We start from the raw sequence: 72,089 nt of genomic DNA, 5'->3' as shown, positions 1-72,089 counted from the left end.
ACAAAGCTTCAAATGCGAACACAACTGCAAACAATTGCAGGAAATTAACAGAAGCCAATATTGCTTTGTTCTTTCAGATGTCCTTTCTCTTCTGTTCGTTCCCTTTGCATATGTGCAGAGATGGACAAAATTCATGGGGTTACCGGTGGTCACAGAAATCCAGGAAATGGAATTAGCAAGAGGTCAGAGCACTGTTTCCTTTCTACAGGTTTTTTTTTTGTGCTCATTACCTGCTGTTGCAATGCAGGGACAGAAGGAACTAAAGTCAAAACTAAGCATTAAGGTTGCATTTTCAGAGGAAAGGCTAACAAGTAAGACAACTACACAGTCAACAATGAGCAGTGGTACGATAATAAAACATAATAATAATTTTGGGATTGCATTCCAGCCTTGGTGGAGCAGTGGGCTAATGGCTTCTTAAGTAACACCAGCTGCCTGCAATTAGTGCAGGTTCGCATCCCACCAGGCTCAAGGTTGACTCAGCCTTCCATCCTTCCGAGGTAGGTAAAATGAGGACCCAGATTGTTGGGGGCAATAAGCTGACTTTGTAATAATGCCGCTTGGGGGTGTGTGAAAGCCCTAATAAGCAGGCATATACATAGAATGAAGGCTACTGCTAAGCTTGTAAGCCGCCCTGAGTCTTTGGAGAAGGGCGGGATATAAATGGAATTAAAATAAATAAAAAAAATAAAAATAAATATCCCCAAAGTATCCGCTTTTAGGGGGAACTAGGGAATTTCTTGTTTCTTAATTTATAAAGCTGGGCTAATTCTGAGTTATAATAACCCATGGGTTTTCATTTTATTTGTTTGCAAGTGAGTGTTTTTCAGTGCTAAAATTCTTTATCCTTACCAGTAAAACTTTAGTGAGCCATTCAAAGTATTGACATACTACAACTGAATGTTCCAATCAATCTTTTCCTTATTTTTTTCAGGCACAAATCTACAGCGCAGATAACTCCAGTTTATACGAACTGACTCCAAATAGTTCTGGACATTTTAAATATCTAACGCTTTGTCCTGCTCTAGAATATTTGTAAGACTGTGACTGCAACCACTGATTCATAATGTGCTCTTTTCCATAGGTGGTATGCCCCATGGTGCTATATTCATGCTGTTAGGATTTGAGAGCACATACACTTTTTTGTCTGTGATTTGCAAGACTACCTTATTATCCACACAACTCAAGACAGCATACAAAGACAATTTTAAAAACCCCACATCATCTTAATAAGCTTAAAAAAACAATAACCTTATATTTGGCCTGGCAGGAAATATAGAACCATCATGATTAAGAGTTAGTTGATGTTTTAGACCTATTATAGGCTTCTGCTGCCTGAAATGAAGAAAACAACCATTATGTCTTCTCATGAGTGATCTTTGCACATCAGTCTGTATTATGATTCCATTTTAATCACTTATTTGTTATGATTGCACAACACCTCAGTGGCTATGTCATCTGGGAAAAAGATGTGGCTAATTTAAAGAGCTATAGACAGGTCCCCACATGCTATAAAGCACTCTTTGAACTGAATCTACTCTATTAAATGCTATTTTTAAGAATATGCATTCTTTCACAGAAGATTAAACTTTAAAAAGAGCACAACAGATTTTTCCCCCAAAAATAGATTGTAGTAAAATGTATACTTGGCAAATAAGGTCAATTCCAAAAGTGCTTTCAGAGTAACAATATGTATTCAATAAAGAGGTTTGATATGCTAGGGAAATCAGTACCCACGCAGTCCTCCTATTAGTTACCAATTTACCTTCCTAAGAAGGTACCGGTAAATGCAGAACGCAAGTCTTCAAAACAGATATTTTGGCTAGGTTCATCTGGCTGCAAACAGTGACTTGAAAAATCTTCTTACCTAAACTGCCATATAACCCTAGAAAAACTTTATCTCAAGAACATTCCCTTCCAAGTAATATATGTCAAGAATGTTATTCCATCACACTTAAATCTGACCCTCCATCCCCCAGTTTTGCGTTAGCTTTTTTATAGTCACAAAGATTATGCTTAACTGAAAAACAACATATAATACAGAAGGAAAAGAACCCTTAACCTGTTGCTATAGCAGCAAAGCAAACAGAAATTTACGACAGAGTCTATTGTTTGCTCTATGAGCCAATCAATTTGAAATCTCTGTCCAACACAAGGTGTCGCTTAATGAAGCACAATTGTGTGTGGTTACTCCTTTCACAAAAGGCTATGTTTAATTATTTCCTACTGTGAGTACTTCACAGTTTATTAGATTCAAATCCAGAAATGTACTCAATTTACATATTGTTCTGGAACTCCCTTAGTGTCAATGTATAATATGAGAAATAAATTTGTTTCATTGTTAACAACAAAGTACAGAGGATCATTCTTGTAGCAGAATATCCCCTTCCTACGTGTAGATCTCAACAGCTGCAGCTGAAAAAGGACAAGAGGTTACCATGGGGTAGCTATGTACTTCGTGTTGTTTTTCTTTTCTGCAAGACTGCCTTGTTACATGCAAAAATCTTTATACTTACAAATGAGGTCAATTTCAATCACATATAATATTGGCTAAAATCACATTAATATTAGCTAAAAACAAAAAATACTCCTTAATAGTAGACTTCATTTGTTTAAATCATCTGGAAAATAATAAAAAAACCAAATGTCATACAATGGCCCAGTAGCAAGTAACTGAGATTCTGTTGTATACTAAATGGAATGTGTATTACAACTTTTGATTTCAATAAGCTATCATAGACCATCATAATCCATATAAGCATAATCCATATGAGACCTGTAATATTTCCTATGATTCCAGAGTTATTTTTGCTTCATAAGAGATGATTTGAGAATAGTTAATAGATTGATGTTTATTTTTTGAATAACTCTTGCTTCTGTTTGTAATTTCAAAATTTTCAGATAGGAAGGATAAAATGGATTGTTTTTGCATATCTATGTAGGTATCCCATGAAGAGGAGCAAGGTAGTGCAAGTGCCAAAACATATTTTGCAATATTGTGGTACAATATTTGTGTGAGATGTTTTGATACAAGTATGAAAGGGTGGCACTTGCATCATTGATGTTGCAATGCATTTTTGCATCATCACAATTAGGCATGGATGGCTATATATGCTTAGATAGGCAGACAGTTAAATAAGTCTCAGTCTAAGGTTGACTCAGCCTTCCATCCTTCTGAGGTCGGTAAAATGAGAATCCAGATTGTTGGGGACAATAGGCTGACTCTGTAAACTGCTTAGAGAGGGCTGTAAAGCACTGTGAAGCGGTATATAACACTAAGTGCTATTCCTATTGCTAATGTGGAAGCACAGGAAGTAGACACACCTTTGATTCCAAATGTGACAATGGAAAGAGAATAGATAATGGGTTGATCCAACAACTGAATAAGGAGAAATTCTGAAGTTAATAAGGAAATGCCAAGCTTCAATCCCTGAACACATTTCTTCTTCTTCTTAGGCAGCACTATAAAAACACAGTCTTGTATTCTTATGGTTCTTCTCCTGATATTCAATGATTTGTAGCTTTTAATATTAGATATCGAAGGAATTTTTGCCAAGGACAATGCCATTATCACCATTGTTAATATAAAGCCATAGTGAAGAAACGATCGTGACTGATGATGTAGTCTGAATTAAAAAATGAGTTGCAGAGAACAATTTATGAATTATACACATTTTTTATTAAAATGTTGGCAACAGTGACTGGAAATTCCAAACAAAAAAGATAATAGTAGTATCTAACTGAGGGTAATAAACAAAAAAGATATAGTAGTATCTAACTGATAAAAGCTGGCTCACATTTTTCCTGTTCTTCTTAAAAGACAGAAATAAAAATACTATTTCCTTTGTGCCCAAATTTCAGAACTAAACTGGATTCCAAACAAGCTTTTCACTATCTGAGTTCTTTACAACAGAGATGGATTTATTTATTTTGCCCTATAAAAGTCATTTTTACAAAAGCAAATAAAGTAGAATATAATTTGCTATTTCTAAGTGCCATTACTACTACCAATTGCACAACAATTGTTTCTACAGATAAAATAAATTATTTATTTTTATTTTATAGATAAAAGAATAATTTTAAATATTTGTTTGTTTGTTTATAAATGTATTTGCCACTCATACATTTAATAAATAAATGTAACTAAAGGACACTGGGTAGCTTACAGCATAAAACATTAAAATCACAATATATAAATATATATTCTACTCAATTGTTTTTCAGTTTGCTAAGTGCAAATTCCAAAATTCTGGAATGCCTGGGCTAGTCTTTTTCCCATGCTTCAAGTCAGAGCAGAAAGTCTTATAGATCAGCATTCCTGAGAATATTTTATTCCTTGTGTCTGGCCAGGACTTGACCCTGTAGGCTCTAAAATGATTGCAAAATGAATAAATCCTTTCCTCTTTTGCAATGTACCTGGAATCAAGTATCACATTTTATCAAGGACAAGTATTTTATTTTGCAGAGGCACCCACGTATGAATAACAAGAACAACAAATTGGATCATTATTAGGAGAAAGGAAAGATATTTTTCATTGTCAACAAATAGCTAATGCAGGGCCAGTCTGCCCTACAGAGCTTTCAGTTATCTTTCCAGCAGAAAACAAGAAAAGAACAAGACAAACATTGTATAAATAACAATGTTGGTAGATGAATTATTGTCAAATTATTATTGGTTTCCATAACTAAAACGCATACTTTGCATTTCATGCAACTATCCATTATAATCCATAATGTGGATTTTCTCAGCAAGGGGACCTTTAAACATTTCCATGGAAGTATGGTAGTTGTTTTCCTGCAAGCTATTTTCACTGGACTAGAGCAACATGTAAATGATCTGACTGCCTGGTAGGGTGCCAGTTCTGTGGCTGGATCGTGCTCAAGCAGCTCATATGACTGGGTTTACCAAAACAGAGTAACTCTGAAACCTAAAAGCCATAGTTAGAGTTAGTTTTTTTTTTAACATGATGATAAGCTTATGAAGTCAACATAAATTCACTTTTTGGAAGGATTTTCCAGTATTTCTTTTATTCACACATACTTACATAATTACAGTTAAAAAGATAAAATTGATGCAAAGAAAACAAAAAGAAAAAAGAGAAAAAGTTCAGACAAGAATAGAAAAGAAACAAGAGATAAGAAAAGAGAAATAAAATAAATATACTGTATAAAGAAAGAGCTTTCCTCTTTATCACAAGTATAAACAATTTTAATAAGTTATCACCTTTTTAAAAAATACAATAAATGATCTCTTCTCATATCTCATCTCTTAGCTATAAATAAAACTCTAAAAGCTCATTGTTCAGTCCTGATCAGCAAAATTCCACTTGGGGTTACACCAGAGACAACACCACATCTAATTTAACTGTGATCAAATAAAATAATTTATATTCCTTCCAATTTTAACTATCTCGATCTTTAATTCCTTTCAATAATATCCTAGAATTTGATTTCATTTTTTTCCTTTGTCTCATCTCACAAAATATTTCAAAACTTTAACAAGCCTCTTTCATAAATCCAATATGGAAAAGTTATTTGGGTCACTTTTTTAGTTTGTTACTTTTTATAGAACTTTTAATTACTAAGACATCAACTGGTTTAGTTTGTATATCCCATGTAGCTTCTTTTTCCTTATCATTCTTGTGACCTGATTTTTAAATCAGTATCAGTCTTGTCCGGTAAAACATGTTCTTTTTCTTCTATATCTTCTTTTAAATACAGCCTGTCTATAATGGCAGACACTTAAAATAAAATTCTAGGCCCATTGTTCACACCTGGAATACTGCATCCAGTTTTGGTCACCACAATGTAAAAAAGATGTTGAGACTCTAGAAAGAGTACAGAGAAGAGCAACAAAGATGATTAGAGGTCTGGAGACTAAAACATATAAGGAACGGCTGCTGGAATTGGATATGTGTAGTTTAATGAAGAGAAGGGTGAGGGTTGACATGATAGCAGTGTTCCAATATCTCAGGGGTTGCCACAAAGAAGAGGGAGTCAAGCTATTCTCCAAAGCACCTGAAGGCAGAACAAGAAGCAATGGATGGAAACTAATCAAGAAGAGAAGCAACCTGGAACTAAGGAGAAACTTCCTGACAGTTAGAACAATTAATCAGTGGAACAACCTGCCTCCAGAAGTGGTGAATGCTCCAACACTGGAAGTTTTTAAGAAGAGACTGGCCAGCCATTTGTCTGACATGGTATAGGGCTTCCTGCCTGAGCAGGGGGTTTATTTATTATTTATTTATTTATTTAATTTGTATACTGCCCTTCTCCCGAAGGACTCAGGGCGGTGAACAGGGCAATACATAATAAAAACAAGATACAAAAATTAAAAAGTAATTAAACAGCAATGCCCGTAATAACTTAGTACAGATTAAAAGTTAAGACCAATTTATAAAACCCAACCCCATCCCATCAGGCCAGGCCAGCTTGTTCAAAAAGGTAGGTTTTAAGATCACGCCGGAAGGAGCGGAGATCAGGCGCCATCCGGAGCTCGACCGGAAGGTGGTTCCATAAATCCGGCGCGCCCACAGAGAACGCCCTCCCCCTGGGGGCCACCAGTCGGCATTCTTTGACCGGTGGCACCCTGAGGAGGCCCTCTCTGTGGGAGCGTACTGGGCGGAGGGAAGTTGACGCCGGCCACAGGTGCTCCCCAAGGTATTCCGGACCCATGCCATGTAGGGCTTTGTAGGTCATTACTAACACCTTGAACCTCACCCAGAAGACAACTGGAAGCCAATGCAGCTCGCGGAGCAGAGGTGTGACATGGGAGTGTCGGGAAACTCCCAACACAACTCTCGCGGCTGCGTTCTGTACCAGTTGGAGCCTCCGAGTGGTCTTCAAGGGTAGCCCCATGTAGAGAGCGTTGCAGTAGTCCAGACGAGAGGTCACGAGCGCATGAGTGACCGTACGTAAGGCATCCCGGTCTAGATAGGGCCGCAACTGGCGCACCAGGCGGACCTGGGCGAAGGCCCCGCTAGTCAAAGCTACTATATGGTCTTCTAGGGAAAGCTGTGAATCTAGGAGGACTCCCAAGTTGTGAGCCCTATCTACAGGGGGTAATAACTCATCCCCCATAGACTAGATGGACTAGTCTATCTCCTAGGTCCCTTCCAACTTATAATTATTATATTGTCCAATAACGAAAGTATGTTGTTCCAATCTTTATTAGTAAGTGAAATTTAAGTATTCTCCTCATTTAATTATAATCTTTACCTCTTTCTGTTTCTCTCTAGTGTCCAACAATCAAAGTCGCATCCTATTTTTTCCAAGAATTCAAAACAACAAGCATTCTCCCATGGAAAAGATTCTAATAATTAATTTCATAATCTTATTTCAAATCCTAGTCCATTTACAACTTTCCAAAACCAGTGTCCTAATCATCTTTTTGCTCTTTATTTTTTAAAAAATGAAAGTCCTTAAGCTTGTATGTAAAACTTCTTTCATTAAGCATTGAGGAAACTCATTTAGTATTATAAAACTTGTCATTTTGAAGGTTCTTAATGGCTTCTCTTTATCTGTAAATTAATTATATCACAATGTGATTGCAAAAGCCTCAGTTCCTGCAGTCTACTCCTGAGGAGCAGCTGTCCAAAGTGCAAGTGGAATGACCTCACAATCATTTTTCCAGAGGGACTGCACCAGCCAGATTTCACCTTCTGGCCATTAGTTTCTGCCACAGTACCATCTTCGCTCCTTTGGGGAGGTTTAGTTCACCATGAATACTCAAGGGAAGTCAGGATTTTCCAGTATTTCTTTATGTATATGGTTATAATTAATTTCTATTTTGCTCAAGCCATATTTTGACGTTCTCAAGGTGCAATTTCAATTTCAGTGTATCAATGGAAACTACATCGTACCACAGTTGTGTTAATTAATCTTTTTATTGTTGATAAAAAGACATATTGTTCAATAAATATACATGCATATATTAAATAATAAATATACATACATTTACCGATACTTTTAAAATATTCTCTATAAGAGTTGAGCTAATCTAATTATCCACAATTAATACACCTAAGTAATTTTACATCTATTCACACACACACACACACACACACACACACACACAGAGGCTCTTATGTTTTCTCTATTAAACAAATCAGAACACCAAAACTGTATGAGATGTATGAGTAATTCATCTACATCAGAGGATGAGAAATAAGAATTCAAACTTACAAATCCACAGGCATTTATCTTAAAAAAACCACAAGAACACAAATTCAAAGCTCACCTCAGACTTTTCATGATAATGATAATAGCAAAGGAACAGGTAAGAGATGTGCACCGTTTCCAAGTCAGAGATGAAATGTCCACAGATTTGTTGGTGGCCCAAACACTCATAGCTACTTGATTTTGGTAGGATTGAGTTAGAGGTGGTTCCATCCAAACCTACACTTACACAGTATCCAGGCATTGGGACACAACCTTAACAGTGTCATCTGATATAATTAGGAATAAAAAAAGGTAAAGGTAAAGGTTCCCCTGCACATGCGTGCTAGTCGTTTCCGACTCTAGGGGCCGGTGCTCATCTCCATTTCAAAGCCAAAGAGCCAGCGCTTGTCTGAGGACGTCTCCGTGGTCATGTGGCCGGCATGACTAAATGCCAAAGGCGTCTAATAATTAGGAATACCAAGGTATAATTGGAAATGATCAATGTATTAATGATACCGAATCCCTACTGGTAGATGATCTTGCCCAGAGGTTTTGTTTAGGTGTTGAAAGTGAGGAGACACATAGCAGATCCTGAAGCATCCCTCAAAGAAGGGACCTAGGGAGTCATCCCCCCCCCTCAACCAATATTGTAGAATAGATCATCTATAAAAACAAGTAGCAAGGTTTCAGTACTACGTAAAGGTAAAGGTAAAGGTTCCCCCGCACATGCGTGCTAGTCGTTTCCGACTCTAGGGGCCGGTGCTCATCTCCGTTTCAAAGCCGAAGAGCCAGCGCTTGTCCGAGGACGTCTCCGTGGTCATGTGGCCGGCATGACTGGACGCCAAAGGCGCACGGAATGCTGTTACCTTCCCACCGTAGTGGTCCCTATTTTTCTACTTGCATTTTTACATGCTTTCGAACTGCTAGGTTGGCAGAAGCTGGGACGAGCAGCAGGCGCTCACTCTGCTACGCGGCACTCAGGATTCGACCCGCCAAACTGCTGACCTTCTGATCGACAAGCTCAGCGTCTTAATCCACTGAGCCACCGCATCCCTTCAGTACTACGTACATAGTACTAAATCTTGGTCTGACACCATTTCCTTCAGAATTCTTTTTCATTAACTGCTTTGAGAGCTCAGTGATATATTATATATTAGATAATGATATATTAGATAAATAGCAACATGCTATTGCTCCATGAACTTCTTTATAAATAAGGTACACGTAGGTATGAAGATCTATGCTGACCACAGGCATATACATTTGCCAGTTTGAGAGAAAGCAGTCTTTCTTGAATTAGGGTTTAATACATCAAAAGTGAATTGCACGAATATATCCCTCAAGAGTTAATTTTATATGTTTCAATACCCAAACTTGTAAGGGAAGCATTACTTACTATAATGTTACTGAAGCCCACACTGATAGCTGGATAGCTGAACTAAACTTTAATTAGTGCTACCTGACACATACCTCTAAATTCTCTAAAAATGGGGAAAATTCAATAATACATAAAGTACTGACTCTCCTCTCCCGTTCTCTTTTCTCCTCTACCTTTATTTTCTCCAAAACTCCCCAAAGAAAATTTGAGGGAATTTGGGGAAAAGAATTATTCTTCCAATGGTGGGAATTAACATGCCCCATAATCTGGAACAAGGGTTAAAATGACCCATAATCTGGAACAAGGGTTAACATGACCCATAATCTGGAACAAGAAGAACTGGTTTTCTCTTCTGTGTGACAACTCCGCAATATTTGAAGAATGCTATCATAACCCCAGTGATCTTTTTCAGTATCAGACAGGAAAAGGTCTTTCAGTCTCTTTTCATAATATCTAAAAGGGCCTGACCATCTGATGCCTGCCTGTATCTTTACCTATTTCTCAGAATCATTCTTATTGTGTGATTCCCAGGACACAGTAGCTGAGGTCAAATATGATCAAAGCTGAATAAGGTTGAATAATTTCTTCCCTTGATTTAGAAATGATACTTTCCTTGGCAACAGCTGAAAATTGCATTTGGAATTTTTGCAACTTGATCACATTGCTGCTTTTATTGAGACCAACAATTACAAATTTAATGTTTTTCCCCCCAGAAGTATACAGTAAAGTTAGCTATCTCCCATCCTTTAGATTTATACACACACACAAACAACACACACACACACACACACACACACACATATTTATATAGGGACGCGGTGGCTCAGTGGGTTAGGATGCTGAGCTTGTCGATCAGAAGGTCGGCAGTTTAGCAGGTCGAATCCCGAGTGCCGCGTAACAGAGTGAGCGCCTGTTACTCGTCCCAGCTTCTGCCAACCTAGCAGTTCGAAAGCACGTAAAAATGCAAGTAGAAAAATAGGGACCACTACGGTGGGAAGGTAACAGCGTTCTGTGCACCTTTGGCGTCTAGTCACGCCGGCTACATGACCACGGAGATGTCCTTGGACAAACGCTGGCTCTTCGGCTTTGAAACGGATATGAGCACTGTTCCCTAGAGTCGGAAACGACTAGCACGCATGTGCGGGGGAACTTTTACCTTTAACTTTTACACACACACACACACACACACACACACACACACACATATACATATATATTCATTCTCTTTCTTAATCAAAGAACTGTAAAATTCCATTCTGTTGCTTGCACTCCTAGATAAAGCTTATTTATTATATATTCATTTTATTCAATTTGTATACCACTCCAAACCCAGTGATTCTCAGTGGTTCACCAAAAACATAAAAGTAAGATAGCAATTAAAGAAGAAGAAAAGATGATCAAACCAGGAAGCAACAGACACACAACCATTCTTCATCCCATCCTGCCCAAAGGTATAAATGAAACAACCTCCGGGTGTTACTTCTCCTACTGAGTTTTATTTCATTTCATAAACATTACCTCCATCTCTTCATTCATGTTATTAACAAAAATGCTAAACAGCAAAGGATTCATGATTGATCCTTGCAGCATCCTTTCAATAATAAGCAGGCATATACATAAGAATGAAGGCTATTGCTAAGCACATTGATTTGTGCTTAGATTGTAAGCCGCCCTGAGTCTTCGGAGAAGGGCGGGATATAAATGGGATTAAAAAAAAAATTCCTCCCCCCCCAAATAGATGAAGAACCATTGAGGGGCCACTCTAAATACCATTTTTAAGAAAGGTTTATGTGTAGTTATTACAATTTCATCTAGCCTACACTTAACTGACATGCTTATTAGGAAGGTATTATATCAAATGATTTGTTAAAGCCAATATAATAATATCTAGAATATTTCCATAATCTATTAAGAAGGTTATCTGAACAAAGCAAAATATAGTTCATGAATGAAATCAAATATACGTGTCCTAAGATAATGTTGCAGGATCCAATCTGGGTCAGTGACCAACCCATACTGGATCCTGCAAAATGTAATTTGTCAAACTTTTGGCCTGTGATTTCTAGTGGGAATAATTGCAGTGTATTTTGCAGTGTATTTTGACAATAAATCTCTTCATGAAATCCTCTTGCATATTTCTAGTTATGGCCTATAGATTGATGAATTTTCCTATACATTATTTTTGAAAACACTCCACTCATCTTGCCCTTCAGTTCTTCAGGATTTGACAAGGATAATATATAAGGGTGCAATTAATCTGATCTGACATTTAAATTCATTTAAACTGAAGAAATATTCCCCAGCCATATTTCTATCAGTTTGAAGCTTCAACCCTGCCCTTTTTCTGGCTCTTCACTTTCCTGGTTTATATATTTTTGTTGTTGGATAAGACTAAGAAAATATGAGCTGTTTGTGTTTTTCATTGTAATATATTATTTATCTATTTTCATTAAACAGCTGTTATATTTCCCTTTTTATTTTCTTTTTATTTTGAACACTTCTACAAAACACTTTTTGTTCCTCTTAGCATCCTGGATTAACCTTGGCTAATTTAACCACTTTTGCTTTCCTGGCATCAGTTCTACAATTCTGGCCTATCATTTCTTAAAGGAGAAAAAAATTGGGGAAAAAAACAGAGACAAAAAAATAAAGTCACAAGCAATTATTATATATTTTAAGTTATACAGTCCAGTCAACATTTAATAAATTTTAACTAAAGGAACCTATTTTCCTATCTATACCACTCACAATTTTTCAACAAACTGTGACTAATTGGACTTATCCATTTCTCATATACAGAACTGAAAACTTTTGGTTTTTCACCAATGATTTACTCTGCAATAGCCTTTTTACATTATTTCTCTATTTTTAAAAGTAATGTTTTCATGATATGTTTAATTTCACAGAGTAAGTACAATTCACTCACAAACACTAGCACTCCATGCATTTTGGCTGAACACTGTTGTTGTGGTTTCCAGATCACTGTCCCAGTGAGAAAAGAGGCTGGCTTCTAATTCTGATAGTACAGTGAGTTTTAAATGTACTCTGAATGTGTGGGGGGAAAGGATGAGTACAAATACATTGCAGTGATCCAGAACATCAAAAAAAAGGAAACACAACCTCTTTCAACAAAATGGATACTCATACAACTTTATCAAAAAATGCCTGACCACTCACTTCATTACATCACAACACTACCATACATCACAAACATCTCAAAAACAAGTAACAGACTATTACAACCAGACAGCATTGCCGTACCACACAAAGCCCTCCTAAACATTTTAAGTAAACCAAATGACCTAGTAGTCCAAGAAGAAACAGGAGCCATCTACAATATACTGTGTAAGGATTGCCACTACCGTATGTAGGCAGACAGGCAGAAGACTAACAGTGTATCTATGAACACCAAGCAGATACATTGGCAGAATCAACTATTGTTTCAACTGGAAAGTATTGTATCTAAATCCAAAACACTAGGAAACTCCTGGAAGCTTGGCATTCAGCCACCAATAGACACATAAGAGATAAACCAATTTTACATACCATTCAAGAGAGACATACAAGCTAAGAAAGAATAAAAAAACAGAACATATCCTCTCCCGCAGCTATCACCAAGTTAAATTGAGATTAACACCAAGCAAACAATCAAGCAGAAAACAATATCCTAATCAAGGAGAAAACTACATTTTTTGCCAAAACTGCAGACTACTGTATACAAATAGGAAGCAAACCACTCACTTGCACTGATGATGTTATCTAGTTGGGTAAGAGACCGCCAAATACTCTATTAAATAGAATAGACCATTTCACACAGAATATGGTTGGAGGACCGAACTGTTGAAAATTCAGTTCTAGTTCCAGAAGCATTGGTTCTCTGGGCTTCTAATTGACCACTAGGTGCAAAAGACTAGTAAGAAGTCTTTGTTTTTGCTCTGATTTCTTTCGTTCTTCTCCCTTTTCCCCAACAAGAAGAAACAATGCTCAAAAGTACATGCTTTCTATCATACATGTAACTTCTATGATGTACATTATTTGTTGTTTGGGGTCTTAAGCATCTGACTTTAGATGCTTTTAATAAACTTGGTTCTACTTGCACATGTAACCCATTGCTTTACAACACCTCACCCTTCCTCAAGCCTGCTGACATCAGTGAGATAGGTCCAGTACTCTCCTCTTTCTCCATGTAATGATATCAGGCAACATCTAAAGAGAGAAGCTATTCAGAATACTCAGAACACTTTGAAATGGTGGCTTCCCATTTCATCCATCCTTCACCTTAGATAAGGGCAGTGCTTTTTTTGTAAAAGAAAAAGGTGCCGGAACTCACACATGTCATACAACCCACCTTGCCTACCCTACAAGGTTCCATCCAAAAAAGGTGCCGGAACTCCGTTCTGAGTGTTCTATGACACACCCACAAAAAACGCCCTGGATGAGGGTATGTAGTTCACTGGAAATTCAATGTATTCAATAAGATTATGAAGCTGTCCCAAGCTTTATAATTAGGTTAGAGAAAACTGGTAGGCAAACACTGTCCTGCAAGTGGGAAGTTCTCCTTCCTGTTTCAAGTACCAGAAACTTATGAGGACAATTTATAATTGTCATAATAACTAAAAGAAGAGAGGGGGAACATATGAAGTGTGGAACTTCAATCCTTTATGTCCATTCTACTGATAAGATTATACAAGAGATAGAATAGAAGCAAGACACTTCCACTGCATATCCATAGACATAAATTATGGAAATATCTGTCCATTTTATCTCCAGAAATTTTTTTCTTAATATCTCTTAATGTTTATTCTTAATGTCTCTTAATGCTCTTAAGCTTGCATTGTAAACATACATTTATACAAGAAAACAGTGCAAAACAAAAGAAGAAAAAGATGGCAGAGACAGCAAACCCAGATGAGAACAAAGAAAAAGAAGAAAAGGAGATTTCAGTTATGCTCACCAACAACCCTTACTTGAATCTTGGGTGTGTATGTGTAGAACTGCATGCAGACTGGGGAATTCTGGAGGATGAAATCCACACACCTTAAAGCTTCCAAGACTGAGATACTGTGCTAGATGGTATCTTCTCTGTGTACATACTCAGAGCTCTTTCCCATCACTTGAGCCCTAATCCAGAAGTCTTTCATGTGTGAAGCTTGTACCCGATTTCTGCTTTCCCTAAGGTTCATTAAACCTACTCCCGATGGCTCTTTCTACAGTAATGTGCTTGTGGCTACCACACATACAGCTGAGAGAAAAAATTACTCCCATCATCACTGCTTTTCCTCCGATATCCCTCCACGTCAATATGTGATAAGACCAAATGCAAATAGATGGTGCTTGATATACAGTATATCATTTCTGGGTTTGGGGAGTGGGGTTAAAATAAAGCTTATAGAACTGCAAGTTTTCCACAAATGCATTCACCATGTAAAAGCAGACTTCTAGTCCAAAAGACAGAGAAGGAACTTCCCAGAAGAAGTATGTTATAAAGACCACTAATTGTAGCATTAACTTTTTTATGTCCAACTTCAGTAGACACATTCTGTACTAGCCCAATACTTTTACGTGTCTTTAAGTGGCCACAGAGTTCTCTTGTGCAATAAACTGTGACCTATTCAAAAGGCAACTGAAATAAGCCTCAAGATTCCTTGGGTGCGGTGGTTATTGGATAGAGACCAATTATTAAACACTATTTGGCACTTGTCCAGCCAAAGAGAAAAGAAAAGAAATAAATGCAATTTTACCTAGAATATCATACAATTATATCAAAATTATTCACTCAGCAACTTATAAAATTAAAGTCTTGGCTTTAAGGTAAGAGCAGGAAAAATTTATTTTTTTCAAATATTACTAAAACCAAGATTTGTTTTCCTCAATGCCATATCAATCAATTAGTTGAATGTAAGCCTGCATTTTTTAGACTATAGAACTGATTATTTTTCAGATAACCCCCTTTTCTCTGACAGATTATTAGATTTAATATTACCATAATAGGTATGTATTTTAGTGCAGGTCATTCATATGTCTTGTTATCTTTATCCCAGCAGCACCTTTTAGTGTTGAATGTCTAATTTGCAAAAAAGTGGAACAGAAGGTGGAATGAAACTCTTTTTTTAAAAAAAGGTGGTAATAATCAGTGGAGGATTTTACAAAAGCATGTTTAATTCATGAAAATGCAATTCACTGTAATTTTCTTATAAATTGGTAAAACAAACCAAAATACTGTAAAGAAATACACCTGTCACTATTTTTAGATGCTGACATGCTTTATGGAGCATTTTGTTGTTTATTTTAAGAAAACCGTAACAAACAGAAACCCTGGCATATCTCCAAGAAGCTTATCCGTTTTCGCCATTCAGCAAGTTGCTAAAAGCATAAGCATTTCTTCTTAAAATAAGGAGTGAACTCTTCCCTGCTGAACCCATTCTGTGTGCAGCTAGGTGTATGAGCCGACTTTTACAAAAGTTAGGACCAAAAGAAGCAGGTTTGCCAAAGTGTAGATGCAAGCAGAGGGCAGCCAGTCTCATCCCTCTAGGCTCAAATCACCAGTTCAAGCACATGCTCCTTACGCCACCTTAGTGCTCTCAGGTTACACATGCAGTTAAACCTTCAGCACCAGAGTTTCAAAGATATCACAAGCTCAATCTCCACCACCCCCCACTTGCCCCATCCAACATTTGCTTCTGTTTTTGCCTTACTACCCATTTAGAACTTGCTAGCCTCCTTCCCAAAGCTAAAATGAAAGAAATACCTTGTGGCACTCAGGAGAAGGTGCTGTGTGTTTGCTAGTTGAGTAAGCGCATATTTGAATGCCTGCCGGGCCAAGGCTTCCCTTTGCATCACTGGGACTGTGGGAGTGGTGTGGGGCGGTATGCATTATGCATGCTTGAGCAGGAGCTGTGGCTGTTTGCTTGCCTCAGTCAGCCCAGCTCATTTGGTGTGGGCAGGGCATAAGTGGGAAGGGTGGGGGGAAGCAGGGAGAGAACTTAGCAGGTTACTTGCAAATCAAACAAGGCACACCCAGGGAGGAAGGAAAAGAGAGAGAGACTCAAAAGAAAAGAGGCAGTTTAATACCTTCAAATACTTGGAACTGGCTAATGATTTCTGTGGTGGGGGAGGAAAGGAAGTCATACCTGAAGGGGGAGGCACAAAGGACAGGGCCATCAACGCATCATTTGTTTTTTTAATAATTGCTTGCGGGCAACAAAGCTCAGTGTTTAAAGACACAGTTACCCTATTGTGAAATATATCTGAACTATAGATAGAGATCATCCCATTTCTGGGATGAACAATCTTGCTTGGTTTTTTTTTTTTTAATGAAGAACTAATTCAGATTTTTTTTAAAACAAAAAACAAAACCTAAAGTCTTAAATAGCCAGTTTTATTTATCTTCATTATTATTAAACCCAAGCATGTTTTGGATGACACAAACTGGTGATAAATCCTCTTTTGACAATCTGACAATTTTATATTCCATGAGTGACTAGGTCAATAGTGGCTGATATTTCAACTACAAAATATTTTCCTCTAAAAGCATGCTGATAAACTACTAATTAGCTGGAGGAATACCTTAAAGCGACTTAATTTACAATAATACCACCAGTGTCAATCATCTCTGCTCAAAAGTCAACTTACATTAAAATTGGGACTAAAGATACAATCTGTGGGACTGAAAAAAAGCCTTCTTATACAAGGCACTGGCTAATGCTCTGAAAGTTGACTTTTCAGGTTTAAACTTTTGCTGAAGAGGGATGAACTTGTAATGTAGTCTTCCCTCATCTGATGACGTCCAGATGTATTGGGGAAACTTCCATTATTCCTAGCATGAGAAAAATAGGAATAGAAATCCAACAAATCCAAAATACTCCAGGTTATTTGTAATTGTTGACCCAGAAATGGAAGTTCTTATTGCTCCTTGGAATCTCCTGAAGAGGTCATGATAACTCATGAAGGACAATATTGTGGGCCTGCAAAATCTTGTTCTTTTCCATTTCCTTTTCCTCAGTAAAGGCACACAGTATATACATAACAGAACACATTGAAACTTCAAAGTACTGTATTGGATGATACCATACAGTAGACCAACAGTCATAATGGTTTATGTCATTGTATCAGATGGTCGGCAGTTTGGCGGGTCGAATCCCAAGTGCCGCGTAACAGAGTGAGCGCCTGTTACTCGTCCCAGCTTCTGCCAACCTAGCAGTTCGAAAGCACGTAAAAATGCAAGTAGAGAAATAGGGACCACTACGGTGGGAAGGTAACAGCGTTCTGTGCGCCTTTGGCGTCTAGTCATGCCGGCCACATGACCACGGAGACGTCCTCGGACAAGCGCTGGCTCTTTGGCTTTGAAACGGAGATGAGCACCGGCTCCTAGAGTTGGAAACGACTAGCACGCATGTGCGGGGGAACCTTTACCTTTACCTTATCAGGATATTATGCAGGTGACATCATTTTCATCAGTTGCAAGGTTTCATTACCCAAATGAACACCAAATCAAATATGCATATGTTTGTCCCTTGTGTAATGATGTTCTTATGTGAATTACAAACATTGCCATAATGACATTTTTTTTTATTTTGTTAATCAGAAACAATGAAATCCCTTATTGGTTTATTAAAGTGAACTTTTACCTGGACTTGTTTTCCACACACATTTAATCTATAAAAAACTTAGCTGAATTTGAAAACTCTGGAACGCCATTTGCTGAAATGTAAACAATACTGAATATGATCAAATAATAGGCAATAAATGTTCAACACATCAGACTTGATGGTTTATAATCACTACTTAGTATTAGACGGCTATACATAGATTTAGTATAAGCTAATTACATGGGCTTTTTTCAAAAAAAATGAACTTGGTATTAGGAAACACCACCTTGTGGCTAAAGAAAGTATTATAATTCAGAACTAACAAACTAAGTTCTGATTTAAGGGCAAGGATGCCATTAATGGAAAGTATGTAGCATGGATATTGTGTTTCAGCCCACATCATGTATTAATCCTAATCTAATATAAATGAGTAAAATGGCAATCAAATAAACTTATCTACTTTCTGAAGAATATTATTGTTGTTGTGATGATGATTCAGTTATTTCAAACTCATTTCTTAATTTCATGTATCCAAATCAATAAAATATATGGGAATGGTTAAATAAATAAATTCAGAATATTTATATAGGAATGCATCATACATTTTGCTTCTCATGAAAACCTTGTAAGAATATTGAGTTAGAAAGGGCCATTTAGACCATCAGGTCCAAACCCTAATCAGTGTAAGAATCCAAATTAAATCATTCCTGATAAATAGCTGTCTCGTATCTGCCTAAATGCATCTAATGAAAGGATCTCACCACCTTTCTTGGTAACTGTAATTAAATTTTTCATACTACCATTCTTACAATCATTGCGGCATCACCTTGGTCACGTGATCAAAATTCTGATGCTGGTAACTGACTCATATTTATGATGCTTGCTGTGTCCTGGTATCACGTGATCACCTTTTCCATTCTTCTAACCAGCAAAGTCAATGGGGAAGACAGATTCACTTAACAACTGTGTTACTAACTTAACAACTGCAATAATTCATTTAACTGTGGCAAGAAAGGTTGCAAAATGGGGCAAAATTCATTTAACAAATGTCTCATTTAGCAATGGAAATTTTGGGCTCACTTGTGATTGTAAGTTGAGGACTACCTTGAGTTCTATGTCTTATATTCTGAAACAATGGAGTAGACAAAGCATAAGATTGAAATGAAGGGTTTTCCTCCAAAGAACAGTCTTAAAAATTCTTAACCTTTGTCTTCTAGATAGAAGAGACAAAATTTTCACTTTTCTCTCAGCTTCATCTTTTATGACCAAGAACAAACCTCAACCGTTCCAGTCTTTATAAAGTGATTATCATAAACCCTTTTCAGTCTTCTGTTCTCAAAACTAAACATTCTTGTTTCCTTCAATCATATGACTTTGCTTCCTGTCCTCTGATCATCTTTATTTCATTTCCTTGAACCTGTTCCAGTTTCTCTGAATTCTTTCTGAGGTGTGGTAAAAAGAATTGGACATACTGAAGGGAGACTGGCCAAAATTATTCTTCTGTGGATATGGATAAAATGTATTTGCCTTCCCCCCCCAACCATGTCCCATTAGTGACTCATAGTCAGCTTGCAATTAACTTTTATTCCAAGATCGGTTCTAAGATTATTCCAAATACAAGCCAGATATCTCCATTCTAGATATTCTTTAAGTGAAGAATAAACTGCATTTTTAATACTCATTTTGCTAATTTATCAAGTTAATTTCAGATTTTATTTCTATCTTCCAGGGATATAAAATTTATCTCACCTGCAGTCTAACAAGCAGTTGTCATCCAAATAATTAATAAAAAAATTTCTACAAGACAGAAGACTGTGCCTTCTAATACCCCATTCAGTATCTCTCTCCATTTTGATGAGAAGTCACTAAAGAGCACTACTGAAAAATGATTTTATACTTAATAGCCATGCCATCCACCCAATGCTTTGCCTGTTTGCAAATCAGAATAATGTGGGACATTTTGTCAAATGCTTTTCAGAAATCAAAATGAAATTACATTTATGCACACGCATAAAAATGTAATTACATCAATTTCACAATCTACTACGGCTAAAAGAGAATAAAGTAATTGTAAAATTTGGTACTGCCATATCTACACTGGCTTCTTATGATTACTGCACTATATTCAAGATATTTAGAAATTGCTAGATGGGTAGCTTCCGGGATCCTCCATTTTCCTCTTTTGGAAGATGCCTTAAGTGCCTCTACTTCATCAATTTATCAGAACTCCTCAAAGGGAATACAGGTAGTCCTCAAGTTTAGTGACTGTTTGAAGTTACAATGGCACTGAAAAAAGTGATGTATGACCATTGCAGCATCCCCATGGTCACATGACCAAAATGCAGATGCTTGGCAACTGACTCATATTTATGATGGCTGCAGTGTTCTGAAGTCATGTAATCACTTTTTGTGACCTTATGACAAGCAAAATCAATAATGGGGAAGACAGATTCACTTAACAACCATGTTACTAACTTAACAACTGCAGTGATTCACTTAACAATTGTGGCAAGAAAGGTCGTAAAGTAGGGCAAAAGTCACTTAACAAATGTCTCACTTAACAACAGAAATTTTGGGCTCAATTGTTGTAGGTCGAGGACTACTTGGACATAAAGGTACAGCACAGCATTACTAGTTGCTTTAGTACTATAATTTGCAATTTATCTGGCCCTGATTTAAATTCATTAAAAGTAAATAGGAATTATTTGACCATTGCCTATGAACCCCAAGCTTTAATTTCACTCTTCACAATTGCATGGTAAAACACATACTGTCTATTTGGAGAAGAGCCTGAGAACAAAATATAAACTGGCTACCTACCTAGTCAGTGCACGAGTCTTTTGTGTCTTGTTTGTATTTTGCCATCTTCAATGAATAATATATTCTTCACCTTTAATTTTGAAAATATTTACATCCCTTTTTATTGTTAGTGCATATCATCAATCCTAGCACGTTATCAACTTCAGCTTTCCCAATATTCCTATGGGATCTTCCTTCTGGAAATCTTTTGGGGCCTGAAATAGTATGCTACATAAACATTGCCATTTTTAAAATGCTTAGTTGATAAGCTGAATAGAACATTCTAAAATAAAATATTATTCTTATCCTGATTTGGGTGAAGGCAGTAACATGCTGATCAATCAGACCAGTGAATTTTAAACTTTGTGACAGCTAGACACTCTTATTAAGAAAAAGAAAACACTGGGGTCCTCCCTTATTTCAAAATATGAGGTACTGAACTACTAATTGCTTTCATATCCATGACAACTCAACAAAACATTTTCAGAGTGCAGTCATTACTGTTGATTCATTAAGGTCGTGATCTGAAAGTAGGCTAGGACCAAATAAATCCTTTAACACAGCAACGCCAACAGTTTAATGAAGATGTGCTCGGTCACCCTTATTAACTGGGTCTATGAAGCAGAAGGGCTGCTCCACTGCTTTTCTGAAAAGCACAATGGAAACTAATTTCAAAACAACGGTTTTGCTTGATGTTCTTTAAAATTCATAACCATGCCAGAGAGGTCATTTGTCAGTTAAAAGGCAGAATCAGTTAGTGGTAGCAAAAAGGTAATCTTTCAAATTTTGCTGCAGTCTTTACCTGCAGTTTTATTTGATCAGGAAACACAATGCTTTACAATGCCATTTCTTTGAGTAAGAAGTTGCACCGAAACCCTTATCAGGCTAACTAATGCTTCTAGTAAAAAAAAAGTGCTTCTTTTAAAAACAAGAAAGCAATAATCTAAATAAAAGTCAAACAATAAGAAAGGAAAATTTTACTAAAAAGAACAAATTCCAACACTGTCATCAGATTCATCAGTTTCTGATTCCAATAAGTTTTATATCATCAAACACAAAATTATGTAAGAGAACTCTTAGTTTTTAATATTAGACATGTGCACACTCAAAGAATAAGGACTACTTAACAATTAAAGAGCAGTTGGTTTCATTTTGAACTAGTTTCATTCAGGATCAAACTGAACCTAAATTTAGAAAACTGAAGATTAATATTATACTATGTCAAGGAAAAATCCACAAAGGATTGGGAGAAAGCAATTAGTAAATAAATCTTAGTATAATAAATCTTACTAAGGAAATAAAATAGATATGGGACCTTGGTCTGGACTTACTTATGTTTTTTTAATTTTCCAAAACAAAAATACCTAATATGTTTTTGCTTTCTAAAATAGGATTTGGCTTAACCTTAATGGTTGTGGGCTTTGAGAATCCCCCAGATATGTGAGCTTACCATGTTCAGTTTTGAATGGACTGGCATTTTCATAGTGAGAACTGGTACACAATTTGAGAGGTCCTCTTAGACCAGACATGTCAAATTTGCGACATCACGTGACATCGCGCAACATATCGGAGCTTTTTCCCCAATGCCGGCAATGGGGTGGGCGCGGTTTCATCGTGACGCATCCGGCCCGCGGGCCGGCAGTTTGACACCCGTCTTAAACTTTTAGCTTCTGCTACAAAAGCAGTAGTAGTCATAGCTAGGATGGCCTTTGTAAAATTTTGTCTTCTGTTCCTCCTTTTTGCGATCAGGAAGCCCCCTATTCATAGTTATTCATGCTTTGATCACCTCACGTTTGTGACAGCGGAGATTGAAGACCACTTAAAAGTTACAACTGGTCCAGTATATATGTACATGGATAATTATGGGTGTATCTTGAAATACCTATATAATGTAATTTGGCTGTCATATTTAAATTAACTTTCTGTGCAGCTCAGGACTAGGACTCTTTCAACAGTCCAGTAAACCTTAAGTCTAGTGCAGTCTACTGTTCCTTCAGAAGAGTGTTGAATCAATGAACCTTTATTGTCAAAGTACAACCATGTATACATTGAGATTAGCTGAGCCTCCCTTCGTGCTCCCACCCCCAACTCACAGTGACAACAAACCTCCATCTTATTACACCATGTGAACTAAACCTATATTTACAAGAAGCACATGTAGAACTGGACAAGTGCTATGAAAGTACTAGGCAAACTATGTCTTTGTGGAAATCAGTTGTCCAATTCTGCAGCCCAAATCCAAATAGACATGAAGGGCAGTTTCCAATGATCAGTAATGGTGGGATAGTATGCCCACAGCAGTGTAAAGTGGTTCATGAATGCTGGGCAGATTCCAGTTCTAACCATAATTAGCAACATACTATTGATGAAGTATGATGGATCACATCCATGGCAGAACAAGAAAAAAAAATCACTTTAAATGGAATAGTTGAGGATGATTTTAAGCTGCCTGAGAGCAATGTCATGAAAACATGACAGAAAAAAAGGGATTATCATGATATGTCCGTGCCTGGCAAGGGGTCGCTTTCCCAGAAAGGAGAAAACAAAGGAATGAAGAATGGGCAGATATTTGAGCATTTTCTTGTTTCATCTAACGGCTAAGAATTAATGCAAAACATCAAGAGAGATTATGGCATTTAAAGCATTCCTTTTACACTGTCTGCATATAAAACACACCAAAAATGTTTTTTATATATTTTACAAAGAGGGAGGAAAAAGGCAGGGGGAAAGACTAAGCAAAGTTGCTATGGAATAAAATGCCTGTTAGCTTCAGTCTTGAAAGAGGTTAAGAACTGAAAAGACTTAAGAAAATCTTGCTAATCTCCAAGGATACCCCTTGGTTCACACTGATATTACATTGCTGGAGGCAGTTGAGCCTCTACAAAAAAATCAGCCCAGAAGCAAGAGAAGAAACGAGTTCCTGAGAGCAAAGCACCCAAACTGCTCCAATTCTTTTATTCAAAGTTTCCCAACCAAATTCTAATGCTGTCCAGTAAGAGAACATCATGTCACAAAAGAGGCACAGAAAAGCACTTTGGAGAATACTAACTGCCTAATCTGCAGAGCCAAGATTCTTTTATTCAGTATGGTTTAGCTATGTGCTATAATGTTTTAGGACTGGCAAGCATCCTACTTCTTCCCAACTCAGTTTAATACAGAGAAATTTGTTAAGCACATAATATCTATTTTTTTGTCCAGTCAGAACTCTGAAGATCTATACTTGAGAGACATAATTACCGTATATACTTGAGTATAAGCCGAATTTTTCAGCCCACTTTTTGGGCTGAAAAATTCCACTTCGGCTTATACTCCAGTCAACAAAAAAACTTACCGAGGACTTGTGCGCGGCCGAGGCTTTGGTGCTTCCGGGATCGCGCGCACCTCTCCCAAGCCACCGCCGTCCGGAGACCTGCCGACGTTTGGGGAGGTTTGGGCGCCTCCCCAAACGTCGCCGGGTCTCCGTTCCTCCGCGCCCTGCCTGCATGCTTCTTTCCGCTGCGGAAAGAAGCAGGCAGGCAGGGCGCGGAGGAACGGAGACCTGCCGACGTTTGGGGAGGTTTGGGCGCCTCCCCAAACCTCCCCAAACGTCGCTGGGTCTCCGTTCCTCCGCGCCCTGCCTGCCTGCTTCTTTCCGCAGCGGAAAGAAGCAGGCAGGCAGGGCGCGGAGGAACGGAGACCCGGCGACGTTTGGGGAGGTTTGGGGAGGCGGCCAAACCTCCCCAAACGTCGGCAGGTCTCCGGACGGCGGCGGCTTGGGAGAGGTGCGCGCGATCCTGGAAGCACCGAAGCAAGTCCTCGGTAAGCTCCGGGCGGTCACTTGCTTCGCGTCTCCTGAGGGAAGGGGGGGCGACTGGAGCGGGCGTGTTTCCTCGCCTGCTGGGCGCCGTGATTTGCCCGGGGAACGCGCGGGCCCCGAATGGCAGCGTGGAGCGAGGAAGCGGACAGCCAGGGCTTCCCCGAGAGCCGCGGCCACACAGGGTATTCCTGTGTATTCAGGCTTGCAAAATGTCGGTGTTCTGAACCAGCCCTCTTCTCGCACCCCTAATCAAAAGAAGAGACTGGAAAGCGTCCAAGGCTAAAAGGCTTCTGCCAAGATTTAATAGTAAACACACAAGAGCTTATCTTCAAGCAAAAGAGTTGCTTTCAGCAACCAGCCCCTCCCCAAACACTCCTTTTATAGAGAGCTCAGGGCGTGGTCTCCCTGTGCCTCCTCCCGAGGAGTCCCATAGCCTTCCTTTGTTTGTCCCTGCTCGACTGCCTCCTGCGTCGGGCGTCCTTGAACAGGGCCAGCTGTGGGTCATCATCCTCCGCACTCTCGGGCTCACACAGCTGAGCAGAGGTTCCCGGCTGAGGACTCTGCAAAGTCTCCAAATCATCATCAGCCGGTTCGTTTCCCTCCTCCCCCACATCTGAGTCCTCCGATACATCGGAGCCGGCTGTCGGACCCACAGGCTGACCCTGAGTCACAACACTATCCCGCACCGCAGGGCCCTTCCCCCGGGTCTGCCGATCCGGATGCGGTCGGGATGGGAACTGTTCGTGAAACGCAGTCACCAACGCAGGGGCATGAACGGCGGTCGCGTCTTCCCATGTGAAGTCCTCCGGCCCGTACCCTTTCCACTCGATCAGGTACTGGAAGCGACCTTTCAGCCAGCGGGAATCCCTGATGCTGGCGACCTCGTACTCGGGGGTGCTGTCGCCATCACGAGGTCCTGATGGGGGAGGTTCCGCTTGGCGAAGTGGACAAGCCGGTTGTTCGGGGACCAACAAGGACCGATGGAAGACGGGGTGCACGCGCAGGGAACGTGGCAGAGTTAAACGATAGGCGACCGGGTTGATGACGGCCTCGACTGGGAACGGTCCAAGGTAACGGTGGTCCAGCTTCCTCGCCGGCCGAGTGGATGGTAGGTTCCTGGTGGACAGCCAGACCCGATCCCCCACCGATAGTGGAGGCGTATCCCTTCTCGACCGATCGGCGAACCTCTTGTAGTCGGCCTTGGCCTTCTCCAGCTGCCGTCGCACCAACCGATGGATCGCCTGTAACTCCGCCATGAATTCGTTCGCTGCCGGCTCCGGTGAGTCCACGGGAGAAAGGGGGAAAAACCGGGGGTGATAACCCACATTGGCCAAGAACGGTGTCATCTGCGTGGAGGTGTGCTGCGAGTTGTTAAAGGCAAACTCGGCTATGGCCAAATAGTCCACCCAATTGTCCTGCTGCAGGTTAACGTAGCAGCGCAGATACTGCTCTAAGATGCCGATGACCTTCTCGGTACCCCCGTCGGTCTGAGGATGATGCGCGGACGAGAGGCAAACCTTAATGTCCAACGCCCGCATCAACTCCTGCCAGAAGCGGGCTGTAAACTGGGCCCCCCTATCGGAGACGACTCTATCGGGAAGGCCGTGCAGCCGGAACACCTGTTGGATGAACATGCGACTAGTGGCGCGAGCTGACGGTAAGCCGCGACAGGGGATGAAGTGCGCCATCTTGGTCAACATGTCCACCACCACAAACACTGTCGTGAAGCCGGAGGATGGGGGTAGATCCGTCAGAAAGTCCATGGACACAGCCCCCCAGGGTCTCTTGGGCGTTGGCAAAGGCTGCAGTAAACCAGGCGGGGCCCCTGTCGCTGACTTGGCCTGCCTGCATGGGACGCAGGAGGTGACATAAGACTGGACATCGTGTCGGACTCGGGGCCACCAGAACGTACGGGAGACCAGGTTCAGAGTCTTGAACAGGCCAAAATGCCCCGCAGCCGGGTTATCATGACATTGGCTGAGGACGAGTCCCCTGAGTGGCCCTCCTGGAACATAGAGCCGGTCACGATAATACAGGAGTCCATCCGTGACCGACCAAGGCGAATCTGGCCCCACCTCTTCCTTCCGCTGAGCCACCCACGCCTCCTGCTGCTGCGCCTCCCGGATCCGAGCCCGTATATCCACCGGCTCCCGCACCGCAGCAAAAGACTCGACGGGGATCACGGTCCTGGGTGGAAGCTTGTCTTCCACTCGGGTGTACTCGGGCTTCCTGGACAGAGCATCCGCTCTCTGGTTGTGCCCGCTTGGTATGTACCGCACCCGGAAGTCAAACCTCGCAAAGAAGAGGGACCACCGGATCTGGCGTTGGTTCAAATTCCGAGCGGTCTGCAGGCTTTCCAGATTCTTGTGGTCCGTCCGGACCTCGATTTGATGCCGCGCCCCCTCCAGATGATGCCTCCAAGCCTCGAACGCCGCCTTGATGGCCAGCAGCTCCTTCTCCCAGATGGTATAGTTGCGCTCCGAGGGATTCAATTTCCGAGAGTGATACGCGCAAGGGAAAAGGGTACCGTTGGGCGTCGCTGCCTGGAGCAACACGGCCCCAATGGCAATGTCGGAGGCGTCCGCCTCCACGACAAACGGCCGTTGCGGGTCAGGATGCTTCAAGATGGGCTCCTTCATGAAGGCGTCCTTCAAAGCTTGGAACGCCTGTTGTTCGGGGGCGTTCCACTGGAACCGAGTCTTCTTCTGCAGGAGCCGGGTGAGGGGGGCTGTCAAGGCAGCAAAGCCAGGGATGAATGTCCGATAGTAGTTGGCAAATCCAAGAAGTCGCTGAATATCCTTCACGCGACGCGGGGGTTGCCAACTCTGCAACGACTCAACTTTACTCGGTTCCATGGCGATGCCCTCAGGAGAAATGCGGTGACCCAAGAAATCAATGGTCACCTGGTAGAACTGGCACTTCTCCAACTTGGCAAACAGCCGATGTTTCCGGAGGCGCTGCAGGACCTGACGGAGATGCTGATGATGCGCTTCACGCGACGGGGAGTAAATCAGGATGTCGTCCAGGTAAATCACAACAAACTGGTCCAACAGATCCCGAAAGATGTCATTCATAAAATGCTGAAACACAGCGGGGGCGTTGGTCAGGCCAAACGGCATCACCGTGTACTCGAAATGTCCATAGCGAGTACCAAACGCCGTCTTCCACTCATCACCCGGCCGAACCCTGACGAGGTTGTAAGCTCCACGCAGGTCCAGTTTCGTGAAGATCTTAGCCTCCCGGAGTCGGTCCAAGAGCTCGGGGATGAGGGGCAGCGGGTAGCGGTTACGCACCGTGATAGCGTTGAGTTTCCGGTAGTCACAGCAAAGCCGTAACTCGCCCGACTTCTTTTTGACGAAGAGCACGGGCGCAGACACTGGCGAGGACGAGGGCCGGATGAAACCACGAGCCAAGTTCTTTGTCAGGAAGTCCCGCAATGCAGCCAACTCGGGCTCCGACATGGAGTACAAACGCCCCACTGGGAGAGGCGCATCAGGGACTAGGTCAATGGAGCAGTCGTAGGGCCTGTGCGGGGGTAATTGGTCCGCCTCTGACTCGCTGAACACGTCAGCAAAGTCGGACAGTTCGGGAGGCAAGGAAACCCCTGGGGAACCCTCCACCTGGCCGGCACAGATATGGCGGGTGTGGTCCACGCACTGCAAACTTGGGAAGGTGACCAAGTTCTGAGACCAATAGATCTGTGGATCATGCGCCCGGAGCCACGCCAGTCCCAAGACCACGGGGAAGTGCAGATCCGAAGTGACGTAGAACTGAATGGCCTCCACATGGGTACTGATGGCCATACACACGGGTTGCGTGGCGGCCGTGATAGGCCCGGACAGGAGCACTCGACCATCGATGGTCTCCACAAGCATGGGCGGATCCACCGGACACTGGGGAACAGCCCATTTGGCCACAAAGGCCGAATCCATAAAGTTAGTGGTAGCCCCAGAGTCAATTAAGGCATGGACCGGAATCCCCTCTGGCTTGCCAGGAAGGATCAGTCGTGCCTCCAGAATCAAATGCCGTGGAGGTTCACAGGCACCGTCGGAACGGCGTCGCTCGGCGTGATCGTTGTGGGTCGCCCGATCTTTCACACCGTCTAGATCGGGCTCGGGCCGTTTCCCGATAGCAAAGCAGGGGACTTTCTCGGGGCAGGCTTGGTCACTGACGCCCGCTGACGCTTCTTCGGGCAAGAAGCAGCCAAATGTCCAGGGTCCCCACAGTAAAAACACAACCCCTCCGATCGTCGTCTGTCCATTTCCGTCACCGATAGACGGGACCTGGCGGCACCCAGCTCCATTGGCTCCTCCCTCTGGACTGGGGGCTCACGCACAACAGGGGCGGCAGGGGTCTGTGGGGTGGCACGGCGACTCTTACGCTGCTGCAGCCGGGCATCGATCCGCATGGATCAGATGGATCAGCCCATTCAGGTCTGAGGGAATGTCCACGCGGGCCAGCTCATCCAACATCTCCTCTGACAAGCCATCCTGAAAGGCATCCACGAGCGCAGCCTCATTCCAGGCGGAATCCTGGCTAAGCAGCCGGAAATCGCTGATATAGGCCTGTAGAGGGCGCTGACCCTGCCTCAAAGCTTTCAGGCGTCGGGTGGCGGTCTGCGCCTTAATCGGGTCCTCGTACATGAGGCGCATATGGTCACAAAACCCCCCAAAGTTATCCAACAAAGGGCTAGGCTGTGCCAACAGAGGCGTGCCCCAACGAGCTGCATCTCCCGACAGAAGGCTCAACACGAATCCCACCTTATCTCGGTCAGTGGGGAAATCAGCTGCTCTCACGCTGATATAAAGCTGGCATTGTCCCAGGAAGGCAGGAAACAGTTCTGGTTTACCAGCAAATTTATCCGGCATAGCTATCTGACATTTCCTCCTGGGTGGGGGGGCAGCATGTACCTGAGCCTGCAGTTGTGCCACCTGAGTGGCCAGCAAGGTGAGTTGCTGGTTGAGCTGGGCATTCTCGGCAAGAAGCTGCTCCATCGTAGTATTAAGGGGTGGGTGGCTGAAAGCAAACTGTTCTGAACCAGCCCTCTTCTCGCACCCCTAATCAAAAGAAGAGACTGGAAAGCGTCCAAGGCTAAAAGGCTTCTGCCAAGATTTAATAGTAAACACACAAGAGCTTATCTTCAAGCAAAAGAGTTGCTTTCAGCAACCAGCCCCTCCCCAAACACTCCTTTTATAGAGAGCTCAGGGCGTGGTCTCCCTGTGCCTCCTCCCGAGGAGTCCCATAGCCTTCCTTTGTTTGTCCCTGCTCGACTGCCTCCTGCGTCGGGCGTCCTTGAACAGGGCCAGCTGTGGGTCATCATCCTCCGCACTCTCGGGCTCACACAGCTGAGCAGAGGTTCCCGGCTGAGGACTCTGCAAAGTCTCCAAATCATCATCAGCCGGTTCGTTTCCCTCCTCCCCCACATCTGAGTCCTCCGATACATCGGAGCCGGCTGTCGGACCCACAGGCTGACCCTGAGTCACAACAGTCGGATCGAGCCTCTGCTGGCGGCAGAGGCTTGCAGAACGGCGGATCGGCTTATACTCGAGTCAACAACTTTTTCCAGTTTTTGGGGGTGAAATTGGGGGTCTCGGCTTATACTCGAGTCGGCTTATACTCAAGTATATACGGTAAATGCATGGTTATTAACAAAACACATCAATTGCCACCTTTGGAATTTCCTGCCTCTTTTTCCCCCCAGAAACAATACAAGCTCTGTCAAAGTACGTTCCACTGTGGAAACCTGAGCAAAAACCTTTCAGGATTTCTTTGACATCTGCATATAAAATCTGTAATCTGAAGATTTTCTTTCACATTATACTGTGTCTAGTTTTCAGTGAAAATTAATCTTCACCAAATTCTAGAAAATCTTAGATAAAAAAATATAAGTGACATAACAGTTATGTGAAAATTATTATTTATTGTTATACTTTATTTACACCACAGTGTTCTGAATCCACTCAAATAAAAATGGATTTAGTTCATGTCCCATAATTTCACATTAAAATAAAATAAATTCTGCAAATCTTTTGTTGATTTATAGTTCTTATCTGTTTTATTGTCCAATAAACAATAAAACTGAAGCTTCTATTTTTATTTGTGTTATTTCCTGTTAGAACATAGAACATAGAATAAGAGAGTGAGAAGGGATCTTGGAGATCTTCTAGTCCAACCCCCTGCTTGAGTAGGAGACCCTATACCATTACAGATAAGTGATTGTTCAGTCTCTTTTTGAAAGCTTCCAGTGATGGAGCACCCACAACTTCTGAAAGCAAGTTGCTCCATTGGTTGATTGCTCTCACCATTAGGAAATTTCTCCTTATTCTAGGTTGCTTCTCTCTTTGGTTAGTTTCCATCGTTTCTTGTCTTGCCTTTTGGTGCTTTGGAAAATAGTTTCACACACACCCCTCATCTTTGTAGGAACCCCTCAAATATTGGAACTGCTATCATGTCTCCCCTAGTCCTTCTTTTCATTATAAATGACATATCCAATTCTTGTAACCGTTCTTTGTATGTTTTAGCCTCCAGCCATTCTTATTGCTCTTCTCTGCACTCTTTTCAGAGTCTCAATATCTTTTTTATACTGTGGTGACCAGAACTGGATGCAGTATTCCAAGTGTGGACCTGCTAAGGCTTTTGTAAAGCAGTACTAGAAGTTCACATGATCTTGATTCTATCCCTCTATTAATGAAGCCTAGGACTGCATTGCCTTATATCAGCCTCATAATGAATTATTATATTCACCCTATAATGAATAGTTAATCCGATATTTATTTATTTACTTTACTCAAACTGTATATACCCTGATTCACAACAACTACATAATTACTTTAATACATTTATATATCCATAATGGTTTAAATCCCCAAATAGTTCAAACTCAGGGCAGATTCTCAGAAATATAATGCTTGAATATCTATCAAGCAGTGGGAATTTTTTTTTCTCCCAGCCCGATATTGTAATTTAAACATACTAATTAACAAAATGAACCATTGGATTCAAAAGGAGTTATGACATCGGAGGCAAACATGTTTTAATTTCAGTTTTATGTCTGCCCTGTTTGGTCAATATTTTGGCTTCTGAATGCTTTACATCTACTCCGATGGCAGTAAAGAGTTAAATTGTCTGTTTATCCCACTCAAACACACCTATTAAATTATATCTTTTTCTCAAAATCTCTTTAGGACAGTTCAGGAAATTACAGCAGTGGCTTTTTAAATTTCCATTTCCATGTCTGAGCGAAGATAACCATCAGCAGACCTCAAACATGAGCTAATAGGTGTCTGGGCACTGCTGCCTGGAGCTCCAGTTTCAATCAATTGGTTACTTCATCAAGAGCAGCCAGTCCCAAATACAGTGCTTTATTCTTTTTTTTCCTTTTAATTGGTGTTTAATGAAAATAAAAATAAAAAGGAATTGTAAGGAAATCTAAACAAAAAACAAAACAATTTGAGGACAAATTAAAATGTGTCATATAGATTAGACTAATAAATTTGTCAACTACATTATTAAAAAGATCACAGCTCATAATGTCAAGATGAAACAAGGTTATGTCTTCTTAGGGTTCTGAATTGTTCTCAAGCCCAAATCAAATAAGTTAACATATATTTTTATTTTATGCTCTTTGTAGTATTTCTTCATCAGGGGGCAATATCAAAACTTTTTCAAGTATTACCATTCCCGATTTCAGTATGGAGATACTTACACTTGCATACTACTATAATTTCTCTAAAAGTTCCACACTTAATAGGTCACACTATATTATCGTTCTTGTCATTTATTTATTTTTCTAAATTAAAAGAAGATAATGCAAAAAAGTAGGGAATTCTATAAAGAATAACAGAATAAGCACATCATAGCTTTTCTTTTATAGAGACCAAAGAATGACAATTAAGGGGACTTCTGAAATCACCATTTCAGAAACACAGAGCAAATATAAGATATCACAGTTACAAAGCAGAAGTAGAATGGACTTGAGACTTTGGACCCTACTCAGATATTGCAATTTATTTGTTGTTCTGACTTGGTAACTTGGTGAATAGCTATCTTCAACTCTCTAAATATTTTATATATGAAAAATAAACGTATTAGGAATTGGAGGTCAAAAGAAACAGAAAAAGAGGAAATGCAGACTTGGGAATAATAGTTCTACTTTAATGGAGGGAATTATTTTTTTTAAAGTCCTTAAGAAATGGGAGAAGGGAAATTCAGAGTATATTTCAGTGATTTTCCTGCTCTTTTTCAGTTATTGTGTGTTTCATAGTTTTCCAGCATCTTGAGAAATAGACTAATTAGACTTGAAAGTTTTTGACATTAACAAGTGGATGATACCAAAACTCACAGACAGTGGCCTGTGATTAGCCACTTTTGTGTGTCCAGTCTCTTGAGTATAGCATATGTGAACCTTCTGAGTCCAACATCCTATATTAAGCTTTACAATGGTAGCATAAACATCTAGTAGCTTTTTTTCTCTCATATTGCTAGACATAATAGATACAATCACTCTATTAAAGCTGAGTGTGCTTCAATTACGAAGGGCAGGTGTACAGTCACTCATGCGCTCGTGACCTCTCGTTTGGACTACTGTAATGCTCTCTACATGGGGCTGCCCTTGAAGACCACTCGGAGGCTCCAACTGGTGCAGAATGCAGCCGCGCGAGTTGTGTTGGGAGTCTCCCGATACTCCCATGTTACACCTTTGTTCCGCCAGTTGCATTGGCTGCCGGTTGCCCTCCGGGTGAGATTCAAGGTGTTGGTAATGACTTACAAAGCCCTACATGGCATGGGTCCGGATTACCTACGGCAACACCTGCGGCCGGCGTCAACTTCCCTCCGTCCAGTGTGCTCCCACAGAGAGGGCCTCCTCAGGGTGCCTCCGATCAAAGAATGTCGACTGGTGGCCCCCAGGGGGAGGGCGTTCTCTGTGGGCGCGCCAGACCTGTGGAACTGCTTGCCAGTTGAGCTCCGGATGGCCCCCGACCTTCGCTCCTTCCGGCGGGATCTAAAAACTTACTTATTTGAGCAATCCGGCCTGGTTTGATGGGTTTGGGGGTTGTGCTTTTAACACGGTTTTTAATTATTGTATATATCGGGCATAATATTTAATTGTTTTTTAACTTTTGTACTTTGTCTTTTAATATTTATTGCCCTGTACACCGCCCTGAGTCCTTCAGGAGAAGGGCGGTATAAAAATTTAATAAATATAAATATTTAATAAATATATATCTTTTCCCCCCAGTTCTACTACCTCCATTCCTCTCAGAAATAACTGCTCTTGAAATGAAATGATAACCGAAACTTTTGAATTCTCAAACAAAGAGAAAGAATACTACATTTCCTCATTCCTTAAAAGAACAGTTCAGATATGAAAACTGGTTATTCCATATTATAAACAGAAAAAGATCACAGATAAACAATGTATGCATGTGTGAGTCAGAGACATAAGGCTGATTCTCAAGTCAACTTACTATAGTACAAAAATAGTAATTGGTTTTAAAAGACATGTCCTCATAACATTGCCTCTACTTATTCCCAGTCCATTGCTGAGATGGTCTTCTTTACATGCTTTACTGTTAAAATAAAATTTAATTTCTTCGTCCCATACAAACCTTGTCTTCCAGCAATCCACCCTTACCAAATGCCAAGTAAAATTTGCGTAGATAGTTGAAATAGGGGATTTTACCTTATGTCACACTAGAATAAGCATCCTGCTCCTGAGTTAAATATGCTTTTTTATTTCCAATCTGCTTTTATTTGGATATACAGAAGCAAAATAAGAGAAGTACAAACTCTGTTCTATAGGGTTGTCTTTGCCTTTCTATAAAATGTGCATAAGAAAATTTAAAATATCCTACCTGATAGGACTGTTACATCAAATTCCTCTTACTGTATCTCCTAAGGTTCAGCCCAAATCTTTCCTCCTATAAAGTCCCTCCTAAATATTTTATTTAACAGTCCTAATGTCTGAAGATTCTGTCATATATTATTTACTGCACAACTGTGTTTCAACTTAATATATAGCATGTCTCTAGCGTTTGTGAGATATTACAGTACCAAGGGAGTTGGTAGCGATTTAAGAGTCCTAACAATAGTTGTTCTGTACCAGCCTGCTACCGGCCCTGCAGAAAAGGCAGGGACAACCCCTTTTACAAGAAGGCAAGAGGCTGGAATTACGCCTGCCAAATTTATTACTACAAAAACAAACAGAACAAGACAAACCAAGAAACTGGAGCTTTAAGAAACATGAACTATCCGAGCGGTTGCCTTCAGCAAACCAGCCCTCCAACACATTCCCCTTATATAGAGTTCAGGGCGTGGCTTCTCTCTGCCTCCTTCCAAGAAGCCCCATTGCCTTCCTCTGTTTACTCCTAATTGACTGCCTCCTGCGTCGGGCGTCCTTGAACAGGGCCAGCTGTGGGTCATCTTCATCCACGCTGTCAGGCTCACACAGCTGGGTCTCCGTGGTGACCAAGTGGGAGGGGCCTGGCTGAGGGCTCTCATCAGCAAGATCTTCAACCCCCTCAGCAAGGTCTTCAACACCCCCCTCCTCCTCCTCTGAGGCGTCCGACCCAACTGCCGAACCCACAGGCTGACCCTGAATCACAACAATAGTCTAGTTTAGTTCCATCCAAAGTCAGCCATAACACTGCTTTTGCTTCTTGGTTATTTTTCCCAAATGATGACAAAAAGAGACACAAAACAGGGAAGAGGATAACAATGTTACCAAAGAATCTTGATTCAAATCTGACCATTGGACTCAGATTGTGCTTCTGTTCTCTCATTTAGGGTGACACTTTGACATAATAAAGTCACAAAAGAACAAGGACAACTATTTGCTTTGGAAGCTTCCAAGTTGTTGAGTTATGTCATTTCTCCTAAGTTTGTTCAGTGCTTTATTCTTCAATATGTACTAGTCTTTAGCAAGATCACATCTGTTTTTGCAAGCTTTGTCCTGATTAACAGTTATTTTATTTTTTTAGTGTTTTGACAAAGGTTCAACATTCCTATATCAAAACAAACATTATGATGCATAAGAAGACTATGGGATAAAGTTGGAATGAGAATCTAGAGAGCCCTCCCACTACAACTTAAGGAGAGCAAATTGGAGGTTTTTTTATTGTCAGTAAGGAGAAAGGGAAAAATACCAGTTAGTGCACCAAAAACACTCCTACATGAAATAAGGACAGCACCAATTCCTGTCTTTATGGTAAAGACATAATAAAACTGAGCTGTGGGAGCAGCACAATTTATGTAACATATTTTTCTGTCAATGCAACAATGGAAGGAACACACAATACAGTCTTGAGAAACAAATGCAAACATGCAAGTGACAAACTACACTGCTTAGAATAAGATACTTCCACAAATTTCATCCAATTGTGTGTATGTTTGTACTGTATTATGTATATCTAGTCAAGTGGGAAAGTACCTGAAGTTTAAGTGAAGAGCTGCCTTGGATCTAGAACAATATTATTCTACACTACTAAGTGGTAGTTACATATCTGAGCCAGTAAGGTAAATACAGAGTTAAATACATTTGCTAGGCATAATCTAACAAGCATTCAAATACAGCTCAGTCTCTCACTTAAAGGAAAGCTTGAGCCATTTAGTGAATTGAGATGAATGAAAAGTGTTTTATATATTTTCCGAGAAAAGCTACAGGTTCCCAGTTCCGCCTTCATTCTGATTGATAGTCTCCACATTTTTTTCTGAATTATATCATGTTCTTTTTATCCTCCTTCTTTGATGCTTGGCCAGAAAGACTATTATTATATCAGGGCTTTCCAACCAGTGGTACACGTACCACCTGTGGTACATTGGCACCTGGCAGGTGGTACGTGGCCATCCTAGAAAAGTGGTAGCGGGGGAGGGGAATGAGTTGAACTGGTGGCAGCACCTCACAAGCCTGAGCGAGAGATGGCTGGAGCTGCAGGGCTGAGCAGAAGCACCAGGATCAATGCTTCTTCGGGGCTGTCAGGGCTCAATGGAAGAGCCAGGATCAGCACCAGGCTCCAGCTGGAGCTCGGCGCTAATCCCGGCACGTCTGCCGAGCCCAGAAGCAGCGCCAATCAGCTGAAATGTTGCAGCATCTTGTGACTTACATTCAGATGCTTGGCAACTGATTCATATTTATGATTGTCACAGTGTCCCAGGGTCATGTGAAGTGACCAAAACCTACTGCAACCACCCAGCAGACAGGGGGAATAAAAACCAAACACCTCCAACCCCATCTCCGCTGCCAGTCCTCAACAGAAATGCTCACAACAATGAAAACTGGGCAGGCAGGCAGGTGTCTTGCTTGGCTGTGGCTTGGGGGACACTTTTTTCAGTGCCATTGTAACTTCCAACAGTCACTAAGTGAACTGTTGTAAGTCGAGGACTACCTGTACTTCATCACTTTTTTCCTTTTTTTTGGCATCAAGTTTTTGACACCTTGCTAGGCGACTGGTGGTACTCGGATGTTGCCATATCCTAAAAGTGGTACAATGGGTGAAAAGGTTGAAAAGCCCTGATTATATAACATTTTTAAAGTTCTATTCTAGGTTTCTTTTGTCTATTTTAACCTTGATGAAAATTAATCCCCATTCCAAGCTGTTGCTTTTGCTAATTGCTAGGAGCTTCAGATATTCTAGCTATCTGGTCATGTTTATTCTATTGATTGGTGTTTTGCACTTCAGATCAAGCACCTTGTCTCTATATTTACACTGAGCAAAACAAGTCAGGTAAAGCAAAATTACAGAAAGTGTAAGAACAAAATGTCCTGATTATTTTTGCTCATGTATCATGAGCTTTCCAGAAAATTCCAAGTCTTATGGAATTTTCCAGAGGGAACATAAACTGGCATTGCGGATCTAATTATGAATCACCATCCTGCTGACAATCTCATGAAAGGAAATTGTGCATTGGCCAATCCAAAGACTGCTGAAAAAAGTAACTCATCCTGAAGAATTACTACTGCCCTCAACTGATCACACAATTACCCTTATTACAATTTCTTAATTACTCTTTTCTAATTAGTAGAGTAGCAGTAAATAAATTAACAAGCCTGCAATTTCTGATCCTGGAAGGACTAGAGTACTTTTCACAATAGTGTGGACACTTCCTCATTTGGGAAGCAAATATTTGATTCCCATTTGTCCCACCCAAACTCTGGATTATATAATCAATTATTTTCATTTCTGTTGGAAGAAATGTCCAAATATTTTTCAGCACCTACCATGAAAAATGCAGGTTGAATATTAAGTGATTGGTATCTAGCCGATCAAGTGGTTGGTCTCATTGTGTTGCTGCTGCGATTGGGGGAGGGAAAGTATATGGTTTTTATGTTGTGGATTTCTAATGTTGTAAACGGTCCAGTCACCTTAGTGTGAGTTGGGCAGCCATATAAATAAATAAAATATAATATACTGCATCTAGATCACTACATAAATTATAAGCACACATAAAAAGGATCTATCCAATAATGTCACACATCCAAAATCATAAGTGGGGGATTAAATTTTGTGATAAAATGAAACAAATTGTGATTATAAACACTTTTAAAAGGTCTTTTCGGACATTTCAGCATTCTAAACAATGATTGCTTCATAGTTTACAGCTTGCTCACTCTCCAAAATTTCAAAAACTCACCAAAACTGCATCCAATTTAGGTCACCATGATACAAAAAAGATGTTGAGACTCAAGAAAGAGTACAGAGAACATGAACAAAAATGATTGGGGCTGGAGGCTAAAGCATATGATGAATGGTTGTGGGAACTGGATATGTCTAGTCTAACAAAGAGAAGGATTAGGGGTGACATGATAGCAGTCTTCCAAAATTTGAAGGGCTGTCACAGGGAGGAGGGAATGAACCTAATCTCCAAAGCACTCAAGGGTAGGACAAGAAGTAACAGATGGAAGCTTATGAAAGAGAGATCCAACCTAGAATTAATGAAAAATTTCTTGTCAATGAGAACAATTTAATCAGTGGAACTTGCTCCCAGAAATTGTGGATGCTCCATCACTGGAGGTTTTTAAGAAGAGATTAGACAGCCATTTGTCCAGAATGGTATAGAATCTTCTGAGCAGTAGGTTGATCTAGAACACCTCCAAGTTTCCTTTCAACTCTGTTGTTTTGTTTTCTGTATCCCTGGATGTGTAAAACTGGCTAATATTAAAATGTTAAATTGACAACCTTAAGACTTCTGTGTATACATGATATATAAGCGAATTTATATTCAGATTGTGGAATATACCAACATTTTCTTTTTTTAAGGAAGGGTGGGGGAATGGCAACAAATTCTGTTAGAACAAGTAAGCCAACTTTTGAGCCCAACCCTTCTTCTATGACTCTACTCTTTTTATACAAAATCTGCTTTTAATTAGCCCTCTATCATTTAAAATAGCTGCTTCTAAAATTGGTTCTATAAACCTCCCATCAGTGCTAAACCACATGATTCTGCTTCTCACCAATATGATCTCATGATTCTTTCCCACAGTTTTGTGCAACAACCTTAAGTGGGTTTTCTTATTTCAGTAAGCATATTCCCCACCCCACCCCATTTTCCTTCAAGTTCTTGGGACAGAGCAGGATCTTTGCTTTGTTTTGATGATGGAAAATTACACCTTTATATGGGTAAATTGCTCCAATAATCAAATTGAAGTGATTTATAATAACACTTACTGTTACTGGTAATTCTGATCTCGTCACTACAGAAATTTCATCAATCACATATTAAATTCATAATAAAGTTTTAGCATGCTGTGATTATGCACCATAAATATTATTTGGTATATAGTTGTACTTTGCAGATGCAGTTGGTCTTTATCCAGGGATAGTTTGCTCTCAGGCATAGTTTCAGCATGTTTCTAGATGAGAATCATTGTCCAATTACCCTTTTATTCTTAGAATTTTACAGGTTGGTTTGTTTTAAGAAAAAAAAAAAGAAACCTTCCCCTTTATTTTTCCATTGTACTTTCATCTTCTTCTATCCAAAGAAAACTAGTTAAGAGGGAAAGAGGAAATAGCTACATAATGTATTTGTACACGTAGCTAATGATCTTATTTTCAAACTCTGTACCTATAAAACATTTTTGTAAAACCTAAAAGAAGCTTCTTTTATAGTCAGCAACTTGAAGACAATGAATGACTATCCTTATGTTGTAAAATATATCATACTAACTGTATATGAATTAACCACAAAGCAATGGAATGATCTCCAAACCGCCCCCCCCCAAAAAAAATGCATAGGAATCAAGAGTTTGATTTCAACAAAATACTGACAGTCATTTTATGTATGCCTTAAGGTGAGCATCTTTCCTACTTCGATAACATACCAGGTATCCAACATTACAAGTAGTCCTGGGGTTACAATAGTGATTGAGACTAGAGTTTCCATCACTAAGCAATGTGTTTGTAAAGTGCAATTTCACATGACTGTGCTGCTTAGCGATGGCAATCCCAACAGTCCCCATTGCATCACTAAGTGCGGACTACTATAGATGGGTGGGGTGGATACATGGGAGGGTACAAGTGCAGGCAGGAGCAGCAGCGGATGTGAATGTAGGCAGGTGGGTGCTGCAGAGTACAGGATCCCATTACTATTACTTATTTGAAATATCCAACTACAGTGTTTCCAGTCAATAATGTTTGCTCTTCATTTCCTCTTTTATTCCAACATTAATCTTAGGGCCTGGATAAATCTGTTATCTGTAGTTTAACACCAATATGTATTTTGGTTGTTGTTTTTTTTTAAAAAAAAATGTCAATGGATATATAGAAATGGAAAACTAAATTAACTGAGACAATGGGAGGGGAAAAGAATTAACTTCATGTTTCATGATACGGTCCCTATACCACCTATTAATGGGGGGAAAATGAGCCTTGGTGGAGCAGTGGGATAATGCCTCCTTAAGTAACACCAGCTGCCTGCAATTAGTGCAGGTTCGCATCCCACCAGGCTCAAGGTTGACTCAGCCTTCCATCCTTCCGAGGTAGGTAAAATGAGGACCCAGATTGTTGGGGGCAATTAAGCTGACTTTGTAATAATGCCACTTGGGGTGTGTGTGAAAGCCCTAATAAGCAGGCATATACATAGAATGAAGGCTACTGCTAAGCTTGTAAGCCGCCCTGAGTCTCCGGAGAAGGGCGGGATATAAATGTAATAAAAATAAAAATAAATAAAATAAATCCTGGTTTAACTGGAAGAGCTGGAGATCCAAAAGGTGCTTTGCCAAAAGACAACTGGATTTCAGGTTCTTTTCGCTGAAAACATTTTGTTTCTCTATTGAAGAAGCTTCTTCAGTTCAACACACACGTTCAACATCTGCCACCTCATTGCTGGACTTTGATAACTGGAATAACAGCATCCAGAATGTAGGCGTAAGACAAGCTGGCTTACTTGACGCTGCCTGAAGTGTGAATATTTCCCTATGATGGGGATTCACTGGAAACAAATATCCTGAATTATATAAGTTTATTCAACACAATTTGGCCAGTTATGACTAGAGTTGTCTGGAATGATAAAACCTACAAATACATGAAATAAGTAAATAAGTAAGTAAGTACCGGTAAGTAAGTAAGTAAATAAATATGTCGCTTACCAGTTGAGTCTGCAGCGGATGCTCTTCCACTAGTCAAATCCTCCGTATTTATTGATTGAAGATCAGTGTAGGAAGGGGTGATACTTGGGCTGCTACTGTTCTCTGAAGTAGTTGTCCAACTGCTCTCTGAAGTAAGTGGTTGTCTCTCTGAATATTCCAAGGAGGGACACATCCAACAAAATATTTTTGGAGATGAGGCTTAAAAGAAAAAAATATATAATTTTATTGAACTTAATGGAACAAAAAGAGTTCCATACAAATGGCTTATCAAGTATACGACAGGAATGCACAGAACATGGAACTTTTGGCTTGTCAAGGACCTTGTTTCCAGACCAAACACATTCATTTAGTCCAGATATAGGCAAAATGGGGCTGCTTTGTCCTGGATTAGGAAGAAAAGGCAATGCTCCAGGCACAAGTGTTTTAAGGGGAAAAGTCAGAGCAGGCAAAGGTCAGGGTTAGCAGCTGTTAAGGAGACATGGGCAAGTGCTGGAGGACAGAGACAGAGTGCTGGAAAGGTTAGGAAAAAACAGACTGGTGGAATGGGATATTATCAGCCGTGGCAGAGGGAGGGAGAGGAGGAGGGGAAGGAAGTGGAGGTATTGGAGCTTGAAGATAGAAGGCTTGAGGATAGAAGGCAGTGCGACATGCTGTGCTGGAACCCTGATCAAGGTAGTTGGAAGGAACTATAGAGGAATGGACGCTTAAAAGTGTCAAATTTAGCAGAAATGTCTAAGATTTCTGCTTATTTGAAGGATCATTCACAAGAAAGATACATTTCGGTTTGGAGAAGATGGATAGATTATATTCAGAAAAAATATGGGACTAAAAAGTTCCATTTAGCTTATGAGTAAATTTTAGATTGTTATAATTTAATTTTTTTCTTTTTTCTTTTTTTATTATTAGTTATAATAATAATATATATAAGGTATCATTATTGTATTAGTATAAGTTGGATACTTTTAGATTGTTTGTAATTATGTTATAGGCGGGTTAAAGTGCATTATGTATTTGGTTATTTATATAGTTGGTTAATGTTAGTTAGATTATATATTTGAAACCCTGTAATCAGCTTTGGGAAGTGGGGGAGGGGGGTTTAGGGGTGGGTTGGGGATGGGATAATATTGTAACTTTTATAAAACTTTTCAATAAAAAAAATAAAAATAAAAAGGTAGTTGGAAGGAAATAGGGAAGAGAAGGATTGGAAGATGCAAAGAAAAAACTGAGACGTGGGCATATGCGTAAAGGTAAAGGTTTGCCCGCACATGCGTGCTAGTCGTTTCCAACTCTAGGGGCCAGTGCTCTTCTCCGTTTCAAAGCCGAAGAGCCAGCGCTTGTCCGAGGACGTCTCCGTGGTCATGTCGCCGGCATGACTAGACGCCAAAGGCACACGGAACGCTGTTACCTTCCCACTGTAGTGGGCCCTATTTTTCTACTTGCATTTTTACATGCTTTCGAACTGCTAGGTTGGCAGAAGCTGGGACGAGTAACAGGCGCTCACTCTGTGACGCGGCACTCGGGATTTGACCCTCCAAACTGCCAACCTTCTGATCGACAAGCTCAGCGCCCTAACCCACTGAGCCACCGCGTCCCTTGGGCATATGAGTAGAATATGCCATTTCTGAGAGCTGAAGGGAGAGAGGAAGCACATGCCAGCCTTTCCCCATTAAGCCCATAGAATCATATACACACTCGTATCATGGGAGAACTAGGCAGGGAAATAAAATGTGGGCACCTGCAGCAATTCAACCTTCTAGAGATTCCTGTTAGGTCAGAATGTGTCAGAATCCCATCTACCTCTGGGAAAGTAAATCTGGAGGATCATTTGGGTAATCCCTGAGTACAAACATCTTCCCACCCTCCACCCCTTTGAATTAAACTTTCTGGTGGCATCATCTATTTTGGATTTTACCTAGATGGCTGTCCAGAAGAAAAGATTTCCTGCAAAATATGAAGAGAAATCTTGCAGGAAACAGAAAAAAATCTAATCTGTTTGGACCTCTGGATGTAATGAATAATTTGACTGAATGGTATTAGCGTTTGATTTTTTTTATTTTGCATATTCCTCGACCAGTTTCTTTTAAACTAGTCTTTCTTGAGATTACATACCCTCCAGGGTTCCTATTATTTTGTTTTGTTATTTTGTTATTCTATGGTCATGTGCATCCATCCCATCAAGCACAAAGAAAGTCTGGAATGGAATAGGATATTCTGCCATGATCAGAGGGTTTGATTAAAAGACTTCCATGGTTCCTTCCAACCCTATTATTCTATGTTCTTACTGACAGAAATTTTGGCTGACTAAAACTTAACTTGATTTGTAACAGGGAAATGCCTGTTAACTGCACTGTATAATTCCAATATTTATATAAGGACACAAACAGCACAGAAATGACAAAGCCAGTTAGATTGGCTCAGAAAAAATGCTGAAGTTGGTCATAAACAAGGTAACAGTCTGTATGACATCAGACAGGAAAGATAGAACAGAGAACAAAGTAGAACAAAACCAATTCTATTAACACATTTCAGATTTCTTCTAATTGATAACCTTTTGTGTTAGGCAGACTGAATGCTTCTATAAATTAAGAAAATTAATATTAACAGAGAAACAAATCAGTGAACAACTTGATGCGAACAAAGTCATCACTAAAAGCCAACATGGGTTTGTCAAAAACAGATCGTGCCAGACAAATCTTATTGCATTCTTTTTTTTTTTATTAAATTTTTATACCGCCCTTCTCCCGAAGGACTCAGGGCGGTGAACAGGGCATATAATAAAAATACTTTGTCACTTTGACCAAGTGACAAAACTAATGGAGCAGAGGAATGCTGTAGATATAATTTACTTGGACTTCAGTAAGGCATTTGATAAAGTAGATCACAACCTACTACTTGATAAGATAGAAAAATGTGGGTTAGATAGCATCACCACCAGATGGATTCGTAGCTGGCTGACAGGCCGTACTCAGCGTGTGGTCCTCAATGGAACTGCATCTACATGGAAGGAAGTGTGTAGTGGGGTGCCCCAGGGCTCTGTTCTGGGCCCAGTGCTCTTCAACATCTTCATCAACGATTTGGATGAGGGGATAGATGGGGAACTCATCAAATTTGCAGACGACACCAAGCTGGCAGGAATAGCCAATACTCCAGAAGATAGGCTTAAGATACAGGAGGATCTGGACAGACTCGAACACTGGGCACTATCTAACAAAATGAAATTCAATGGTGAAAAAAGTAAGGTTCTACATTTAGGCAGGAAAAATCAAATGCATAGGTATAGTATAGGTGGTACCTTGCTCAATAGTAGCAACTGTGAGAGGGATCTCGGAGTCCTAGTAGATAATCACTTAAATATGAGCCAGCAGTGTGCTGCAGCTGCCAAAAAAGCCAACACAGTGCTAGGCTGCATTAACAGAGGGATAGAATCAAGATTGCGTGAAGTACTAATGCCACTTTACAATGCCTTGGTAAGGCCACACCTGGAATACTGCATCCAGTTTTGGTCACCACGATGTAAAAAAGATGTCGAGACTCTAGAAAGAGTACAGAGAAGAGCAACAAAGACGATTGGGGGACTGGAGGCTAAAACATATAGGGAACAGTTGCTGGAATTGGGTATGTGCTGTTTAACGAAGAGAAGGGTGAGGGGTGACATGATAGCAGTGTTCCAATATCTCAGGGGCTGCCACAAAGAAGAGGGAGTCAAGCTATTCTCCAAAGCACCTGAAAGCAGGACAAGAAGCAACGGATGGAAACTAGTCAAGGAGAGAAGCAACCTAGAACTAAGGAGAAACTTCCTGACAGTTAGAACAATTAACCAGTGGAACAACCTGCCTCCAGAAGTGGTGAATGCTCCAACACTGGAAGGTTTTAAGAAGAGACTGGCCAGTCACTTGTCTGAAATGGTATAGAGTTTCCTGCCTGAGCAGGGGGTTGGACTAGATGACCTCCAAGGTCCCTTCCAACTTATTATTATTATTAAAAATGGAACTTATATAGAGCAATTCTTAACTTTCTGAGAGGATGTAATGCCAGATTTATTCTGATGATTTCGGATTTAAGTGGCTTCCACCTTATTATTATGATAGCATTATTATTGAATTTAAGATTGCTTTCCCTTAAATACTGTTTTATATATTCTGATTTTGTTACTTGCATTCTCATCCTCATCCCAACTAGAATTATTAAATCTGAAGCTAGTAATTCTTAACTCTTCTGGAGAATTAACTCTGCTGGAAGGAGTAGGGGAAAGACACCTGGATGTCTGAGGTTTACTGTAGATCACATTCAAAGTAACCTTTAATATAGGTTATTCAGCTGCATGCATACATTTCTAAACTTTTTTTTGTAAACAGAATGTCAGGCAGTATATATAAAACTTTCATATGCCTAGTCTACAGTATATGTTCACACAGGAATGATATATGCATGGAAAAAGGCTAAAAACATCTGCCCCCACTTTTATTATCCTTGTCTCAGGTCTGCAAACATTCATCTGTACATACTCCAAGAGTATCTGAATATGGTTATAGCTATCAAATCCCATATTCAAAAAACAATTACCAATACGACTATAAAATCATAGCTATCATTCCATACACCCCGAAATAAAATTCTACCTGGTTTATTTTTTTCCTGAGAAATTCGTCCCAAATATTTCTGGCCATACTGTGTCCTTGCAGTGCTATTCTATATTTGAAAGCAAGTTACGCTAAAGCAGACTGGACTGCTGACAATACTTCCAGCAACTCAACTGCAATAAGCTTTTACCCTGACACCAAACAGTACCTTTAATATCTCTTCATTTCTAGTTATTGCTTTCTTTCTGTTGCTATAACTCTGACTTAATATTTTTAGCGCCAGACCAGATAACAAGTATCATGTGAAATTTATCCTATTGTGAATAAGTCTTTCCAAGGATGTGAGATAACTTCCTTGCCACCTGAATTATTTTATCAGGTTATTATTTACCAGGGCTGTTATTTATCAGACAAAATCCTTGAGAAGAGTATAAGCTACATATTGCAATCAAAACAGATGTTTTCTAACTCTAGTTTTCATGCCTCAATAAATTCCAAGGTGTAGATCAGTAAATCTAATGGATAGCCAACTGGCTTCAAATTTTTCCACAGGAGACAAAGAGCTTAGAGGAGATGATCAAAGTCACTTCTTAAGTTGTCATTTAGTTGTTTCTCTATCATCCCACTGATATCATACAGATTGTTGGGGGCTTGGGGTGTGTGTGTGAAAGCCCTAATAAGCAGGCATATACATAGAATGAAGGGTACTGCTAAGCTTGTAAGCCGCCCTGAGTCTTCGGAGAAGGGCGGGATATAAATGGAATTAAAATAAAAAAAAAATAAAAAAAATATTCCACATTCCATTATTTGCATAATTAGATGAAAACATAGGAATCTTTATTTTTTAAAAAAGTTAAAGTTAACAAGCATTTTAATCTCAACATTACATATTTAAAAACTGCAATCTAATCAGCAATATACCTCTGTTACTGGTAATGCAGCACATGTGTGCAAGAAAAAAGGCATCTCCATATTAAAAACAATCAGATAGCAATGAAAATTTCCTTCTGGCCCTGATGCTGAAGGCTGGTGAAAAAGGGCTAAAGTTGTTTGTTTCTAAATTGGACTCTATATTTGTTTCTAAAGCAGCAACAAAAAAGAAATAACTGTCTTCATATTTCAAGTTTGTGAAACTCTTTCATCTAGCAAAGCTTTTCAAAAATATTTATTTTTAAAAAATGAAAGAAAAATACCCTGATCACGAGGATGAAATATTAATGTAGTTCCCCTATTTTTCACCACATCTTAGATCAACTTAATTATTTTGTTTTATTTAAATTTATTTATATTCCAGAAACAAGAGTCTGTATAAAACCCAGTCTCTTGATGTTACACTTTTATTGATTAGCTTAAATGAAAAACATCTCTTCATCCAATTGTTTGAAATACTGAATCAAAATTCAGATTAGGTCCCCTTCAGATGTAGAGTCTAGAACTGCCACCCATTGTTCCCCTAAAAAGCGGTATCATTTGCTATCAAAAACTTAGCAAATAAGTCAATAACCAACAATCTATATGGAAAGTATTTTACGATATTCCTGTTTAATATCTGGATGGTACACTGACTTTGGGCAATATCAATATACACATACACTTCTGTAAAACAGAAATGCTTTACATCAAGGCTTAGAAAATTGATTCCTTTACCAGCATGCTTAAGAAGCATCCACAGAACAAGTTGAGTCTTAAACATCCTAGGTCAAACAGTACAGAAACTTCTAAACTCTCCAACTGAAAGAAGCTAAACTATATATTACCATCCCAGTTCCCTCATTAATCCAATTAATATCCATTAGGTTGTGAATGAGGTGGCTGGATGGAGTCACTGAAGCTGTAGGCGTGAGCTTAAATGGACTCCAGAAGATGGTAGAGGACAGGAAGGCCTGGAGGAACATTGTCCATAGGGTCGCGATGGGTCGGACACGACTTCGCAGCTAACAACAACAGGTTGTGAATACTAATTGAGTGATGATGGGAATTCTAATCTAGGACATCAGAGAGTACCAGGTTGGTAAAAGGTGATGTGGCTTATTGTTAATCCATGCTACAATACACAATAAACAAGTGACATTCCAACCTGTACATGGATGCTCTGATGAACTGTTGGTCCAGGGTGCATCTTCAAACTGGACCCACTTGCTGAAGGATGAAGACAGATCAAGGCCTACAGCGGTTTTGTTTATTCTTTCTCCCAATTCAGCATGTGAAAGACTTGGCAGTTCTCCATCTAGATTTTGGTTGCCTTCAGAGGAAGTATCAGAGGAGGAAAGAAATCTCTCAAGTGGCTCCCTAGTATAACCTGCAATGAGAACCCCACTATAAAAATGAGTAATATGACATCACACTAATTGTTTAAGAAGGACACACAACTTTATCATCCATTCACATACGGTATGTGAACAGTAAAAAGTGACTTTAAAGTTCTGAGTTTGCTGAACAGGAAAACACAGTAGTCACACTGAATATCTTCATACTCTCTTCTGGTTCTACCTTCAGATTCCCCTATGTTTGTTTGGACTGATTAGTAAGACATACAAACTCAGGTTTTGTGAAATCAAGCCCTGGTCTATGACTTTGTATTAAAACTAAATACAGCCAACAAAGCTTATTCAACAGAGCACTGTCAAACAGAACCCAGTTATTATGTAGAAGAAATGGGCAAATACATATTAAAATGGCAACATATGGGGTGTAAAATGAAGATACTATGGGAGGAAAAGGCAAATTAGCAAAGGGCTGCTACTTTATTCCTTTTTGTTACAGAAACTCCTTAGCCTTGAGTTTTTGTAACAAAACGTTCTGCCCAGGTTACCATAAAACTGTAGATGTGGAAGAAATCCCATAAATGGTTTCATTTGATCAATATTTCAATTTACACTATTACAATTCTCATTTCTCTAAATACAATTGTGTCAAAGCATACTATTGCATTCTCTTTCTCCTTTTAACCCATGATCTACTATGTCCTAGTTGCCTAACTGAAATCAGATCCTTAGGACTATATTTATCTTGTTTCCTTCCAGAAGCCAAGAAAACTGGACATCATGCCCTCATTTTATCTTCACTGCTGTCTTCTGTGATATACTGAGTGAATGATCCAAATTTACCCAATGAGCTTAATGGCTGATGGGATTCACTATAATATTATATTTCAGTATTAGACAACATTTTTGGCACTAGGCTTCTTTTCTCAAAAAAATCTTTTTTTAATTACCGTACCTGAAATCTTACCAGTTTCAATTTTCTCCCAAGATTTAACAATTCTCATTCCAAAATCCAAAATTTTTTGTTCAAGAATGCTGGGAGCTTCCATTTTTTTATAATTTTAAATTTTATATTTTAAAAATTATAGTGGACACTCCATAGCTGTCCCTTATACTTGCTTCCATAACCGTTATTACATTTTATAGTGGACCATCTGGGATCTGATCAGGAGATCAGGATAATTGCAAGGGACATACACAATGTTTTCCTTAGTCTTTTTAAGGAGTCTTCTTCTGGTAACGTGCAATTGGTAAGTGATAGAATCCTACAGTTGGGGGGATGAGGATGAAGAACTGTACTTTGTATCATCTGACCCATCCACTGCGATAATCAAGTTCGCAGATGATACAACTGTGGTGGGTCTTATTACAGGTGGGGATGAGACAGCATATAGGGCGGAGGTACAAAAACTATCCATATGGTGTAGTAACAACAACTTGCACCTAAACATTGGCAAGATGAAAGAGATGGTGTTAGACTTCCGGAGAAAAAAGGAGGAACCTGCCCCACTTTACATCGGGGAGGACTGTGTAGAGAGAGTTTCCTCCTTTAAATTTCTGGGAGTCTACCTCTGTGAAGATCTGACCTGGAAAGTTAACACAACCCAGGTGGCTAGAAAGGCCCAACAGAGGCTTCACTTTCTTAGGATCTTGCAGAAGAACAGGGTAGAACAACAGCTAATGACCCTCTTTTACCGGTCTACTATAGAGAGCGTCCTCTCGTATGGTATTGTGGTTTGGTATGCTGGTCTGACAGCCGCGGATAGGAAAGTATTACAGAGGGTAGTGAGCACAGCACAAGACATTGTGGGCTGTTTCCTGACACCATTGGATGACATCGCCAGGGCTCGTTGCCTTGGAAGAGTGAGGAAGATTCTCAGGGATGACTCACATCCTGGATGGTATCTCTTTACTCTCCTACCATCCAGTAGGAGATATAGGAATATAGCCAGCCGTACCAACAGGCTGAAAAATAGCTTTTATCCGTGGGCTGTTAGGCTTTTAAATGGGACATAATCTTATGCAGAATTGACTTGGGAGGCCGGTGTGTGGTGTAGTTGGTTCACATAGTGTGGTGGGATGGAGGGTTTGTTGTCACTGTGTGTTGGGGGGAGAGAGCACGGGGGGAGGCTCAGCTAATCTCAATGTACACATGTTGTACTTTGACAATAAAGGTTTATTATTATTATTATTATTTATTTATTTTTTATTTATTTTAATTCCATTTATATCCCGCCTTTCTCCGAAGACTCAGGGCGACTTACAAGCTTAGCAGTAGCCTTCATTCTATGTATATGCCTGCTTATTAGGGCTTTTGGGGGGGGGCCCCAAGCGGCATTATTACAAAGTCAGCTTAATTGCCCCCAACAATCTGGGTCCTCATTTTACCTACCTTGGAAGGATGGAAGGCTGAGTCAACCTTGAGCCTGGTGGGATGCGAACCTGCACTAATTGCAGGCAGCTGGTGTTACTTAAGGAGGCATTAGCCCACTGCTCCACCAAGGCTCTTATGCAGAACATATGCAGAACTTGTACTGATTGCAAGCCACAAGAGAGTTTTGTTTTTGACTATAGCTCAATTGAAATGAATTATTCGTTTCAATAAATAGCAAGAGCCTATGTCATCAAAGAGGAGAGATTTACCTTGGGAAGTAACAGAACGGTGAAGTCCATCACTGAAGGACACCCACTCAGACTGTGGGGAAGGAACGATGTTGGCCAGAGATGTCATGCTTGCTGCACTTTCCTAGTCATCTTCACACAATCTGAATCTAATACAACAATATAGAACAGATACTCCAGCTGACTGCAAATTGCTTTTTGTTTAAAATGAAACGCATCTATAAAGAAGAAATTTTGGGAATATGTAATTTAGCTGTATAACTTCATTACATATAAGAAATATAATCTGGGTTTTTTATCTGCCAGTCTAAATGACATTAATAATATATAACAATTATTTAGCAAAGGAGACCTGGTCAATACAAAATAGACATTATCTGCATTTATCTCACAGCCAGTGCCTTAATTACCATATATCTTACTCTATTCTTTCCCTTAGAGTTTCCACAAGTTTTGCATTTCTCTCATTTCCAATGCTTTTCTGTATTACACAAGAATGAAGATAATAAATAACATTATCAAAATCAATGTTGCTTTATCTTCTGCCTTGTATCCAACTTTATTATTATTATTTGCAATGTACAATAGGTTTACTAGTGCAGCCACAGAAATAAACATGTACTGACATTACTCTTCCTGCTTACAGCTCTGCAAAAACAAATGTGATCACTAAAATTAGTGGCATTTTTAACCTCCAACTATTTCTTTATCATCAACTATAAAGAATTCAATAAAGTCAACTGAACAAAGAAAATTATCAGGGAATAATGAATCACTGGAGCATAATATGACCGTAATGCTGAAGAGAGGGTATGGGTTTTCTACTGCAACTTCTTTCACAAAAATTTCAAAAACAAAACACATCAATTCCCATAGCAGTTTGACCACACAACATGCTGCACGAAGGAAATAGTAACATGTCCAGTTCCAGCCCAGTTCTGAATGGCTTACAGCCAGTGGTGGGATTCAGCCAGTTTGCACCAGTTCAGCAGAACCAGTAGCTAATGTTTTGTAGCCCAGGCCCAGAATGGACTTCTGGAAGCAGCATCCACACAGAAAACTGGTTGTTCACATATTTGAATCCCACCACTGCTTACAGCCCCCAGCTTACAGCCTGGGGTTGGGGACCCCTGATTTAAAGGGTCCCAGGAATCAGGTTTTCTCTGTCATGGTACCTGTCTTCTACAATATTATTTCCCAGAGATCTGAATTACCTTGGCCTGGCCATACTCTAAGCAAACCTCAAAATCTGCATCTTTCCCAACGCCGTAGGATGTTTTGTGGAATAATTTGCATAATCATATCTTGTTCTTTTTTGGTTTCCATTGATTTGGCCATTTTATTGGTTTTTCTTTAAAGAGTTGTTCTTATTACAAGCCACTCAGAATTGGCCAGTTCCATCATGTTGATTAAATAAATAACTCTAAAGTACAAGAAAGCTAATGCTTTGCATATGCTCACAGAAGTTTGTGTCCTTCCTGCCACAGAATGATACAAAAATGGGATATATTTATTTTAGAGTATTGTAACTCGGTCTATTGTCCTCAGCGTTCTAGAAGCTCACAACTGCAAAGTACACCAGAAAGCAGAAAATGAGCCAAGAAAAAATTCAATGCAGTAATCATTGATAATCTAATTCTAAACCATTTAAAAAGCAATTTTTTTAAAAAAAAAAAAGCAAGTAAAACAATCCTCTAATGGGATTAGTGCAGAAATAAGGCTGCTTCTCCCTAGTCTTGTCCACAAAGAGGTTAGAACTGATCTTACCATACATAATAGAGCTGTTTCAGGCTCCATATTATAGATGTTATGAAGTGACACCAAATAATTATGTTTACCATTATACACTACTGCCAGAAACAGGGAAAGGCTCTGCTGAAGCACAGATGCTAAAATAATTTGATTGACGTAGGATATTATGCTCTGCCTCAAGCAGCAAAATAGCTTGGATTATCATTGAAGTTAGCCTTGTAAACAAGGTCAACTATCAGTTATTATTTCTCCATTTTGGAAGAAGAATTATGCCAGAATAGTGGATTGTGTTGATATGCCTCTTCTCCAGTTATAAAAATTCCATGATGAGTAACTAAATATTCAAATGACATTTATTTCTACATATGCTATTAATAGTGTTACTGTACTGTGGGATTTGAAGCAGCAGGGGATTTTCCCCTCATTTTATCTCCAAATAAAATCCTGTAAGGTAGGATAGAAAGAATGGATTCAGAGTTTGGCTCAAAATCACCCAAAAACTCTATGGTGAAGTTAGGATATGGAATTCCTTAACCACTAGGATCACAGTGCCTCCTGGAGGTTGATTGAGAAGTTCAAGAGGGCAGTAAAGGTGAAGAAGGTAAGAAAACGTTAAGAAAGATGTTATATGTTTATCATTAAACTTCTACAAATACACTTCACCAGAGTTTGCAGTTTGTCGACAGCTGTACTTAGGGATGCATTAAATTTACAAAGCAGAATTATAAAAAATTTAAGACTGTAGATAATACAAAATATCAATAAAATAATGCATATTTGTAAAAATTGTCTGTATATAAGACAATTTGGCTCACAATACAGGTAGTCCTCGACTTATAAGACAGTTCATTTAGTGACTGTTCAAAGTTACAATGGCAGTGAAAAAAGTGACTTATGACCATTTTTCACACTTACAACCTTTGTAGCATGTGATCAAAATTCAGATGCTTGGCAACTGGTTCATACTTATGACCACTGCTGTGTCTCAAGGTCACAGGATCTCCTTTTGTGACCTTCTGACAAGCAAAGTCAATGGGAAAGCCAGATTTATTTAACAACTGTGTTACTAACTTATCAACGGCAGTGATTCACTTAAAAACTGTGGCAAGAAAGGTCATAAAATGGGGCAACATTCACTTAACAAATGTCTCAGTTAACAACAGAAATTTTGGGCTCAGTTGTGGTTATAAGTTGAGGATATCGACTGTATTTATCATGAGAACCCCTTTGGTGTAGTAGTGGTTAAGGCACTGGGTTAGAAGACACAAAGTCTTAGGCAAAACTCAGCTGGGTGGCCTTATATAAAATGCACAAACAGTTCCATCGGAATCCACACACAATTTTAACATTTTTTCAAAGGGGGTTGAGAAAAATACTTCAATGAGATGCTGCAAGAAAAGAAAAGAATGGTTTTGCTATGACTGCTAATTTATGCAGCTTCTTTTTTCTTCTTGTCAAGGAAACCAACAGGTTTTCTTTACAATTACAAAGTTTAAATACATCTCTATTACTCTCCTTTCCCATTGAAGTTAGAAAACTACTGTACATATTGAAAAAAAGTCTGCAACATTTTTAGGCAATCAGAAGCCATACTATAAATAAACAGTGTGACTGCAAGGTTCTCATTTAAAAAAAAATAAAATTTATGTTGTAGATGGTATGTTCTCTGTTTTGGTTTTGTCCCTGAGGTGGGGATCCCTGCACAGTCCTTAGGAAGATAGGAACCTTTCCTTCTCATTAAAAAAAAAACAACAACAACCCACAACAAACCAATTTAGAACATTATAAGCAGGAACTTGAAGACACTTCTGAATTTAAGCTTCTACAGAAAATAGTTTCTTTATCTTTATACAGCTACCCTGTTCTTGGCAAGAAAGTGAGTTGACAGGTTTCCTTCACAACCGTGACATTTAAGTAAATCACTCCCATTCTTTCTTTTTGTCTCATTAAAGTTATAACTTAAAACTTAAACGTAAAAAAGAGTTTCAGTCCCAAGCAATAGTTCTGCTTTAAACAAGCCAACTAACTATTCATATCTCTATTCAAGACATTTAAGGTCACAGCAGTGTTACGTTTTTTTGGTTTTGCCCTTGAGACAAGAATGGATCTCTATGGATTTCAATATTTGGCTGTTTTGTTTCTCCACCTGACTGGTTCAAACTGTTCTCCTAGCTTACTGCATACTTAAATTTCTGGCTGAGAATATTTTGAATAATTTTCAAATACAGCATTAATTTTTCCAAACAGCAATGAGATTATTCTGAAAGAAAGGAGAGGCAGGACATCTATCCACAAAATATATTTTATCTAGAGGCTCACAGAGGGAAGCAAATCAGAGAACTTCCTTCCTTTTTTTCTTTTTTAAGCATCCAGGAAAAAAAAACCTCTCAAAAAGATGACAGGAAAATGAGCATTGCTGCCATAAGCATTGCCTTCCTTCACGTTTAAGTCTCTCCTTTTACTGTTAATGGTACATCACTCTTTCACAAAACAGAAAAAAGTGATAATTAGTTGAAATGAATCTGTTGTACAATTTAGCAAGTTAGTTTTTTTTATTCTGAATTCATTTCTCATTGAGGCTGAGAGAGAACCACGAGCATGGGTGGGTAAATGTAGAATTTGAATTGCACTATTTGTCTTTTCAGTGCCTAAATAAGACTTACTAATTGATTTAAACAATGAAAAAAGTATAACACAGGAATAAGATTCTTTTAATCCAAATTCAAGAATCTGGTGGCAAATAATTTGCCTTTGAAATATTTGTTTTTAAATGATAACCCTTCAGATTAGTCTTCTTCCAAGGACTTACAAAAATGTAAACAGGAAGAGTGTCATAGTAATATTTTCCTTTATCTCTCAAATGACACTTTGCTGTCTGAGCCGAAATTGTTCTCTCCTTCTTCCTCTCAATACTGTATGCAATATCCTCCCTAGGACCTCTCTGGAAATGCTATTTTAGTTTTCCATAATGCTTCAGAAAAACCTTCCCTAAGCATAGAACACTCCAGATACGCAGTTTTCATTCCTTATATTCTAAATAGAAGGCCATATGTATATCTGCAGAAACTACCAACTATCAATGCTTTATTTAAACTACTGTGGGCATTTAAGTCATTAACCCACATTTGTCTGTTATATATCGCAGATTGCATTTGTTAATTATCTAGAAATACTGTGGTTTTATTTCACTTTCTAGACTAGCTATATGGTTGTCAGCACCAATTTGATGGCACACAATCAAATCTATATTTGCTAAGTAGAATATCATTTTTTCACATTTAAAATGCTAATGTTTCCCAATTTATTTTCTTGAGCTTTTCCTGCTTGGGTAAGTTCAGGTTTGTAAAATAAATAAATAGAAGTTTCTACTCAAAACTTTCTGCTCTACCTTGGTTCTGCTTACTTTGAGCTTTGATTCTACCTTCTACAAATCCCTGGAGCAAATGACCATGAATTGCCTTGTAGCTCAGCAATTCCTATGGCAGCAAATTAGCTGCCACTAAATGGAGCTCAGTTTCTTTTGAAAATGGCATAGAACAGGGCTTTTCAACCAGTGGTACAGGTACCACCTGTGGTACATTGGCACCTGGCAGGTGGTACGCGACCATCCTAGAAAAGTGGTAGCGGGGGAAGGGAATGAGCTGAACCGGTGGCAGCACCACACAAGCCTGAGCGAGAGATGGCTGGAGCTGCAGGGCTGAGCGAAAGCGCCAGGATCGGTGCTTCTTCAGGGCTGTCAGGGCTCAGCAGAAGTGCCAGGATCATCACCAGGCTCCAGCTGGAGCTCTGCGCTGATCCTGGTGCTTCTGCTGAGCCCAGAAGAAGCGCCGATCGGCTGGAATGTTGCAGCATCCCCAGGGTCTTGTGATTTACATTCAGATGCTTGGCAACTGATTCATATTTATGACGGTCACAGTGTCCCAGGGTCACGTGAAGTGACCAGAACCTGCTACAACCACCCAGCAGAGAGGGAGGGAATAAAAACCAAACACCCCCTCACCCCACCCCCGCTGCCAATCCTCAACAGAAATGTTCACAACAATGAAAACCTCGGACAGGAGGAAGAGCGCCACCAGGCGGGCAGGCAGGTGTCTTGCTCGACTGTGGCTTGGGGGGGCACTTTTTCCAGTACCATTGTAACTTCGAACAGTCACTAAGCAAACTGTTGTAAGTCGAGGACTACTTGTACTTCATCACTTTTTTCCTTTTTTTGTTTGTTTGGTCAACTTCTTGACACCTTGCTAGGCGACTGGTGGTACTTGGATGTTGCCATATCCTAAAAGTGGTACAATGAGTGAAAAGGTTGAAAAGCCCTGGCATAGAATGTTACTGACATTCTGATGATTATCTATCACTGAAGCTCAAAATTCTACCACAATATCCCTGGGCTGTAGAGAGAAAGCCAAATAAAATATGAGAAGTGGGACCTCCCCATAGAATGAACGAAAATATGTATGAATGAAGCATCTTGTAATTACACTGGATTCATGGACAATTAAGATGAAATAGTGAAGTTCTTAACATCTTGATGACAGAAGCTATTCTGTGGAGTGCTTGTTGTTCTATGAGTTTGTTTGCTTTCAGATGTTTCATTACCCAACTAGGAAACATTGTCAGAGCTAGTGAGTGTGGATTTTCTCGCAGTTTATATATGGACACCAGATATGCCACTATTGGTGGGGGTTTGGTTTCCTATGAGGTAGTTCCTTGGTAATTGGTTTTGCCTTGTTTGCCTGGTGTTAATCTTTGCTTATTTGAGTGTTGGGTGCTGGAGAGAATATATTCTGGTCTTTTTGTTTCCTACTTAATTTGTTTTATTTGTATCTTTTGAATGATATGTAAAAATCGATGACTTTTACGTGTCTATTGATGGCTGATTTGGAACTTTCCAGTTTCAGCTAAATGCTAAATCCAAACGTTGACATTCAGACAAATCAGCCATCAATAGAGACGATTAAAACATATTTTGTTTGAAGTAATGTAATAACAACAAGAAAAAGATGCTGTTCTTTGGTTTGCATAAACTAGATAGAATAACTAAATGTCACAACACAGAGTTATTCTATCTAGTAACAAAGTATCAAGTAACAAAATATGTTACTTCATACAAGCATTTTTAAAACTATTGCATGAACTCTTTGAAATTATACTTATACAAAGAATTTTACATACAACGTGACTTCTCATGATGCATTATTTAATTTTTACATACTTCAGTTACATATCTGCACACTAAAGCCAGGAGGATTTCTATAGTCCACTTGTATGTACAGTCTATCCAATGAGATTCACATGAGGTTGCATCTCCATGTCATTAATTTTATGCATTGAAATAGCTGTATAGAATCACATAGCATAATTCTGCTGGTTAAACTATACTTTAACTTGGTCCTCTGAAATTCTTCAGATGTAATCCACTACATTCCTAGTTCACATATTCTAAAGTAGAGTCTGTGTGGGCTATAAATCATAAGTTAATGGTTTAGCACATTGAAAAAGTCCAGGCAACTGTGATTTATTTAATAGTCCATGTTTAAACCATGGCTTAGCATATGTAATCATAATTTATTTAGATAGCAGAACTATTGTTTTTACCACTTCCCTTATGTTTATGTCACCTAAAATGAGAACAGAGGGGTTTTTTTCCTGTTCTTTTCCTATTAGATCTTAGTAAATCAAGTTTTTTTCTCTTTGAGGGAAATTCTTGTTGTTTATTTTATTTTTATTTTAATTCCATTTATATCCCGCCCTTCTCCGAAGACTCAGGGCGGCTTACAAGCTTAGCAGTAGCCTTCATTCTATGTATATGCCTGCTTATTAGGGCTTTCATACACCCCCCAAGCGGCATTATTACAAAGTCAGCTTATTGCCCCCAACAATCTGGGTCCTCAGATTGTTGGTTGCACTATTCAGTGTAATAACATGGTAATCTGTGATATAACCTAGTTTTCCACTTTCACCATATTGCAGTACAGTATCAGATACCAAACATTACTAACTGCAAAGGAAGAATTCAGAAAAGACACTGTTAAGTTCTTCCCTGTAGTTAGTTACTTACGGCAGTTAGGAACCAATAGGGACAAGGTAAAGGTAAAGGAGTCCTTGCAGATTTTATTTCACTAGTTGTTGCTGACTATAGGGAGTGGTGATCATCTCCGTTTCAAGGCTATTGAGCCAACGCTGTCCAAAGACATTTTTTGGGTCATTTGGCCAGCATAATATCACAGAACACTGTTAACTTCCCACCAAAATGGTACCCATTTATCTCCTCACATTTGCATGCTTTCAAACTGCTAGGTTGGCAGGAGCTGGAGCAAGGGCGGGATCTCACTCCATTGCGTGGCAATGGTCTTGAACCAAGGCTGCCGGCTTTCCAGCTGACAAGCCCAGCATCTTAACTGCTGAGTTACCACACCATCCAATAGGGACAAGAAACATCATGAAGATAAAGAGATAAATGACATTTCATTCTTAGAGAGGTATATCCCTCCAAAATATATTTTCTCAGGCAACTTAATTCTACTGTTTCATTTATGTATTTATTTTTTAAATTCAAGTTTCATGCATGCAGCCTCACTTCAAATGATTCTCAGCAGTTTACAGCATGCCAACATCATTCTCTATGTGGCAATGCTCTTGATGTTCTCAACTAATTTTTTCATTTCATTTCAATTCAGGAAAAGTTGTTTTTTTCACACAATGCCTGAGCATTCCATTTGTGAGTGGAAAACAATAAATTTTAGTCATAAACAAAATACATTATTTTCCTCCAAATTCAAATCCCATCTTCTATTTTTATAAAAGGAAGTAAATAGAAGCTTATACAAAAGATATACTAAAATATGTGTGTAAAACTACCATGAACTCTGCTTTTATTGAAAAGAAGCTTCATATTATCTTGTCTTTTGGAGGGCAGGAGAGTTTTTAAATCAGACAATTTTTAAAGAGAAAGGCTCACTCAATTAATTTTGATCAATTCTTGCTCTAAAATTCTTTAATTATTAATAAAATGGAAACTAAATTAATATGTATAAAAATATCTTCCTAGTGCTTAGCAGGATGAATCAATTGACCAAGCCAAGCCAGGAAGGCAATGGTATTTCCTCCTGTAGTCAATATGTCACTAAACAAGTAATTGTATTTCTCCTAGCAACAAATTTCTACAAGTAGAATGCAAAAAGATATACATAACTTTTGTACACTGATAACAGTGCAGTTATTGCACTGACCAGGTCCTTCAATGAACCAGTTTGTAGCCACAGGTGTTCACCTCTTAAAAGTTGTTTTGTAGGAATATACAGGTAGTCCTTAGTTAATGACCACTTGGTCAATGACAGTTTGGAATTACAACAGTGTTGAATGAGTAATGGTTACAGCCAGTCCTCAAAGTTGTGGCCATCCCATTACCCCTAAGCACTTGATTGAGATTTGGGTGCTTGGCCACTGGCTCAAACGACAGTTGCATCATCCCGTGTTCACATGATAGCAATTTCCAACCTTCACTGTTGGCAGATAAGATTGCAAGTTGCTCATGTAAATCTCCCTCATCTGTATATTCTCCCCAAGCCTTGCTGCTCTCACACCGCGCCTCCATGGCCACTCTCACACCCTTTAAAAAAACACAAAAAACAAGTTTTATTAATTTTCTAATTTTACATCCAAAATATTTATGAAGCAATGTGGTGATTGGAAAATCAAAAGTCCAATAACAAAATCTTTTTGAACATAGGTCAGGATAGATCAACAAAAATTCCCTCTCCAATTCCCTTAATCATAATATCAAAATCAAATTAATACATTTCTGGTTTTGACAGAATCAATTAGAACAATTATCAATATATTTTCCACAGATACTTATCCACGTCCTGTTTTTAAGTTTTATCTAATTTCAACACAGTGCTCCAAATTAGCCTATGGTATCTAAGAAACTTAATTTTCGGGTAACCCAAATTTCCCTTATTTCATTATATAGTAGTTATCATATCTGAAATACATACATTGTTCATTTAAGTGCATTCTTGTTACATTTCAAAAACATATTCTATCATTTTTTTTTAATTTTAATTCCATTTATATCCCGCCCTTCTCCGAAGACTCAGGGCGGCTTTACAAACTTAGCAGTAGCCTTCATTCTATGTATATGCCTGCTTATTAGGGCTTTCACACACGCCCCAAGCGGCATTATTACAAAGTCAGCTTATTGCCCCCAACAATCTGGGTCCTCATTTTACCTACCTCGGAAGGATGGAAGGCTGCATCAACCTTGAGCCTGGTGGGATGCGAACCTGCACTAATTGCAGGCAGCTGGTGTTACTTAAGGAGGCATTAGCCCACTGCTCCACCAAGGCTTTGTAATTATCAATAATTAACAAGGTATCTTTTGTTGTGTTATTCCAAGTTCTATAATATAATTCAAAGTTATGCTCTAGTAGCTAATTTTCATTCCCTTAAAAATCTAGGTCCTAAATATAAAATCAGTTTATATCTTTTAACAGTTCCCCTTATCCCATTAAAAGCTATTGTTGGAAGAAAAGTCTTCATCATGGTTCCTCCAAGCAGGGAATAAACATGGCAACTGCTTTGGGAAGAAGGTTGTAGTTTATTGCGGAGGAAAGGCAGACAGAAAGATGGATCCGACAGGAAAAGAGAAGGACTGAGCACATGTGAGTAGTGGGTTTTATACCCCCTGGACTTTATTGTCTGGAGTTATTTCCTGTTTCAAGCTTTGTATTTCCTTTGTCACGTATTCTGTCCTGAGCCTAGGTGTGCCACTCTAGGATTCTTGCTAGTTGTCTGTCCCAGCCCACCTCCCTGGGGCAGGGGTATGTAGATTTTAGAAGTCTTCTTAGCTTCAACCTCCCTGAATGGTTTACATCTGCATTTCTATAGAGTTGGTTTCCGCTTGGGGGAGGGAGACTTGGGGCTATTAAGAAAACCTGGGCATGCTTTTCTGTCTCTTTAAGATCCTTTTAGGAAATATATTTTCCTGCCCTTTTAATATTTCCTTCTCTGGGGAGCTGACTTCCCACACTATTTTAAGCTTTATTATTACAAATCCCAACATTAAAAAAACCACCCATTTTTTAAATCTAACTCTAGGTTTCTTTTTGTGCCAGGCAGGCTTCCATATCATTGCCTTTAACTTCTCAAATGTGTCTCCCTTTCTTCCTACACATGTTGTTTGAATCCAGGGAGACCATCCAGTTGTCAATTTTTCAAAGAGAGTGACCCCTTTATAGTCATTAATTGTCGCTGTAATAAATCAGGTCTCCATGTTTGGCACACAGGGAAGTAATTAGGGAAGTAAGAAAGGTAAGGTCGCACCCAAATCCTCCAGAGTGCTTCGTTGTGCTTGATGGTGATTTTGGCTTTCGGCAGGGAATGGCTTAGTGATCGGCCATGCTGATGGCCGATCTCTTCTTCTTTGGGCCAGAGGAGCTGCTCCAGATCAAACGGAGGGTTGCCGCCCTTCTGTGATCACAAGGAGGGCCTCCTCATGGTGGTCGCCCCTCCAGAGCAACTTTTGACTCTTTTCAGGGTCCTCCAAGGAAGATAGATCAGACGGTGGGGAGAGGCTTCTTCCCACATGTCTGGTGGCACCACACATGCAGACTGGAAGCCACTCTCACACCCTTTTTGTGCCATCTCGTACCTGGCAGCTGCCACTTACTTCCCGGTCAGCCTGCTTGAAAGCTACCTGTAACTTGCAACTTCCTGCTTCTTTCCCCCCAATGACTTTGGTTGTTGGAAGCCAGCAGGAAACTGCAAGGAGGTGCTTACTTGATCCTTGTTTAATAACAGCAACAGGGACTGTAAGGATTGCCAAGTGATGTCACACTTTATGACTGCACTGTTTAGCGATGGAAATTCTGGTCCCAATTGCCATTGTAACTCAAGGACTACCTGTATATACGGAAGCTTTCAAAACTCACTAATCTCAGACTTGAGCCATCTGGGTAGAATTTGGAAAATATTATGTTGAGGATCTGTGAGTTGTTGCTTAGCAACAGGAGGGGTAAGCCACATGGACTCCCTCTTGGTGGAAAACAGGAGCTATAAGAGACTTGGTCAATTTCTCCATATTATTGTGTCATTTCCCCTACCCTGCCTTGCTGAGGAACTGCTACTTCACCAAGTTGAAACCCTCTTCCATTGGGGAAAGATCTCCTATGTCAACTACTTAAACTGATTCTCTGAAAGAAAAGGCAATATTTAACAACATAATGTTTCTCTTCTAACTCTTGCTAAACTCATCACTATTGAAGTAAGCTGCTAATGCACAGCCCAAGTTGAAAAGGGAAACAAGTCTGGCATAATCTGAATGGAATATTTTATACTTGAAAACTCCACAGGAAAACATTGGCTTTTCATGATTGCAAGGTATGACTTTCAGATTCAGTAATCCAGAGAGATACATTTTCCCTTCATTTCTGAGAAATATTTAGAATTTGGACAAATATAGCTAAAACTAGGAACAGCTCAGTGTATAATCCTTTCTATTACTAGGAAACTGTCTCAGTATAAAGAAGTTTTATTTATTTATTTATTTTTAAAAATGTATATTGCCACCTACTCGCTTACGGTGACTCAAGGTTGCTTATAGGAAATAAAAACACAACATAAAAGAAATAAAAATAATAAAATAATAAAACAATAGTATAATAACTCCACACCCCGGTGACAACACATACTCATATCAGCCCTTTATTGGGCTCCATCCTGCTCTGGTTTCCCCAGGCCCTCTGGCAGAATCATGTCTTCAGGGCCTTCTTGAAAGAATGTCAGAATGGGGACCAGTCTAATTTCTGGAGAGATGATGTTCCAGAGGGAGGGAGCCACTACAGAGAAGGCCCTTCTTCTGGGTCCAGCCAGATGTATTTCCTTAGGGGACAGGACCTGCAACATTCCTTGCCTCCCCACTCTAGTGGGTCGGGTGGATACGATTGGCAAGAGACGGTCCCTTAGATAACCTGGCCCCAAGCCATGAACAGCTTTAAAGGTGACAACCAGCACCTTGAATTGCACTCAGAAGCACACTGGCAACCAATGCAGCTCCTGCAGGAGAAGTAACACATGTGTACACCGAGATTTTATTTATTTATTTATTTTAATTCCATTTATATCCTGCCCTTCTCCAAAGACTCAGGGCGGCTTACAAGCTTAGCAGTAGCCTTCATTCTATGTATATGCCTGCTTATTAGGGCTTTCACACACACCCAAGCGGCATTATTACAAAGTCAGCTTATTGCCCCCAACAATCTGGGTCCTCATTTTACCTACCTCGGAAGGATGGAAGGCTGAGTCAACCTTGAGCCTGGTGGGATGCGAACCTGCACTAATTGCAGGCAGCTGGTGTTACTTAAGGAGGCATTAGCCCACTGCTCCACCAAGGCTCCTGGTGCGGGCTGCTACATGTGGGCTGCTGCAATTTGCGGGCTGCTACATGTGGGCTGCACCAACTTGAGCTCTTGGATGCTTCTCAAGGGCAGTTCCATGCAGAGCATGTCACAATAGTCAAGACAGGTAGTGACTAGGGCATGAGTGACCATGAGTACAGATTGTTGGTCCAGAAAAGGGCAAAACTGTTGTGCAAAGGCCCTCCTGGCCACAACTGCCACCTGCTCTTCGAGCAAGAGTTGCAAGTCCAGGAAAACCCCCAGATTACGCACTCAGTCTGTTTGGGGCACTGCCATCCCATCCAAGACCAAAAATGGCAATTCTGTGTGGGCCAAAGTACCCCAAACTCAGAGCCACTGTTTTGCCAGGGTTCAGTTTCAACCCATTGCACCCCCCACAGTGACAGCCTCCAGGCACTGTGACAGGGAGGTCACGACACTGCTTAACTCACCATGGGCTGAGACATACAGCTGAGTATCATCAGCATACTGATGATACTTCAGTCCATGTGATGGATGATCTCACCCAACGGCTTCATGTAGATGTTGAATAGGAGTGGAGAGAGAACCGAGCCCTGCAGGACCTCACAAAGCAGTGGGCAAGAGCAGGCTCTCTCTCATCCTATTAACACCAACTGAGAGTGGCCATAGAGGAAGAAAGTGAACTAGAATAGTACAAGGCCCCCCACTCCCAGACCTGAAGCTACTCCACGAGGATACCATGGTCAATGGCATCGGAAGCCACCGAGAGGTCAAGAAGTACAAGTTAACAGAATTAGCATTGTTAAAGATTTAAAGCATCTTTACATCTTCTGCTGTACCTACAGTGAGGTTAGGAAGCACACCCATTATAGGTCTGTGCAGCTACAATGCTTCAGAAATGACTCCAAGAATGTGCTGTCACACAACTCCAAAGCAATTTTTTTTTGCAAATTATTACCAAAGGACTACACAAGCCTAATACATAGTTCTATTCTCTAATATCTTATGGCTGTTCTCTCCTATCAAGGACTATTGTTTGAGACTGCTATCTCCTAGTATAGTAATGCAGGGGCTGTAAATCTTGTAGCAAGAATTGATCTCCATAGTCTGTAAGGTTGGTTGCTTAGTGATCTTAAAAGTGTGATTAGATAAAGAACAATAGCAAATGACCATGCTCCTTATATTGAAACTCCATTTCCAGAGGCAGTATACTTTTAAAGATCACATTCTTGGGGGCAGCAATTTAGACCCTGGTAAGGTGGGGAATATGGAAACACATGCATCATAATGTCACAATGCAAACCCAATTACTTATGTTCTTATGCCCAATGTTGAGACATAAAGAGGAGTGGAATTTGCTTCATGATGACATGATGCAGATTTTGTCATTTTCTTCATTATGGGGATCAAGAAAGGATTGGGCAGTAGCAAAGGTGATATGATTCACCTGCTTTTTACAAACATTTGAATAAATGCTTGAATAAAAATATAGACAAAGCTGGGGAATGTAGGTTTCAGAACTTGCTTGTTACTAATTCAACCAGGCAAAGGGGGACCTCTGTGTGTGTGTGTGTGTGTATTTGTTTTCGTAGATTTTCACGGGTACAGGTATGTAGGTCTTGGCGTATTCGGGTCTTTTCCCATGTAAGATTGATACTGTCTTGGCGACGTTTCGACGAGGTCCCACTCGTCATCTTCAGGCTGGTGTCTTCAGATTCGCACGAAGCTGAAGACACCAGCCTGAAGATGACGAGTGGGACCTCGCCGAAACGTTGCCAAGACACTATCAATCTTACACGGGAAAAGACCCGAATACGCCAAGACCTACACACACACACACACACACACACATACACACACACACACGTACGTGTGTGTGTGTGTGTGTGTGTGTGTGTGTGTGTGTGTAAATTAGCTTGAACAACTTCACAGAAGCCCAATATGGGGCATTTCTTATCAAAACAGGATATACAGTAATGTGAGAAAGTTAAGTACACCCCACTGAATTTTTTTCAACATATTTCAATGTACAGATATTTGATCATTTCAACAACAATGGTATAATACATAAAGGGGATATAATATAATAAATATCATGCACCATTTACTTCTTGCAATGCATTGTACAATTTAAATAAATATAAATGCACATTTTGCATTTGGAAAGAGTAAGCAAATCTCTACATTTATCACTAAATCAAATATCTAACACTAGAATCAGGTGTACTGGACCAGGTACAAATGATTAGAACATCATTAGAAAGGATCTGAGAGAAACCCCTCATTTAGCTATTTAGTTTTATTTGCTGTTGCTGTCGAGATGTGTTTAGCACCATACCTAGAGTGAAAGAGCTCTCTGAGGCCCTCAAAAAGAAGATTGTTGAATATTATAATGATGCTGAGTTTGGGAAGGGATTTAAAAAGATTGCTAAACAATTGCATATCAATCATTTCAGAAGATCATGTACAAGTGGCCACAATACCAGAAAATGGTTGATGAAAAGACAGCATTTCTCCAGAAGAAGCTGATACCAACTCTAAAGCACGGTGCTGGAAATGTTAAGGTTTGGGACTGCTTTGTTGCATCAGGGCCCAGGCAACACCTATCATAGAACCCATTATGAATTCTTCATTGTTCTAGAAGAAGCTTAAGGATAATGCAAGGCCATCTGTCAGAAGAATGATACTTAACAAAAAGTACAGGTACAAGTACTCTAAAATTACAGAAAATCCACTAAGGAATGGCTGGGCAAAAAAAAATGGTTCTGGACTGTTCAGTTCAAAGCCCAGATCTAAACCCCACTGAGACGCTATGGGGCGATTTGAAATAGGTTGTGTGTGTAAGAAATGCCTCAAACATTGTCCAACTGAAAAAAATTCTACATGAAAAAAAAAACTCTTCCTGGTCAATGTCAGAGAAAATATAGTTATTATAAACACCTACTTGAGATTCTTTTGTCAAGGAGGACAATATCAGCTATTGGAATCAAGGTTTTTTTTTTCACAGAAAGAAATGACCTATCCCCCTTTTTGTTTGAATAAATAATTGCAGAGTCAATTTTTAATTGGTTTTTTTTTGTTTAGTTAAATCACTTTTATCTTTCTATATGCTTTGAATAAAGATAAAATATTGGCATGTCAATTTTTTTAAAAAAAATACATTGACTGTACTTACTTTTTCACATGACTGTATAATAACCCTAAAGAGAACGTTTTATATACTGGTGATATTCGATTTCGACTTTTAATTTGATTCCTTTTTGTTGAGACTGTTTCTCAAGTTCTTTCCTTCATCTTCTCTATTTTTCTCTCAAGCTTCACTCATTTATCTGAGTTTTTTAATGCTGAGTTCACTGGCGCTTGCATTCCTTCCAGTTATCTTGTATTATGGTCTTTTATGCCTTTGCTTATCCAGATCCTCAGATTTCAGCCTATCTCACAGAAAAGGATCAGGCAACCTGAGGCTACATGCAGTCAGTGGAATCCTCTTTCACCTTAGTACTAAATTTCAGCGGTACAATTACACCAATGTATTAGAACAGTGTCTCACTGTGTTTACATGAAAAAGGCAATAAAACCTAAAATACATTTTTAAAAAGTAACCTCATAAATATCACCCATCCCCAAGAGTTGGGAAAGAAACAAAATGTTATACTAGCTTTCTATAATTGCTCCACCCACAGTAGCCATTAACCCCCTCCATTTCCAAAATCAGTCCCTGACTTCTAAATATTGTTCACCACTGACATAAAATTACAATGTCTAGGATTAGTGTGAAATATTAATTCAACCAAATCCAACAGGTTTACTCTTCAGGAAATAATTGCAAATGTGAACTGGCAACACTGTTTGTTCAAAGCCCTCTTGATCTTTCCATTCCATAACATAAGCTGAGGCATTCACTACTGCAAGGACAACACAATATTAATGCTTCAAAGTTTTTTCCCCCATCATAAAGGCAGAAGTCTTCAAATGATAAAAGATAATATTTGATCCTCCTTTCTTTCAGGATGGCTTCTAGTTCTCTAAGATTTTTTTTTAAAGAAAGCGATATGTGTGCACATATATAATAAAGGTTTAAGGTGAGGAGTGCTCCAAGATGTTTTTACACTTGAGGTATACATAACCTCTCATCCTTCCCAGTGACATTAGGTCCTTTCCCAATTAACAAAAACTGAGGGTCCTGGCTAGCATTACCATTAGGTAAGAGGTTGCTAATTTTAGATGGTATGAATGCATAGGTAAAGGTAAAGGTTCCCCTGCACATGCGTACTAGTCGTTTCCGACTGTAGGGGCTGTAGGGGCTCATCTCTGTTTCAAAGCTGAAGAGCCAGCGCTTGTCCGAGGACGTCTCCATGGTCATGTGGTCGGCATGACTAGACGCCAAAGGCGCACGGAACGTTGTTACTTGCCCACTGTAGTGGTCCCTATTTTTCTACTTGCATTTTTACGTGTTTTCAAACTGCTAGGTTGGCAGAAGCTGGGACGAGTAACAGGCGCTCACTCTGCTATGCAGCACTCGGGATTCGACCCGCCAAACTGCCGACCTTCAGATCGACAAGCTCAGCGTCCTAACCCACTGAGCCACCACGTCCCTCATGAACGCATAGCATTGCTAATTACTTGATTCCTCAGTGTTGATGTTATATTTTCACTACCAGGGAGAGGGAGAATTGCAGATGAATTTTTCTACCCCAATGAGAAAATGTCAAGACTGGTTTTTGAATCTATGCATCTTGATTTGGGGTCCAGAGTTGGGTGACACTTATTGCTTTGTTTCAGGTAGAAAAATCTAAAATACCCCCCCCCCCTTTGTGCTAAACAACACCCCTAAATTAGGAAACAGTTTTACCACTCCCACATATATTACATTCTATTTTTACTACTGCTTTTTTCCTATGCCCATTTCCAAATTCCATCAGACAAACCAAGACAAGTTATAAATTGTCTTTTCAGTTTTCTATCCTTGAGAATGCCATCTAAAATATTATTAATATACAAGCAGATTTAGCTGGATTCATTAAGTATAAGAGTAATTGATGCATTCAAAGCAGGAGAATAGCAAGCAAGACATATTGTGAATTTGCATATGTTGAAAGCTTCATCTCCACCCATTCCCCCAGGGTTATTATGAGTGCATTCTTAGAAGATGCTTTAATTTGCAGTCATAACCTTTCACAGGGAGGAAATCCAAGTAACATCCCCTTCAGTTGTAACTCTCCCCTTCCCGTCTATTAAGGCTGCCAGAGCTGCAGACTGGGTTTTGATTGGTGGAGCAGTCCCTCTGGCAGCCCTTTGACAGGTGGCTGGGACATATGATGGGAACAATTATTTCTCCTTTAAGCAGGTGCTTGAACTGCCCAGGTAAAGATCCTAAGAAGGAATGCTTGAACATGGCAGGATGCAAAGCAACAGGATGCAGCCAAGGCTATGCCTGTTTCCTTAACAGTAACTCCCATCAGGAGTCTGGTAGTCGATTGCATTGTACAACAGGAACATTCGGGTGGAACATCCCCAGGCTATGACCCGTGCCTCAAGCCACCAGTTAACCACAACTCACGCCTCACCCACTCATCCAAGCTATACGCAAAAGTGCTAATCTCGCCCTGGGTGGGGGAGGGTAAGCGGCCACTCTCCGACTTCCCCATGTCCGCCGCCGAAATTATATTTTAACAGAGATTGGAAAGAGAGACGAGGCAAGCTACACTCTAACTCCGATCACCCTCCTTTCAGCCTAAACTAAGGCCAGCCAAGCTACCGAAAGGTCAGAAGGGGTGAAGCGGCTACTGTATTATCTGGTCTTTGTTCAGCCCGCCGCCGAGCAATGCATTCTGCCAAGCACGCTCGTTCCCTTTGATCAATTTCAGGGATTGAGAAGAGGGAACATGGCCGTGGACGTATTTAGCCTCAAAGAAATAACGTCTCCTCTCTTACACCACATCAGGGATGCGGAGCAGAAAAGGAAGGAGGAACCGGGCGGACTGTGTGGCTACGACTGGCCGGGCTTCCGCCACCTGCTCGATCGGTTCGTAGAAGGGCGGAGAAGGAAAAGAGAGATTACCTGCGAAACTCCCGGCAGTTTGACTCCCTCGCTCGCTCCAGGCACAGAAGGGGAGAAATTGGACCGCGCCGAGGAAAGTAACACTGAAGTGACACTGAATCTCCCAACAGCGGCAGCCCCTCGGAGTAGGAGAGCTGCTCGGCTTCTCTCCTCCTCCTCCTCCTCCTTTTTGAGAAAAGAGCCAGAGCCTTTCTATTGGGCCAGCCTCCTGAGCCGGCCGGAGGAGAGCGAAAGCGAGCTGGGATTGGTTTGAAGAGGATTGTGGGCGTGGCAAAATGCAGATGGGCCGCGGAGTGTTCCCTCCCTTGGGTTGCCGGAGTAGTGGAACGTGGATGCCCTGATTTTAATCCGTCAACTGTGTAATAATTTAGTACCATCATTTAAAACCTGTGTTAGTTATCTTTTCCGCATGCTGCAAATGTTGCATCAAGAAGAGCACGTCAAATTAAGCAGTTATTCGTCCCTCCCTCCTGCATAAAAGGACAACAGGAAGAACTGAAAGATCAATGTATCTCTAAAAGATTATTATTATTATTATTATTATTATTATTATTATTATTATTATTATTATTATTATTATTATTATTATTATTAATTATTATTATTATTATTATTATTATTATTATTATTATGAAGAAGAAGTTGGAAGGGACCTTGGAGGTCATCTAGTCCAACCCCCTGCTAAGGCAGGAAACCCTATACCATTTCTCACACATTGCCCTAAGCCACAATGTACTTTTGTTTGATTTTGACAAAGTACATTGCATGGAACTAGCCAATGTAGCAAGTAAAAAAAAATTATTTATGGCTTATATGTACAAATGCAGTCGCTGAAATACACTATTATCTTATGTTCCAATAACCATAAAGCAGCCCATGCGATTATGAATTTTATGTAAATTATATCAGTGAGCATCAGCTCAGTGTATTTGTTACTTGTAAGAAATCTTGTTTTAATATTTTGTAAGCTGCCCTGTAAATTGGGGGAGAGGGAGGGAGGGAGGGACAGAGAGAGAGAGATGGGGAATCTAGTCTTACTGGACTAGAAAGAGAATGAATATGTTTTAACTGCAGCAATCCAGTGCAAGTATAGTACATGGTAGAAACTGTAAAAAATGACTTGTGACTGGTTTTCACACGAACATTGTAACATCAGGCGGTCATGTCTGTAGGATTATAGCAATACTGTATGCTGCTGTATTTTTGTAATTGTATTGAAGAAAGTACTCTTTTATTACTTTTTCCCCCCTTCATTTCTTGGACTTTTCCTTATTTTTTCTTTTACCTTTTGTAGAAATTTAATAAACACACACACACACACACACACACACAGGAACGAGATTGGTTGCCCTGTAAATTGTATGGGTAAACCAACAAATGATATCTGCTGAAGAGGAACAAAATTTGAGCCAGTTTGGTCTAGTGTAGGGGTAGGCAATCTTGGCTCTTTTATGAATTCCTGAGCCTGGCTCAGGAATTCTGGGAGTTGAAGTCCACGAGTCATAAAAGAGCCAAGGTTGCCTATCCCTGGTAGTGGTTAAGGCTAGAAACCAGTAGTCTGAGTTCTAGTCCTACCTTAGGCATGAAAGCTGGTTGGGTGACTTTGGGTCATTCACTCTTCCTCAGCCCAATTCACCTCACAGGTTTGTGGGGAAAATTGGAGAGGGAGTATCAAGCATGTCCACCATCTTGACCTACTTATAAAAATAATAAATATTGGAATAAAGAGAAAAAAAATCTAAAACAGTGCTGCCCAATTTTCAATTAAAGAAGCCTACCATCTACAGTAATATATTCAGTGCTTTTAAGATGGAGTGTAAACCAGTTGAGGACATTGTCTTTTAGTTAAGAAAAGTTCCCTTTTATCTGGACAGGCTTTATCCAGTCAGCCATCAATTTCACATACTATTTCAGCATATCCAATTATATTACCTGAATTTGATGAAAATCTGACAGAATTTAATATTGCTCTTCTAATATGAAGGGGCAGAATAATGACGAAGCCTACAGGTTTAGTCTATGTCCTGCAAAAAATAAATTAAAAAAACAACCCAACCACTTTGATATACTTATTGAGATGGGCAGCCATATATATTTTATTGAATTTATATTGAATAAAAGGGCAAACA

The 72,089-nt window shown here is 39.9% G+C and overlaps 2 protein-coding genes across 3 annotated transcripts in view; both read right to left on the bottom strand.

Annotated features, from left to right (window-relative positions):
• LOC308661367 (stonin-2-like) overlaps positions 1-16,462 on the bottom strand; it is a 46,141-nt gene extending 29,679 nt beyond the window's left edge. For both annotated transcript variants that reach the window (XM_081316288.1, XM_081316289.1), the window contains exon 1: positions 16,287-16,462. The gene's annotated coding sequence lies outside the window, so the exon portion shown is untranslated. The remainder of the gene's footprint in view (positions 1-16,286) is intronic.
• Positions 16,463-41,006: 24,544 nt separating this feature from the next.
• On the bottom strand, positions 41,007-70,012 carry STON2 (stonin 2; the record flags this gene model as incomplete). Its single annotated transcript, XM_081323516.1, has 5 exons — positions 69,961-70,012; positions 50,791-50,918; positions 47,961-48,182; positions 41,304-41,501; positions 41,007-41,161 (listed from the first exon to the last, which is right to left on the bottom strand). Exons 2-5 carry the CDS (start codon positions 50,876-50,878, stop codon positions 41,007-41,009), a joined length of 663 nt encoding a protein of 220 aa, XP_081179642.1. The 5' UTR covers positions 50,879-50,918; positions 69,961-70,012.
• Positions 70,013-72,089: the final 2,077 nt, after the last annotated feature.

Source organism: Vipera berus (genome assembly GCF_964194415.1).
Source record: "Vipera berus genome assembly, chromosome: 1".
Taxonomy (NCBI): domain Eukaryota; kingdom Metazoa; phylum Chordata; class Lepidosauria; order Squamata; family Viperidae; genus Vipera; species Vipera berus.
This window is presented reverse-complemented; position numbering and strand designations above follow the sequence as displayed.